Source organism: Oryctolagus cuniculus, chromosome X (assembly GCF_964237555.1).
Source record: "Oryctolagus cuniculus chromosome X, mOryCun1.1, whole genome shotgun sequence".
NCBI lineage: Eukaryota > Metazoa > Chordata > Mammalia > Lagomorpha > Leporidae > Oryctolagus > Oryctolagus cuniculus.
The window spans coordinates 108,952,912-109,025,000 of NC_091453.1; the positions used below are offsets into that span (position 1 = coordinate 108,952,912).

At 41.5% G+C, this 72,089-nt stretch overlaps 2 protein-coding genes across 4 annotated transcripts; both read right to left on the reverse strand.

Moving 5' to 3' along the window:
* Positions 1-4,727: 4,727 nt before the first annotated feature.
* On the reverse strand, positions 4,728-20,250 carry IGSF1 (immunoglobulin superfamily member 1). 3 transcript variants are annotated; one of them, XM_051827543.2, is made up of 20 exons: positions 20,176-20,250; positions 17,678-17,814; positions 17,501-17,527; positions 16,822-16,896; positions 16,255-16,542; positions 14,125-14,409; positions 13,589-13,882; positions 12,831-13,109; positions 12,380-12,500; positions 10,478-10,548; positions 10,349-10,381; positions 9,663-9,953; positions 9,056-9,334; positions 8,167-8,454; positions 7,093-7,380; positions 6,646-6,933; positions 6,167-6,454; positions 5,765-6,043; positions 5,305-5,428; positions 4,728-5,148 (listed from the first exon to the last, which is right to left on the reverse strand). In XM_051827543.2, exons 2-20 carry the CDS (start codon positions 17,712-17,714, stop codon positions 5,013-5,015), a joined length of 3,771 nt encoding a protein of 1,256 aa, XP_051683503.1. In that variant the 5' UTR covers positions 17,715-17,814; positions 20,176-20,250; the 3' UTR covers positions 4,728-5,012. The 3 variants fall into 3 exon arrangements, with proteins under 3 accessions (XP_051683503.1, XP_051683501.1, XP_051683504.1); XM_051827541.2 differs by having other exon boundaries at positions 16,822-17,103; XM_051827544.2 differs by lacking the exon at positions 5,305-5,428 and having other exon boundaries at positions 16,822-17,103.
* A 49,692-nt stretch (positions 20,251-69,942) lies between these two features.
* Positions 69,943-70,848, reverse strand: LOC100349954 (olfactory receptor 10A4-like). The gene has a single exon (XM_002720296.3). It carries the CDS (start codon positions 70,846-70,848, stop codon positions 69,943-69,945), a length of 906 nt encoding a protein of 301 aa, XP_002720342.2.
* Between the last annotated feature and the right edge of the window lie 1,241 nt (positions 70,849-72,089).

Below are 72,089 nucleotides of genomic sequence, written 5' to 3' on the forward strand. Positions count from 1 at the left end.
TGAGGCAACTGTGTGATCTGGCTGCCTGAGGACTAATGTAATTTTCAATGGCATTAATGGCAATGTTAAATTGAGATCCCAGAATGTAATCCTCTCACTGTGTTCTGTACTCTGTGCTAGTGAGATCACTGCAGGCACCCAGCGTTTCTAGATGGACCATGACAAAGTCATTGACAAACTGTCCATAAATGGTGACCTAGACTGGGAGGAATTGAAAACTCTTTCTTGTGGATGAGATGAAAATAATCCAGGGAGGGAAACATGAAAGCAGTATTTGAAACAGTTCTTTCTTCTAATGAAAATGTTTACAGAACACACCCCACATTCAATCTGTCTGCAAATCCTGTCGACTCTTTCCTTAAATTATATCACAACAACTGACTATTTCTCATTGCCTCTTTTGCTACCATCCCAGCCTAACCCAGCCACCTTTGCCAGGATTATTGCAATAGTCTAACAAATCTTTCTGCTTTCACCTAGGCCACTCTCCATCTGTTCTGCATGAAGAAGGCTGGAGGGTCCTATTTAAATGAAATTCCACTCCTCTGGCTTCTTATTTCATTTAGGGTGTAAGTCAAAGTCCTTTTGAATACCTACAGGGTCTTTCTTCGTCATGGTCACATTACCTCCCTGACTTCAGCTCTTTCTTACCTTCCTCTTTGCTTGCTCTGTTCCCTCCACACTGACCTACTCACAGTTCCTCCGACTAGCCAGGCATTCTCCTGCATCCAGGCTTTGGCACCCGCTGTCCTCTCTGACTAGAACATACTTTGCCAGACAGCTGCACGACTTGATGTCTTTTAGAAGACTTCATGTCTTTGAAATCACAACTCAAATGTCACCCTCTTAGTAAGGTCTTCTAGACTACCCTTTACAATCACAGTTCCCCACAAAGTACACCTCTGTATCTTCTTCCTTTACTTTATTTTCATCACAGCACTTATCTCCATGTAATATTTCATACAATGTGTTACTGGTTCTAATAATTATGTTTTCTGCCCTGGAATGGTAGGAATTGTTGCCTCTCCCATTCACTACTGTATCCAGTGCCCACAACAGTGTCTGCCATATAGAAGGCAACCAATAAATATTTGAAGAATAGACAGAAATATAAGGCATACAATGCTTGATTGAATCTGGCAAGAGTGGCTTAGGCATGAACTTTGGTATCTCTGGAACCTGGCTAATTGAGAGTTAATTACATAGGTCCATCTACAAATGAATGTTGGCCAAACTCTGGAAGCACCACTGAATGACAACTACTAGACTGTGTGGCTAATTCTGGTTTTACAAATTTTCTGTGATTGTTATGTGCAAGAAGTAGATGTTTGTATTGCACAGTATAATGACCGCAGAAAATGTTAATGCACTGTATATTTCTGTATTAAAAAAATAGCGGGGGGCGGCACTGTGGCTTAGAAGGTAAAGCTGCCGCCTGCAGTGCCAGCATCACATATGGGCGCTGGTTCGAGTCCTGGCTGCTCCACTTCTGATCCAGCTCTCTGCTATGGCCTGGGAAAGCAGTGGAAGACATTCCAAGTCCTTGGGCCCCTGTGCTCACGTGGGAGACCCAGAAGAAGCTCCTGGCTCCTGGCTTTGGATAGGCATAGCTCTGGCCGTTGCGGCCAACTGGGGAGTGAACCAGTGGATGAAAGACCTCTCTCTCTCTCTCCCTCTCCCTCTCCCTCTCTGTGTAACTCTGACTTTCAAGTAAATAAATAAATCTTAAAAAAAATAGAGATTGCCACATGGCATAGCCGTTAAGTCACCTCTTGGGACACCCACGTCTCATACCAGCATGCCTCAGTTCAAGTCTCAGCTCCATTCTGATTCAGCTTCCTATTAATGTGTGCCCTACGAAGCAGTAGGTGATGATAAAAGCACTTGGGTGCCTGCCACTTGCGCGGGAGACTCAGATTGACTTCTGGGCTCCTGGTTTTGGTCTTCCCCAGCTCTGGTCATTGCAGACATTTGGGGAGTGAGCCAGCAGATGGAAAACCTCTCTTCATCTGTTTCTCTGCCTTTCAAATAAATTAAATAGTTTAAAAATCCAGAAGATTGGATTTTGAATGTTTTCACTATAAGGAAATATTCAGTGTTTGAGGAGATAGATGCATTTACCCTGGCTGGTATACGTTATATATTACATTGTATACATGTAATGAAACATCACAAGGTACATCATAAATATGTGCAATTGTTATTTTTCTGTGTTGTAAAAATTTTAAAATGAAAGGATAAATTAAATTAAAAGCATCCAAAAGGAAAATTCTATTAAAAAAAAAGCAAAACAGAAGAAGAGGTAAATTTCATCTGGGTTGCACTAGAACCAGTGATTATGAAGGTAATATAAACAGTTAGATATGGGATTAACTGAGCAATGTGGAATTCTCAGATTATCTCATAAAGTAGTGAGCTCCCTATCCCTGGATGTATACAAGAAGAGGCTGTGTATCTACCTGTCAGCTTTGATATATAGGGAATTCCATTCAGAGTGCCAAATTGGGTCACATTTACTTGACAATTTTTATAGCTCTCAGATACTGGAGCCAAAAATGTGTGATCCCAAGATCAGGGGTAATTTACATTTATTTTTTAGGACTTGGTAGAGGTCTTTGGCCTTTCTGCCTGGAGTCCCAGAGACAAATTCTCCTCTCAAAAGTCCATTCCATCTTAATTGAGATTCCATTTCCCAGAAATTACTTGATGCTGGGCTGATGATTAGAGGCCAGCCAGGGGTAAAGGGACTGATTCCCATGGCAACCAGGTTGAAAAAACATACCATGTGGAGAATTGTCAGCAACAAGCTACGTTTGCATTATAAATAGATATTTAATTCATTGAGATAGTTTGTTAGGACTTCTGCATTATAAATAGATACTTAATTCATTGAGAGGGCTCTGACAGACTAGTAAAGTTAAATCCCAAAGCCATTCTTTGTCATTAAGTATTTCACAACTAATTGACAACTACCCCCCCCCAAATGTGTAGAACGTGGTTCTCTAATAAAATATATGAATGTTTTCAAAAGCCAACCAATAGTCCAGTGTCAATATATATCTCACTTTTGGTTTCTCACTGCAAGGTTTATCAGAACTTTCTCTGATTGCGGGAGGATCTCTGTTTGAACCTTTTTGACACAACAGACCCCAGGTTCAATGGCTGGATTTCACAAGAGTCTTTTTTTTGTCGTGTTTGCTTTATCTTCATCCTGCGTTGCTAACTTGAAGGCTTTCTAAATTTCAGTCCTCTGCTCTCTGCTCTTTTTTTCCCATTTCTCTTTATCTTCGTGAACAGCTAAAGCAATCAAGCAATTGCTTGGTAACTTGCACAGCTCTACTACTAACCTTGACAATATATACTTTGGAACACCCAAAGATTGGAGAAAAAAATCAGACCTGATCAAAAGACTTTTATCCTAAAATAAAGGATCAAGGATGGGCCTCCTTCCAGTGTTCAAAACATACAGCATGATTGAGGCTTGGAGACAGAGAGTTTGAGGGCAGAGAGTGGTGTTCGGCAAAAAGCAACAATTAGTTTTGGCTACATTCAAATGTAAAAGCACTTTTGAAATGCGATTTTTAGAAACACTATAAGAAATTAGTATAAGCGACTAATAGAATCTCATCAAATGGAAATCAGAGTGGGACTTTGTACTTCTACATTCCAGAGAGCTTACTACAAATTAGTCTATAATACTCAGAGTGTTTCATTCTGTAAAGATTAAGGGAAATGGGATGCACTTTTTTCATTAACTTGCTGGGTAAATACATTTCCTAATACAAGAATATAGCAGTTGCTTTCTAAACTTTATTGTAACCAGGGATAAATGACTCACTGTGTGCTAAACCCTTGTACATTGCTCCATTGAACAGTATTAGCTTAGAAATTAAACAATGCTGGGAACAGAGAACTTTAGGGTGTTGTTTGAAGGGGTCAGGACCTCCTCTGGGACTCACAGATCTATTTTTCTGAGGTCTTGAACAAGGTTCAGGAACTAGGTAAGCTTCCTTCTGTAATCTCACACCCCTAATGTGTACTGAATTCCCAAACTAATGGACCAAGGGGCATGTTGATCCAAGATGAAAGGTGGCCAAAGGCTGGGAATGAGGGTCAGCCCCCATCTGGGATCCCCTGCTGTAAACCATCCACTTCACCTGAGTATTCCCTGAGATTCCCGCCACTAGAAGAGCACTTCTTTGGGAATACAGGCCTTCATATAGGGAGGGGCAAACATTCAGCTTTTTTCAGTTATCTATCCCTACAAGTGAACTAATTTGCAGTCCGCAATTGTTAGATAAGGATCAGAAAGCACACTGGGCCAGTTTCAGTGTTCCAAAAGGGTTAATTCTGCTGTTTGAAAGCAGGTATACCAGGGAGGGACCTGAAAGTAACATGGTATAAAGGATGCAACTTTGGTGTTAGTTATCCTTGGGCTCAGCTTGGAGGGAAACACTGCTATTCATTCATTCATTCATTCACCTTTTCATTCATTCATTCATTCAATCATGCGATAGAAGGACAAAAGGACCCTCTGGTCAGTGTCCTGTCTTAACCAAAATTGGGAAATACCTGTTTTGCAGCCCTCCCTCCTCCCCGCTCTTTGAACTTCTTTCTCTGTCCTAGTAGTTCCATGCTTTGATATTATGCCTTGGTGATCAGGCCCAATACATTGCTCCTGCTAAACTGTGAGTGGACAACAGACCAATAGAAGACCACTGCCACCATTTTTTGCAGTTAAATAGTGAATACTCTCTTTATTCAGAAGAATATGTTTTTAATAGAATTTCATGCACCAGTAAATCAGTACAGTGAGGAGTTATAGGGTGGGGAACCTCTCTTCAGGAAACATCTCACCCTGGTAGAAGCCTCAACTCCCAGAATCCCCTTGACAGAGCTCAGGTGATTAAAGGTCAAGGATCAGTAGATGGGGCTGACTCCCAGGGTAAGCAGTAGATTTGCAGGCATCTGAGGGTAAAAGAGAGGACAGGAAAGCTCTTGCAAAGGAAGTACTACAACGGCACTGGCAGTTCCACTGAGATTTCCTGAGAGGGTGAAGAGGGAGAGTTGGTGATGGTGCCTGGTTCTCCTTCTTGATTACACTCTTCAAGGACTATGGTCTGGTCTCTTCCGTCTGTCTCTGAACCCCTGTGTAAAGAAAAAGACAGGACTAAGGGAGAATCCAGGACTGTTAACCTAAAAGCAGGCTACGTGGCAGGGCTCGGATGCTAGAGGAGCATGGGGATCCCTGTTTTTCTAGCAGCACTCAGGTGTCCCAGAAGGAGGCCGAGATGAGGCATTTACCTGGTTCGGAGTCGAGGCCACTTCTTCCACTCTATGGCTAGCACCACCCCCAAGGCTACGACAACCACCACGATCAGGCTACTCCGGACAATGTTACCCACAGTGCACTCCTGAGCAGCTGGCCCTGTGGTGATCAAAGAGCAGAGACCAAGGCCACGGAGGTTAGCACGTGTGCGTCTCCCTTGATCTCGTGTGGCCTCCTTACTCTGGCCTCCTCCAGGGTTCACGTGGGAGCCATGTGCTGAGCCTGCAGAGGGATGGTCAGTGACCCAGGAAAGGTGGAGGGAAAAGGCCTGAAAGAATTCCTCTCACTGTCTTTGAGTGAACCTGAGGCCCCACCTCCTCAACATCTTGACTCCAATGCCCCTCCCTTCTCCTGTTCGGGGTGTCTCCACGGGGACTGTCCCTGGGATCCCACATGCGTCATGCCAGGACCACCAGAGGGGGATTGTCTCCTCACCTGCTGCTCCCACCAGCTCCAGGGGGTCACTGGGTTCTGACCAGATATCTGGATAGGCCTGGAGACGGTAGCTGCAGCTGTAGTTTCCAATGCCTTTTCCTTCTACATTGTTGATAACGAAGTCTCCGTCCTCGGAGAACTGCTGGGGTGCTTCCTCTCCATCATGTTCTAGGACAAATTCAACACCTGGCAGGGGTCCCCGGCATTGAAGGGTGATGTCCTTCCCTAGCTTGAACACCATGCTGGGCCAGGCTGACAGAGAGGGTTTGGGGGGCTTATCTGCAACCAACAAGGACATGGAGTTAGAAGAAGTGGCTCTGAGCCCAACCCTCTACTCTCTTATTTGCTAACTGCTAAAAACTACAAACTTCTAACTCTTAACTGAAGTCTCCAGGACCTTACCAGTCACCCAGATCTGCAGGGAGTCACTGTGATTTGAAGCTGCAAAGGGAGCAGAATCCAAATAATAAACACAGCTATAGATCCCAGAATCTTCACCTCTCACCACTGGCATCCAGAAGTCAGCCCTGTACCCGCTTGGCCTCTGTTGCTCTAAAGGCTCTTGAGTCCCCTCCTTCAACAGGACAAATGTTGAGTCTGGCAGTTCTCCTTGACATTGAAGGGTCATATTTTCTCCAGGGGCCACCATGGGGCCGGGCTGGGCTAGTAGGTTTGGTTTAGGGAGTAAGCCTGGAAGAAATGTACTCCTGGTCAGAGAGAGGAGGCCACTTTCCAGGGCATCACCCCTGAAGTCTGTGTTCGAGAAAGACGAAAGGCTGCTGCTTGCCTCTCCTTGAGCTCTTTGAAAACCACCTCCCCGAAACTGGTCTATTCCCTGTTTGGAACACTCTCCTGCCCGCTCCAGAGCACCTTTCCCTTACCTGTGACTATGAGCTCCAGGGTGTTGCTGGGCTGTAACTTGATAGGGCTGGTCCAGTCCGGGTGGTAGCAGCAGCTATAACGCCCTATGCTAGCACCAGACATATTGGTGATGGGAAATGCCCCGTCATTACTGGTGGATCCCCAGAGTGGCACTGAAGTGGCTTCTCCTTCTTTGTGCAGAATGTACCCTACTCCATGCACCGGCCCTTGGCACCATAGAGTAACATTCTGTCCCATGGGGACCACAGAACTGGGCTCCGCGAACAGCGATGGCTTGGGGAATGTATCTAGGAGGAGAAAGAGATCAAAGATGTCAAGTGGGAAGTATGGAAAGTTATCACTCACAGAATCAAGTCTCGATCTCTCCCTTCCTGGATGCTATAGTTCTCTCTCTAACCCTTGCTCCAGTTATCTCCATCCCATTCCCATGTTTTGTGTGCCCTTACCAGTCACCCAGATCATAAGAGGCATACTGAGATACGATCCCCTGTTTGACATGGTGGTCTCATAGTAGATACAGCTATAGTTCCCAGAGTCCTCTGCGTCAACTGTATGGAGAAGAAAGTCTGCCGTGTTTCCTGAGACACTCTGGAACTGCAAGGGAGCCTGGGCCCCCTCCTGCAAGAGGGCAAACCTCATGCCCTGGAAAGCTCCTTGGCAGCGCAGGGTCACATTCTTCCCAGGGAGCACCACGGGACCTGGCTGTGCCAGGAGAGTGGGTTTGGGGTAGAATTCTGAAATTAAAGAGATCACAACATGAGAGAAGCTCTCCCCCAGCATTCTGCACATCACTTTCTCTGTGCTATTCCAAGAAATAACATATGTTTATAGTAGAAAATTAGCATATACGGGGGGGGAAGCTAACGAAGCAAACACAATTCTATCAGTCAAACATAACCATTGTTTATATTTCTTTTCCATGTATTTTTGGCTGTGCATGCTCATGTCCATGTAGCTATAACTATTCACATAACTGAGGCCTTACCACATGCACAGTGTGTAGTTGGATATTTTTCACTTTATGTTGTTAACTTTTTCCTGTGACGTTAAACAACCTTTGAAAAGTGTCATTTGTAATGACTGCATAATGTGCAGCTGACATTTCAAGGCCTTCTCCCTTTCTCTGAGGGCTGTCCAGCCCACCAATCTCTGACAGCCCAGCTAAAGAAAAAGTGGACACTGAACCTAAAGCTCAAGGCCAAGCTACAAAAAGATTTCAGAACTAGGGCAACTGGAGCTTGGCTCTTGGATCGTACCCCCCCACCCCCCACCCCATCTGCCTCACTTCTTTCTGCAGAAGTGAATGACTTGCCTCTCCCCCTCTCCTTTGTCTCTTCTTCCTGTAATAAGAAGAAGAACAGCTGTTCTACATGGGACTGTTTGCCACGTGCCAGGCACTGTCCTAAGCGCTTTCTCAGTGTCTTTTAGGAGGAGCCTGTCTTCCTCTCCCACTGACAGCCCTTCCACCTACTGTCCCAGGGATGGGGGCACCTCATCCACGGGGATTCTCCCCCTCTAACCTGTCACCACAAGCTCCACTGGGTCACTGGGCTCAGACCAGATAGCAAAGTCGTAATAGCGGCAGCTGTAGTTCCCTCCATCACCAATGCCCACTGATAGGATCAGAAAGTGAGCAATGCTGGCCCCCGGACTTGCCCAAGACCGGTCACTGGATGCTACTTCACTTCCGTCCTTGTACAGAATAAAGCTCATGTGCTGTTGAGGGGTGGAGCAATTGAAAGTCACTCGGGCACCAGGGGTGACCACAGGGCTGCGCCATGTCTTGAAGAAAGGTTTAGGGTACATTTCTAGAAGGCAAAATAACAAAATACACCACCAACAACAACTTAAGACAAACTAAAAAAAAAAAAAAAAAAACAAGCAAACGCTGGGGCTAAGAAGCGGCTCTGCTTTCTCTGTAGTATTTCATTCAGAAGTCAGTGCATTTAAAAATCTCCCACACAGAGCCCTGTCTCCTCCCCCCCCGCCCCCTCCTCCAGGGAATCCTGGCTGTCATCAGGGCAGGCAGCGGAGGCTGGGGAAGAAGGGAGTGAGCGCTCACTAGGGCTCCGCTGCTTCTCTGAGCCTCAGTTTGACCATTTGGACAAGAGGGGGTAATGGGGCCTTGCTGCACCTCCCTTGAAGATTCGCCGTATGGCTCAATGAGATAATTGATGGGAAAATAATTAGAAAAATTCAATCAGCCTCCACAAACCCAAGCTATTAATAACGATTATGGCTATTAATATCGTGCAGCCAGAGGCCCTGGCACTCCCAGCGCCACGCCTGCCTGGCTCTAAGATTGGACACAGGCTCCTAGGACCAGCAGCAAACTTTGCTGCGGGGAGAGGAGTGTCTGGTCCAGAGCCGTGCCTCCCCTCCTCCCTCGCACCCGCTTTCCAGCTCTACCTTTTATGACAAGCTGCAGGGGCTCACTGGGCTCCGACCACTTGAAGGGGCGCCTTTCAGTGTGTGTGCGGCAGCTGTAATTGCCCTGGTCTTTATCCTCCATTCTTTGGATCGTAAAGAAGGCTTCTCTCCCCGCAGCACCAAGTCGCTGCACAGGTTCCTGCTCTCCCTCTTTGTACAGAGCGAACCCCAGGCCTGCCAGCCATCCTTTGCACTGGATTTGCAGCTCCTGGCCCCGGACTGGGGGAGAAGCCGAAAGCACAGGTTTGGGGAGGATGTCTGGGCAACAACATGGGATGGAAAAAGAGTCAGAAGTTTGGAGGTGCTCAGATGCCCCCCAACCCCCACCCCTGCACCGCGTCACTTTGTCAGAACAAACAGAAATCTATCCTAGGCTGGCTCTCTGCTCTTGCTGTCAGTCTCTTCTCATTCTCCTCCCCTTCCCTCCCCTCCCCCAGCCTCATGCCCCTCCTCTCCTCCCGGCAGCACCAGTCCCTTGGGCTCCGGTCTCCGGTCTCCGTGTGCGTTCCCCCACTCCCAGGAACAATGCTGGAGTCCCCAAGGGTGCCGGGGACCCGTCCCCGGAGGGCCTGCTGCCTTCTCTTACCTGTCCCCACCAGCTCAAGCGCCTCACTGGGCTCCGACACAGCCATCTCTTCCCATGAATGGCAGTGGTAACTCCCGGTGTGGCTCTGGGTCAGGGCACCAAGGGGGAAGGCAGCCCGGACCTGCTCTGAGGCCGGGCGAGTTGCGATCCACCCGGTACCATCCTTCAGCAACACAAACTCCTTAGTTGAGCCAGAAGGGCTTCTGCACCACAGGGTTAAGTTCTTCCACGGGGCCAGGGGGAAGTTGGTCTCTGCCCACAGCTCAGGCTTAGGGGTTGGCATGATTATTTCTAGAAACAGCAGAGTTAATGAAGACATCCTCTTCCTTCGCACCCCCTCCTCTTTTCCTCGCCCTTGGACCCCTGCCCCAGATCACAACTGCCCACCTCCCCTCTCAACCCCAGGCTGGACCCTTTCCTTCCTTCCCTCCTTCCTTCCTCAGGTGCTGGGGAAAAGGGGCGGCGGATGTCTCAGCTGAGGCTCAGCAAAGTGCAGAAGTTGGGGGAAATTTTGCAGGCAGGAAGGCAGAGTTGGAGAGTGAATGTTGCCAGCAGCTTTAGCAAGTGCCCCTTCCTGGCTGTCCTTCCCTCCCAACCAGTCACTCCCTGGCCACTGCCACTGACACTCTGTAGTTATTTCGGATCTCCAGAGAGGAATGTCCCAGTCTGCAGCAGGGAAAACTCACCAGTCTCTTCTGTCAATACCCCACTGCACAGTCCTGCAAAAGAAATTGCTGCCAGGGCTCTGCCCCCGCCCCCGCGGCACTTCACCCCGGCCTTCTGCCCAGGCCCCTTCCCCACCCCCTTGTACTCACCACAGCAGAGAAGGGCCGTGACTATGAAGAGCATGGTGACCCCTTGAGCTGTTCCCAGCAACCAGGCTTCTCTAGTGAGACCAGAAAAGAGAGGAGAGGAGTTGCTGGGATTAGGGGGAGGGCGGAGAGAAGGGGGCGGCAATTTATGTCATTGGTTTACTCACTACCCAATAGGAATTGGATATGCCCAGGATAATGGGATATAATCTCTGTTGACATTGATTACTTTTTCTTTTTGAGGGCCTAACCACCTGCAAACCTCTTTCTCGTTCATGACCTACGTGCCCCCCCTCCCCTTTTCCCCTCTCCAGCCCATATCATATGTCAGCTCCCCGTGGCCCCTGAATAGGCTGTTGCTGGACGTCAGATGTGAAAATGCTTTTATATCTCCTGCTCTCTGAACTCCTGGAGCTCAATGTGATCCGCATCTCTGGATGGCGCGTGTCGGGGCGGCAGGAGAAAACTTGCCTGTTTCTCCGTCATCAAGTTTAAGTTTGGAAGCATTTGTTATTATGGCAGCATTGGTCCTCAGACCAATTTGCCTCACCTGCCTTTGTTATGGAAGGGTTGCCTAGGCAGCCGAGATGAATTACCAGAAAAGAGTCGGTGCTGAGCTAAACTTGCCAGGGACAGGGATCCCCCTCCCTCCCTCCCCCCAGATTATCACTAGAAATGTGCAGCAGCAGCTTTGTGTCATGGGTCCTGTAGAATTAGATGATATTAAGCCAGAATCCACTGGACAATTTGTACTTAGAAAACGCTGACCCTACTTCCTGATCAGGAAAACATACTTTTCAAAGCTGCTTTCTCTGAAATCTAGTTTCTGAGCTCATTATTTGATTCACTGGTCCTGGGCCCAGGTAGGGCATGTGAAGACACATTTTTTTCACCTAACCTCTAGCTCAAAGATTATCCTGTTGTGCATGGGCCTCAGGAAAGATCCTGAGAAAAACTACAACTTGACCGCCACTGAAACTTTTTGAAAACTCAAAGGGTGTTTTTTTTTTTCAGAAGCCGTAGGTGCCCCCCTCCTCATTGCCCAAACAATCTATCCCTCGTATCCCACTGGAAAACACAGACACACATAACCATAGTCATCATCCGTTGTGTATTGAACACTCTTAAACACACACAGGTCTATGATCCCGGTGGAGGAGGGTAATGCAGCCAGAAGCGGGTGAGAGGGAGTGGACAAGGCATTCAGGAGCTGAGGTCTCATTCCCAAGAACATTAGCCTGAGCACAAGCCATAGCGAGCAGGGAGAAAGGTAGCTGGACCAGAGAACACCGAAGCATCAAAGGAAATGGCAGAGGAATCAATCTGGCTTCCCATTTCGTGGGTTAGGGAAAGAAGCTGAGTCCCTGGCTCCATCCACTGAGGCTCATCAGATGCCCATCCAGGTGAAGACTATGTCCCAAGAGTGCTCTGCACAGGTGGTTGGAGGCCAGAGTGACAGGCTAGCTTTGTGAAGTAACTAGGATGGAGCACAAGACCCTCTAGGTTGCAATGAGGGTGGCAAGTGAGCATGGGAGTTGGATAACAACCTGTGAGGCAGGGCAGCACAACTTCTTAGAAGAGGAAAGGTTCAGGCCAAGTAAGGGGGAGGAAGTCAATCACATCAGAGGGGCAAAGTGGTTTGGGAGGAGATCTTGGGGTGAGGGTAGGGGTGGGGGTCACTGGATGGGATTCTGATTACTTCTCCAGCTCTGGAGAATTACAGTTTTCCACCCTCGGGCTTGGGTGCTGCCGCTCTGTGAGGTGAGCCCAGAAGGCAGGAAACCTATAGGATATGCCCCCGTGATTTATCTCAAGCATAGCATGATGCGTTCCTGAAACTCGGAGGGAGCCTAGGCCTAGACTCATCTGGGTTCAGGAAAGAGAGGACTGAGTCAAGACAGTTACCTGATTCTGAGTCTCCGACACTTCCACCTTATCCACAGCACTACCACCAGCAAGGCAACAAGCTGCATGATTAGGGACAACCTGATAGCTTCATTCAGAACGTAATTCCAGGTGAGAAAGCCTGTGGCCAGAGAAGACCAGAAGCAGGGGCCTTGGTGGGGAGAGGGGCAGGTGAATACGTACCATGGGGAAAGGGGAGCTGGTTACCGAACCTACTTATGTTGAGAGGGTGAGGCAGAAGTGGCCATCCTTTCCATAGAGGATGCGAACCTTGAAGGCATCCTACTCACTGCCTTCAATTGGTTGTTACAACAGCCCGGGTGGAAGGGGAGACCCCAACCCACGGGCCTAGACTTCCAAGCCCCTGACTCCATTTCTTACATCTTTCTGGGCACTGCTCTAGAATTCCAGGGGCATGCAGGGGAGCTCCTATGAACAGTTAGCCTCTCACCTGCTGGTCCCATCAGCTTCAGAGGCTCACTGCGCTGTGACCATATGTCAGGGTGTGCCTCTATGCGATAGCTGCAGCTGTAGGTCCCTGTGCCTTTCCCTTCAACATTACTGATGACGAAGTCTCCATTCACTGAGAACTTTTGGAATGTTACTCTTTCTTCCCATTCCAGAGAAAACTCAAGGACTGGATGAGCTACTCGGCACTGAAGAGTGATGGCCTTTCCTAGCTTGAACACGGTGCTGGGCCAAGCTGACAGGGAGGGTTTAGGGGGCTTATCTGAAACCAATCCAGAGACTAGAGTTAGAAGTGACCTTGAACCCAGGCCCCTCTCCCTGACTTAATGCTTCTAAGCTCTGCATTTGGTCTTTGCTTCCTTTCCACTTCCACTTGACCAGTGACTTCAAAATTTGACTGTAGTCAAAATTCCTTGGCCTACTCCATGGTGCTCCAAGACTCATGGTTCCCCACTTTCAATTAGGAAGAACTCACACATGTGAACTTTCCCAGGCCTTAAAGAAAATATTTTTTCCCAGGGTCACAATGGAGCTTGGCCATTCTGAGAGTAATAATCCTGGGAGAGAAGGTCCCTAAAGTTTTTGGAAAAAGTTCCACACCACCCTCCAGTGTTTTTTTTTTCCCTTGGCTCATAGCTCTGAGAGAGTGCAGGACAACTAGTTCTTTCTTAGAACACTGTAATAATGGTAAAAAAAAAAAAAAAAACAGGCTTATGATAAAAAGCAGTTGTTAGCACTTGCCTACAACCACAAGCTCCACGGTGTTGTGTGATGTCATCTTAATGGAGGTCTTCCAGGTGAGAAGATAGTGGCAGCTGTAGATGCCAGCATCACTGAGGGTCACATTGTTGAGGATGAATGATTTGTTGTCATTGATGCTGGCGGCATCCAAGAATTGAAGTGGTTTGTCTTCTCCTTTCTTGTAGAGGGCAAGTCCCACTCCAACTACTGGTCCTCGACACTGCAGGCTCACATTCTGACCCGTTTGGACCACAGGACTAGGCTGAGCAAGTAGCCAGGTCTTAGGGAAGGTGTCTAGGATGAGACCCAAAACAGAAATGGCTAATGGGCTTTCTCTTCCTGCTGCTTAAGAGCTCTTTTCCTCCACTTCCTGCAACACACTCTTGGCAAATCCATGCCTAACCCCACTTGTACAACTTCTGTACCCTTCTCCACTGTCAGCCCTGGTTGCACAATTAGGTTTTCCAGGGAGTCCCAAAGGGAGTTTCTGTATCCTTATTCCCTAACCTGGGTTCCATGGCACACCCCTCTCTTACCAATTACCCAGATTTCCAGGATATCACTAAGAAGTGAACCCCTGTAGGACCCATCATAGTAAAAACAGAGGTAATGTCCAGCGTCGTGGCTCTTCAAAGACCGGAAGAAGAAATATGCCTCATTCCTTATGGATTTCTTGTGGTAAAAGGACTTCTCCAAGTCTTCAAGCCTCATTAAAGCAAAAGCCATTCCATAGATTGGCCCTTGGCACCTGAGACTCAGGCTTTCTCCAGGTGCCATAATGTGCCCAGGATAGGCTGTCAGAGTTGGTTTGGGGTAGAGTCCTAGAAAGGCAAGAGACCCTGAAGTTAGAGGTAGGATGATTCTTCTCTCATAGCTTTGGTTTTTATTTTCCTGGTTTCTTTGGACAAGAAATGATAGCTGAAGTTTATTGTATCCTCTCTCTGCCCCTTTTTTGGAAACTTGAGGTAATCAAGGGTAGGTCTGCTTATGCCTCTGCACTTTTACTGAACTTTATAAGCTCTACTGAGCTCTAGCCATGTGGAGGAGTGTGTGTACTGTCCTCAGTCTCTGAAATGCCAAATGGAGTTCTTCCAACCACCTGAGGAATCAAATCTCTGAAAATGACTCTGCTTTAATCTCTATTTACCCTGAGTGTCAACTGCTGTATTGAAAGCTTTGGAACACTTTAACCTCACATAAGACCCTACTTCCAACATAAGTTTGGAAGAAGCCAATCAATAGAATTTGGCCAATAAGACTGTTAAATCAAAGTAAGCTCTGAGAATGAGCCCACACCCTCATTTTCATGGCTTTTACTGCAAGGAGATTGTACTACAAAAGTGAAGGCAAACCTCACCATCATACCACTGTTTCTTTCCTTCACCCCAACCCCAGGCACACCCAACAATCCATTATGGAAGACTCATCTCTGTATTATGCTTATCGAGCAATTAGGATGGTTTAGGTGTACATTGTTAAAGAAGGCATGGTCCCTGCCAGCCAAGAGTTCAGGGACTAGTTGGGAATAATGGTGCTCAGGTAACTAGGAAAGTGTGTGCTAGTCGGATCTATGCTGGAAGGGCATGCGTACAACAAACATTCGTACATTCAGTTCAAACAGACAGCCCTTTGTTCTTTGATCCTCAATAAAAAGCTATACTAATGAAATTAATAGCTACCATTTATTGAGAACATATATGCCAGGCACTGTACAGATGTTATAATTAGGTAAATCCTCACAACAACCCTGTGAGGTAGGCATTATTTTTATACCAACTTTGTAGATCAGGAAACTGAGGAACAGAGAGGCATTACAGAATAGATTGGATAGACACTGTTTTCCTGTTTTAGAGTGCAGGAAACCAAAGCACAGAGAGGTGAAATGATTTGCTCAAGATCATGCAGGGAGGCAGTGTCAGGGGTGGAACTAGAAACCAGATTACTGCTGCGTCTAAGTCCAGGGTACTTTCTGTAGCACCACAGCTTTCCCTAAGCCTATTTAGCTTGATAGAAAGACTAAAACAAATACAGCCAATTCCATCAACACCCAGGCCATGGGGCAGGGGTGGGGAGGGCTAGGACTGGGGTATGCGTCTGGTATTTGGACATTTTAGGGAGCCTTCTGTGTTTAGAGCTTGGTGCTGTCTTACTGGTTCTATTCATGTGGGACCAAAGTAATTTATAAAGCCATTTCTACAACATGAGCTACCACTTTCTTTGCCATTTGTTTTGTTTTGTTTTTAATCAGCAGCACTAGCAATTTGTTCTATTTTCCACACTTAAAAATAATAATCATAAATAGACTATATCTAAAGTTTCAAAAATTGGTTTATAAGGTTGCATTGGCTGTGCCTGGCACATATTAGGTGCTCAATAAATACTGATTAAATGAATGAAGGCATGATATTGAACAGAATTTCACTGAATGAAAGCTGCTGGACAGTTTGTTGGGTTCACTCCCTAGTGAAATGATGGGCTCCCATTCATCTGACTTGCAGTGTGTGTGATTCTAATTCTTTCTCAGGAAAATGTGAGATGACTCTAGCTCACAGGCCTTGCAGGGCCCAAGAAATGGATGAGGAAAGTAAAACCAGAAGCCCTGGCTCAACCAGCCATGATCCCTGGGACAACAATTGTCAGATGCCAGCAGCCATGGCCACACCCACCTGCTACAACCAGCTTCAGGGGGTTGCTGGGCTCTGACCACAGGGTGGGGAGCATCTGGATGTGAGTGCGGCAGATGTAAACCCCTTCATTCTCAGGTGTCATGTTGTCAATGGAGAATATGGCCATTGTCCCAGTTGGGACTTGGTAATCCACGGGTTCGGCGTATCCCTCTTTAAACAGCATGAATACCAGATCCTGCAGCCAGCCATGGCAGAGGATGTTGACATTGCATCCGGGAAGAGGAGGAGTCTCAGCTTGGATCCAGAAGATGGGCTTAGGCAGCTGTCCTGGAAGGAAAGAATGAACTGGAATTAGGAAGAGCAGGGACAGTGCTGCCCAAAGAGCAGCAAAGTAGAGTTGTGCTTCAAATGAGGCTCCACTGCGTGATCTCTGTTCCAGAGTCACAGCCTAATACAGAGGTTCTCGTTTACTAACTGTGGAAGGCATGCATGCATGCATGCATTTGAGGTGAATGAATGAATGAATGAATGAAACAAATCCTGCCATGGGAAAGCAAGTTTGAATCCCAGGAGCTGGAGTTTATGCTCAAGTACCTATCTTCTTACCTGGTGCCTCCAACTCCAGAACTTTGCTGGGCTTCGACCAGCCTGTCTCCTTCCAGTAACAGCACCTATAAAGACCTGTATTGGATTCAGTAAGGGCACCTATATGGAATGACACTTGAAAGGTCTTGAAGGAAGGGCGGATCCAGGTCATCTCTGTCTTATCTTTCAGCAGCAGGAACTTGCTGGATATCCGAGAGGGGCTCCTGCACCACAGTGTGATGTTCTCCCAAGGGGCCTGCGGGTAGTTGGACTCTATCCACAGCTCCGGTTGAGATTCCATCACTATTATTCCCAAAGATCAAAAAGATGTGAGTAGCCCAGCCTTCTCCCTCCCATAACATGCCCCCACAATGTCTGCTAAAGTTAGCTCTGACAGACATCCCTCTTTTGGCTTCCCTTAGGGACAGCAGTGTCTATTTGTGTGGGGTATGGGATACAGACCCCAGGATACTTGCTCAAGGAATGCAAGTGTGTTGGTGAATAAAGTACAAATCTGCCTTCCTTTCCCTCCGAGATAAAGCTCCACACTATTCCACAGGAAGCCAGCCACGCAGTGAGGTGCCGTGATCCCCAACCTGCCTAATCTGTCTTTGGGATCTCAAACCAGCTATGTCCAGGGCAGGCCAAAGTCTTGGATACTTCAGGAAGGAAAGCACCTGAGAGGGCAGGACTCACTTACCTAGGGATGGCACACCCAGGCTCAGCCCTGAAAAGACAGATTATCGTAAAGGAGAGCCCCCTGCATTCTTCCACTCTACCCTCAAACCTCAACATTTTCCTCCACCTCCCCAAAGTGCCCATTCATGGGATACCTCCGACACGGTCGCTTTCCCCCTCACCCCTTCCTCGTACTCACGAATGCAAAAGAGCAAGATAGAGAATGTCCGCAGCATGGTGGCCTCCTTCCCTGGTCTGTGCAGGGCTGTGGGGCCTCTGGCGCCGGCTGTGCGCTCTGGGTCTTGAAGGCTTTTGCTTATCAGCAGGTGGTGGGATCTAAAGGCAGAACTGTTTTTACTCACAGGACTTGTCCTGCTCCTTAAAGTTTAGTTGAGATCACTGAACTGCCCTTGACAACACTACATTCCACTCCCTCACAGGCATGCGGGCCATTACAAGGCCACTTGCCACTTGCTCTGCTTGTCTCTTTTCCTCACTTCCCAGCTTCCCCTCCAAGGTCCTTGCTGGCATGCACAATGACAGATTTGTACAATGACAGATTTGGTTGAATGTCTATTTGTCCCTGGGATCTCAGAGGTCCCAAAAGGCAAACTCAAACAAGCCTTCAGAAGCCCCATGGGACAGAAGAGATGGGAGCTGGCAGTCTCCTTTTCAGATCCTTTGCTTACACACACACACACACACACACACACATGCACTGAGTTCTCCAACACACTTAGCATCCCCATTTTGCTGGTGAGGAAACTGAGGTTTAGACAGAATATATAATTTGCTCAAAGTCAAAAGATATAAAAAGTTAGGGCCAAAATTCAAATATATATTTAACACCAAGACCCATCCTCTAAAACCACTATTCCAAAGGCAGCCCTTGTCCCCCTCCTGAACTTCCCTCCCCCCCCATCAATCCTATCAAAACCTTCCCTTCTGTGAAATGCTTCAGATCATCCAAATACAACTCTCATTCCTATCTCTTACCCTCAAAGCTCAATATTCTCATCTCAAGTAGGTACTGGGGACTCAAGCTGCTTACACCTAAGTTAACATAAGGTGTAAAGGATTTCTTGGCTGCCCATAGCTTTTAACCAGTTTTGTTCATTACCCCCAGGGAAAATGAAATTGACTGAATTTCAGGAAATATGGCAAAGCTCTTTGAGTTCGGGGAGGTCTTTGGATTTTCCCAGAAGTCATTGCTAACCATAGGCCCCCACATATACCTACAAGGTACACCCCTAAAATTTTGTGCCTTTTTTCTCTCCTCCCAGAGTAATCTTTTGCCAAGGAAAAGTGTGTCACCACTATACAAACTCAGGATAATTTTCCTCAACTAACTCTGTATTCAGCATCTGAGGGCCTAGCTGACTGCAGCTGTCTAATGCTAGCTAGAAGTAGGGTAGAAGCAGTTTCCAGAACAGAGACAGGGGTGATTTTGCTTTTCCGAACTGATCCTAGGACCTCATCCAGCAAGGTAGGATAGAGCAGCAGGTAGGATGGATGGATAGATAGATAGATAGATAGATAAAGACGAAGTAGGATAGAGCAGCGGGAAGAGGGAAAGTTTCATTTTCACAATATCAGGGCTGTGGAAAAGAGGTGGCCAGGGAATGATGGAAGGAGGCAGAGCTCTGCTTTTCATGTCTCACTTTTCCTGGAGAAATACTCAGTTGACCGTCCCTGAACTTTCTTTATCCATTAAGAGGAGGAATGGTAGCTGCTTAGCATTGTCGTTGTGATGAATTAGAGATTACGTTATGTACAGTGCCAGGCATAGAGTGAGAATTTCATTTTCAAAAGGTGGTTATTTGTTCTTTGCAAAGCAGGCATCCAAACCCGTGTACTGCCCTAAAGGCGCTCTTTCTACCTCAGGGCCAGGCCAAGGTTTGGGTGCCACCCTGTTGCTTTGTTCCCCTGAGGCACTGGGCCAGGATTTATTGGGAGAAGCCAGAGGAAAGGTTCAACCTGAGATTCCACACAGGAAATGCCATCTGAGGTCCCAAACTTGTCACCTGGAACCCCAGATCAGGGTCTTTGCCTCCTGAGAGTTTGAGCGACTCAGGGAAGCTGGGCTTCTCAGCATGGCTGACCCCTTCTCAATCACTAAACCAGCTGCTCCATTGACTAGCCAGTCCAAATAATGAATCTTTGCCCAGGCAACGTGTGAACAGCCGTAGGATGCAGGTTAATTGGCCACGCCCATTTTTGGCCTTTCACCCGCACCCCCACCCCCAACTTGGGCTCTCTGGGCCCTTTTACCCTCCCCTTTCACCTCACCCCAAGCACTTTCCCCACCCTTAGGCAGCGCCGCAGTGCTTTGGAGGGTGACAGACCCGGAAATGCCTAAAGGTTCGCCTCCTGCATAGCTTTGAGGGCTCCAGGAATCAAAGGGGTTGGGCTCGGCGGGGTGCCGGGTACCTGCTCCTCTGAGGGTTTGGAGGGAAGACTGAGAAGGAAAAAGGAAGATTTCACACTGCCCAGAGATTCTCAGTAAGACAGCGCTGGGATCCGACAAGCGAGGAGGAAAGGAAGGGATGAAGGGGTGGCGAGGGCTAGTCTGGAGGGCAGTTAGATTTATGACAATTAATTACAGCAGGGAGATTTTTTCGGGGTTTCATTTTGGGATCTGGTGGCCAGTAATTAATCTTCAGCCACTGGACTATGCGCTCATTTGCAGGTACTTACGGTAGTTGAAGGGCCGCTCCGACGTTGGAGATTCTCCAGTGAGCTCCTCCAGATGCAGCAAACTGCCCGGCATGCGAAGAGCTGTATAAGGACAGCCTCTCAGGCTGCGAGCCCCGCCCACCTCTCTCCCCCTCCCGCCGGCCGGCCCGCCCCGACCTCCTCCCCTCCCTCGCCAGGCTCTGGGAGCCCACCTACACCAACTCTGCCTAGCACCTGCAGTCCTGTGACGCCCGCAGTTTTTACGCCCCTCCCAGCTCCCCGCCCCTCTTCCGACTGCCAGCCGAGGTTGCTGGAGCCAAACTCAGGCCCCTGCCCCCTCGCCTGTCGCTCAGAGTTTCATTGGGCCACTCTATTCTGGAAGGGGAGAGGGCCAGCTCTTAAGACATCCAGAACTGGAGAGTCTCCTCTCCACCTCCCCAGTGTCTTTAAAGGGATCTGAGATTTTATTATGTCCCATTTATGCATAAACATCGCTACTATGGTTTAAATATCTGCTGTGTGCTCCTGGGTCCCGGACATCTGTTCCTTCTGATCTTCACAGTAACTCTATAAGTCAAGTAAATTTTTTCCCTCAATTTTACAGGTGGGGAAACTGAGGCTCAGAGAAGACTAAATAATGTGGACAGCCTTCAAAGTCTAGCTTAATAAAAGCAGAGGTTTTCTCGAGACCCACGTATTGAGATTTCCACAGCCACTAGATGCGTGACCTCAAACAAGTGACTTAAATTCTCTGAGTCCCAGTTTCCCTGTGAAAGAAAACAGCAGAACCTATTGCACAGGGCTTAAATGAGATAATGCAAGCAAAATCGCACAGTGGGCCTGGCACATCGTAAGTACTCAATAAATGCTACCTGGCACTGCCACCACCACCACCACCAATACCGTTAATCTGTAAAACCTTCCCCTCCTGCCTCAGAATAACATGATTTTGACTATACAGAGCGACCGTTCATAACTTCTGTTGGCCATAAAATATTTTTAATCATAATGCATAGATAAGACCCTAGCTATACTCTTGACATACATGATGGGATTAAAGTGTAGCCTCCAATGGTCTCACGGACCAATTGATAAGCAGTATCAATATTACAGACCAGTTGGATAAGAAATAGACAAGTTTTTCATTCTGTGACTTTTTCCTTCACAAAAGATTACAAATTATCTAAGGAAAGATACTTTGAGAACAAACTAAAAACATATTAACAGGTCTTTTAAAAATAGTTTATTTTCTTTTTATGGGAGAGAGAGAGAGAGAGAGAGAGAGAGAAAATAAATAAATAGATGTCGTCCATCAGCTAGTTCACTCCCCAAATGCTGGGCCAGGCTGAAGCCAGGTACCTGGAATGTGGAACCTGCAACACGGCATGGACTTAAGTATTTGAATCATCATCTGCTGCCTTTCAGGATGCACATTACCAGGAAGCTGGGTCAGAGTAGCAAGGACTTGAACTAGGCACTCTGGTATGGGATGCAGGTGTCTTAAGTGGTGACTTTAGCCACTGTGCCAAACGCCAGCCCCAGTAAAAGTTCCTTTGATGAGCAAATGCAATATCATAATTTCATGCATCAAGTTATATCAATTGTAGCTTCCTGGTATCCTCACCTATTTGCCATCATTATACACTGCAGATTATCGGGTAAGGAAGAGAATGGCCATGAGAACATTTATGTGCTTCTGGAAAATCCATTTAACATTTCCAAGCCTCAGTTTTCTCATTTGTGTTATGAGGATAACAATTGCACTTGCTGCCATGTAGGGATCTGGGTAGGATTGAATGAGACCCCTCGTGTACATCAACACATAGGGCCTGGGACACCGCAAGCCACCACTAACTCAACACATGATTGTTGAGTACTTTCTTTGTGGCGGGCACTGTTGTGGATGCTGATAATTCAAAGATGATGGTTTCTCCTCTTGAAGAGTCTATAATCTAAGGACACATTGTGATAGAGCATGAGCAGGAGGCAGCCAGACAAGTGGGAGCCTGCAGAGTCGAAGAAGATTGCAATAGGGCAGACCAGCAAGTAGAGCCCTGCAGGGCTAGTGGTTTGCTGTGCCTATGTGCCTAAACTAGGGCAGTGGGAATGGAAGAGATGGGGAGAACAAGAGTTCTTGAAACACTGAAGAAGCTACATTGGACAAATCTGGTGGTTGCTTAGAGCACAGTAGTGACAGTTATTATCTCTAGTGTGAAAGCATCCATGCCGATTTTCAAAACATTTATATACAAATCACCATGAGAGAATCAGGCACTAAGTGCTATATAAATCTTAAGTCATTTCATCCCCATAGCAACACTGTAGGCTAGCTATCATTATCAGCCCCATTTTACAGATGAAGATGTTGTAACACAGAGCCATAAGCAACCTGTCCAAAGCCAACACAGCCAGAAAGTGGCAGAGCTAAGGGTCCAGTCTGGAGACTCTGTATATACAGTCCCATGTTCTGAATGATTACCTTGTGCTGCCTCTGCAATAGATGCTTGTGATGACAAAACTAAGCTCAACAAAATGTGGAAGTATTTTTGTAAAATAGAAAAGCACCAATCAAATATACCATTAATACTGTAGAAGCAAACAATGATAGAGTCCCATGTCTCTCTACAAGCTGAAGTTGGGACTGAAGCTTGTGTTTTCAGACCAGCAGTCTGAGCCCAGAACCCTCACTACTTGGCGTGGAGGCTTGAGAAGGTTCAGGAGTGCTGCCTGGGTGAGAATAACACTCCCTCTTGCCTTTTGCTCTGGGATATTTTTGAAGTCTTAAAGGGAGTTCTTACTCAGTCTTCATAGAAGTCCTTCATTCAAGCTACAAGATGGCAGAAACTCTGTTTCCAGGTTAGCTTGGTAGGTTTTGAACCCTGGCACCCTCCCTGGAGAAAACTTGAGTGGTCGAAATTGTAAAACCAGGCATAGAGGTCAAGAGGGTGTGAGGGTTGTGGGGGTGAGATTTATCTGAGATGGAGTTCTTGACGTTGACCCTGTTAGTCTTCCTCCATTGTGAATCTGATACACAGTGTGTATCTCTGACCCTAAGTCAGCCTCTCTCTCTCTCTCTCTCTCTCTCTCTCTCTCTCTCTCTCTGTCACACACACATACACACACACACACACTGCAAGAAGCTTGGGCTTCTCATCTGGTTTATTCTGTTATTGAATAGCTCTTCTTTAGTGGAATATTTCTAGAATGAATGACTCTCTGTGGCCCCCTGAGCTGGTGGAATGGAGAGGAAGGTGTTGGGATAAGAGCTCCAGCCTCTACTATCCTGCACAAATATCCTTGAGCCACACCCCTTCTCACTTTCAGACCTAGAACAGAGGGTTCTTCCAGCAAAGGCTTAAGAGTCACGTTTTATGGATTATGAGACACCTGTTAAACAGCAGATTTCATTAAATATACAGATGGTCCCTGACTTGCGATGGTTCAATTTACGATTTTTTAACTTTATAATGGTGTGAAGGCAATGTGCATCCACTAGAAAATGTTTTTGGATTTTCAGTGGTGATTTTTTCCCAGGAGAGTGGCATGCAGTCTATTCTTTTCCTGTGAGGTTCAGCAGCAGCGAGAGCAGCTCCCCATCAGGCTTGCATTTATAAGTGGAAGCCACCAAGACTCCAGTGCACTGTGTTGCCAAGTTGGGATGCTCCACAGGCTAGGTGTAGTAAATGCATATTTGACTTACAATGGGTGTTATCAGGATATCACCGTAATGTAAGTTAAAGAGCATCTGTACACCAGATTATGTGAGGTCGGGAGTATGATAATATGTAGAGGCAGCACTAAAGTGATTTGTTAGACAAGGTTTCTGGTCCTAGAGAAAAGGGGCAGCTACTAGGGTACTTCAAAAAGTTCATGGAAGAATGGAATTAAGATCATTTTATATGGGCACACACATATCTTTGAAATCAATGCACACAGTTCTTTTTCCCTCAAATAGGCATTTTCCACTAACTTGCTGAGGTTCCTTCACATTTCCAAGGCTGATCAGAGGTCAGAGCAGCACTAGAAGAGCTTCAAGGTGGAGTTCCAGGGAAGGACCTGCAATGAAGGGCCACAGGATGGTCTGTGGAGCCTTTCCCCATAATTTTATTATTATTATCATCATCATCATCATCATCATCATCAATTTAACTCTGTTTTTTAGTATCCCAAGCAAGAGTATCCCAAAGGCAAAGCTGGCCTATTCCCGGTGGTGTGCTGGAACTGGCTAACTCTGGCTCAGGACAGCCGAATGAGTACATCTTATCTCAACCCAGCACTGAGTGACATCACAGTGGCAGCTCAAAATCGGTCATGGTCAGAGAATTCTCCTCACTGAAGCAAATGTTACAAATCAGGATTTTTCCTCTAGAGAGTTGTGTTGAAACTGTTGCTAACGAGCCATTTCCCTACAGTTTTCTGTTTTAGGGCAGTGGTTTTCTTCAGGAAGCAGAAACTTCTCCAAACAACCCAAGAATTCTGATAATTTCTATACACTCTCAAGAGAGTTAGGAGCACTGTGCTGCCCCTCCCCCTGCTCCCACCTCGCTGCTGGGGGAAACCATACCATGCCTGTGTCAGATCTCTGGAGTGTTTGCTTCATTCGAAAGTTGATAATGTATTTTAGCACCTCTCCCCACTGCTCGCTTGGTCCCAGCCACTCTCCTTCTCTGCAGCACAGAGGAGTAGCATGGGGTGCGGAATAGATGAGAGAGGCACTCAGGCAACTGGTGTTCTGGGAAAAATGGAGGCCCAAGCAGGCAAGTGAGTTGCCAAGGGCAAAGCGCAATGTGGGGTTAATTTGGAGGTAGGAAATAGGGCTGGACAGGAAGACTGGGACCAACCCACAGAGGTTGGGTTTCAATGTATCCTTGGTCAAGCACTTCAGTTGTTAAGGCTGTAGTTTGGTGCCTTAAGTCACTCCCAGAAGCTATATGTGACTGCATTTTCAGGGCTGTGCAGGGAGTTCGTAGAATAATTCAAAAGCAAGTGATAGACCAGACCAGAAACTTATTTAATCAGAACACTCATTGTCCTGTGTGATCAGCCTTCTGGGTGCTGTTGCAAAGCAAATGAACAGTGTGATTGCCTAGGTGAATTTAATGTAAGGTTAATGGGTAGACAGAGAAGATGGTATTTAGTTCTGTTCCAATCTAGCAGGGCCACAAAATTCTGTATGACCTGTGTACTATTCACACACAAAAAAAGTACAGGCTGGTCTGCTGTCCCCAAGCAGCAAATCTCCTAGCATCACAGGATGAATGTTGCCTATGTGAGAAACAATATGCATCTGTGCACACGATGAAGTGCGGGACAAGTTCAGAGACAGAGCTGGAAAATGCAGGAGGGCTCTGAAGGTGGGCTGCAAAGTGTTTTCTGTGCTGCAAGAAGTTGATGGCTGGAGAAGGAAAGCAGGTAGGTTCAGTCCCACTGCCTAGGACAGGCAGCAGGGAGGGTTCGAGGATAGCTTAAGTTGGCCCCAGGCAGAATGCTTTGAAAATCCAATTGCCAGGAAAGTAGTTTACTGCTGCTGAGGCTGACATGCCTCCGATGTGTCCACACCGTAGGAATTTTTCGAAGGGGAAGGCAAGGAGCAGCAGGAGAATTCTACTGAAGAATGCACAACTGGGCTCTTTTCTATTTACTTTTAATCACTTGTCCAAAGGAAAGCGCAGAAGTCAACAACTGGGTTTTTATTTCCATTTGTTGTATGATTAATCAGCTATATAATTAAAGTTAAATAGAGATGTCTAAATTGCACAAGCAATATAAGTTAGCAATTTCGAAACACATCACTGCAACATAACCCACTGTTTACAATCTGTTTCTTAAAACAACAGAGATTCATAGGCACTCATTTAAGTGTCCACACATCTCATTGAGTTCTACTTGTTTTGTGCACTAGGACATGGGCAACTTTCCTAAGATCCATGTGCCCTTGACAGAGGGTGGGGAAAGGCTTTCTCTAAACAAGTTTGCCAATTTTATATAGTTCGTTAAGTTTAAGTTGACAATCTTTGTTTCTTATTTGATCTATCATAGCTCAATGTCGTCCTAGCCAATCCATCCTGAATTACTATCTTGATACATTCACATCCTCCTTCCCATTAATCACTCCCTCATCCCTTCCCATTTTCCTTCTTTTTTAAAAACATTTTCCATCCTCCCTTCCCATGAAGTATGTATGTGTGCATGCATGTAGATACACACATACATATATTATAACAACTGGGTACATCATTACATTTTTACTTCCTTTTCCACTAATGATCCTGATCACAATACAATTAATCATTAAAATAAGATCTACATTCTACTAAGAAACTTGGCTTTCTAAGTGAATTTAGTCATTTACCTGAAGAAGTACCTCCTTGCTGGCTGCAGCTCTTTTCAGTAAAGCCTGTAATTTAGGAGAATTTTTTGTTTTGTTTTGTTTTAATTGAACATCGAAATTGTGAATATTTCCGACTATTTAGGAATTTTACTGACCTAAGACCCTACTCCTGGGGCAGGGGGAGACCAGGGTTCTGGAACTGGGGAGCGGCTTTTGAATGAAGGATGGGGTAGGATGCAGCTGGAGTCCCGAAGGGCGGCGCGGGTTGTGGGCCGTGGCAAGCTGCAGGTCGGGGCCTTCACACTGTACATCAAGTCCTTGTGACTGTCAAAGATTCTTCACTTATTACCAAATGGGAAAGCTAGCTTGGCTTGATGGTTCACTGGGGATTCAGACCCAAGAAAGTCAGCTGATAGCAGATTTTTCTCCAGCTTGATCTCTCTTCCACTGTTACTAAGGCATACTTGAGTGTCAGACCTATCTTTATTTTGTTGAAAATTACATCTTGGGGGCCGGCATTGTGGCTTGAGGGTAAAGCCTCCGCCTGCAATGCTGGCATCCCATATGGGTGCTGGTTCATGTCCTGGCTGCTCCACTTCCAGTCCAGTTCCCTGCTAAATGGCCTGGGAGAAGCAGTGGGAGATAACTCAAGAAAATGACTTCTTTCTCTCTGATCAGCTTGACGGATGATTTCTTTTCTTTCAAGTTTAAAAACTTTAATTATGTGCATTGGACTTTTCATGTGCAAGGCGTATTTGAGAAGATACCTGTAAATTCCATCTAAGCTGAAATCTCTGTTTAGTTCTGGACAACTTTTTGTCAGTAATGTCCTCAATAATGGTTGCAAGGCTACTTTCATTTTCTGAACCTTCAGGGATGCCACAAACATGGATATTATACTACCTTGATGTGTTTTAAACATCCATCACTTCTTCTTGCACCATGAAGAGGCATCTGTTTAAATTTTTATCTTTGGAGACTGAAGCTCAATTTGGTTCTCGTTTATACTGATTCTCTCTTCCATGATATGCATACGGCAATTTTCAATTCCTTGACCTCATTCATCAGTGCACTGTATTCTTTCATGAGCTTTTCTTGTTTGCTTTTAAAAATGTCCACATGATCCCACATCATTCTCAGGCTGGAAACCATCAGCTCTCTCATCTTAGCTCTTTCTCTGCACTCTGCCTTCCGGTCTTCTGGGCAAACTAGAGCTCTTGAGCTCTCTCAGATCTCTGGTTCCTCCTTGGTGTCACAGTACTTCTTGCTTGCTCCTAGGTTTGTTTTCTTCATTTTCCTTTACTGTTTTTTGCATTGCATTTACAGGGGTGAAAGGAGGAAGGGGGAGAGGGAGAGAGAGGAAGAGAGAGAGAGAGAGAGAGAGAGAGAGAGATTGAATTTCAATTTGCTGGTTCACTTCCCAAATGCCTGCAATAGCTAGGTTTGAGCAGGCTGATGCCAGGAGTCTGGGACTCAGTCTGGGTCTCCCACATAGGTAGAAGGGACCTAAATACTTGAGCCATCCCCTGCTGCCTCCTAAGGGTGCATATTACCAAGAAGCTGGATCAGAAGCAGACGAGTGAGAGCTTGCACTAGGTACTCTGATATGGGATGCAGGCATCCCAAGCAGTGAATGAATTAACTGGTACACCAAAATCCTGCCCCTTCATAGTTTTTCTTTTTATTCTTTTCTTTCTCTTTTTAGGAAAACAATTACAAAATTTTAAATGACAGATAAAAATTATCTGTTAAGCTTAGGTAGTTTGGATGTTTTTGTTCTCGTCGTATTCTCACAGATGATGCTACCAATGGCTTGGAGGAGTTTCCAAAGGATAGCCATTTGTTTCTGCACACAGGTGCACTCTCTGTCCTCTCACCCTGAAACTCAAGAGCTGGGCTCTTGTAACTGAAATGCAAGATCTGTTGTAAGCTGGAATACTCAGAAAAATGATAGGAAATTAAGATAAAATCAACTGATGTACTCTCATGTAATTGTACTGAGGGAGCTTCACAACCCCACAAGTAAGATAAAGAAAGATATAAGTGCATAAGAGAACAGTAAAAGTATGCAATGTAAATATGTGCATGCACTAAATACATGAATGCATAAATATGCAAACATGCACAGGGTAATATAATTACACAAATACATAAACATGGAAGCAAATGTGCACACAAAATGAGACTTATGTGTTCAAGATATTTAGCTTCTGCCTGTCTAGGCTTATACAAAGTATGTTTCTGATTTAAACAACTAAGTACATTAGAATTATAAAGCACAGGGGCCGGTGCTGTGGCTTGGCAGGTAAAGCCTCCGCCGGCAGTGCTGGCATCCTATATGGGCACTGCTCCGAGTCCCAGCTGCTGTGTTTCCCATCCAGCTGTCTGCTATGGCCTGGGAAAGCAGTAGAAGATGGCCCAAGTCCTTGGACCCCTGCACCCGCATGGGAGACCCAGAAGAAGCTCCTGGATCCTGACTTTGGATAGGCTCAGCTCCGGCTGTTGTGGCCATTTGGGGAGTAAACCAGCGGATGGAAGATTCTCTCTCTCTCTCTCTCTCTCTCTCTCTCTCTCTCTGCCTCTGCCTCTCTGTAATTCTGCCTTTCAAATAAATACGTATTTTTTAAAAGAATTATACAGCATAGAGTGAGAGGAGTTCACTTAAACATCTCAGTGTTTGTGGAAAGAGATTTTGACTCTGTGTCAAGGGGCTTGAATTTCAGTCCTGGCAGAGCCACTTACTAGCTGTGTAATCCTGTGACATTTGGCAAGCTCCTCAAAGTTATTTGAGTCTCTATCTCCTCATCAGTCAAACGATTATTCAATAACTGTGAGCTAAATCTGAATATAAAACTCTCTGTTAGCGCAAGCTAATTATTATTCTTTTATGTTTCTTTACAGTGCTATCTGGGATTCAGATGGGTGGGCATGGGGAAGGTAGAGTGATAAAGAGGGGACAACCTGAATAGGTCTCAAATGAACGTTCTCTATGATCCTACAGCATGATATTTCTTTTCTGTAGATGTAAAAAAAGACACATTTCCAGATTGATTATACCCAATTTTTGTAGAGAGATGAGAAAATACTTTATATTCAATATTACGGTCTCATGGTTGAGATATCCATGTTCATAGCTAAGGATGACATAATATAGAGCATGGTTAAGCTTTGGAAGACAGAGCATACACAAAGCATTATAAGAGCAGAGAGGATATTTCATTTAGTTGTGATTTCATTTAATTGTGTATTTAAGGGTTACTCACTCAAGTCCCTCAGACCCAAAGATCCATATGATTGGGCATGGGGAGGCACCTATGAGGCTTTCTGCTACAAAACATCTGCTTCACCTCAGCGGATGCTTCCCTGACAGTCCAGCATTTGCTTCACTTCTTTGGGCACACAGGGTAAAGGATTGCAAATTATTCTGGAGCATGGTGTGCAGAGAGAGTGGCTAGAAAAGGGGCCTGAGACATGGATGGGAGCCAGATCATTCCAAACTACATGTGCCCTGTAGCACTTTTTAGTACCATTCCATATTCATGCCAAACTGTAAGGCCAGGTGATGATCTGGGTCCAAAGGGCACGTTTCTAACCGAACAGAAAATGACCTTCTCTATCTCCTAATGCTCTCCCTGACGTTAGTTATGCTATCCTGGGCACAGATCCTCAGGGACAGGGCTCAGAAGCCACTATCTGAGCTGACAGTCCACCTGTCCCTCTAATTTGGGCTCCTAGTAGTTCAGGTTTCTGTTTCAAAAGAAAACAAAAACTGGAGATGGAAGAGTTTACAACTAGCATCCAGCATATTAAACACTCATGTATGAAAGCATTGGCCCTATTCGAAGATCTGGTAATTTTGAAATTGCGGCCTCTCTTAGGGTACAAAGTTTCCAAGCGATAACTTAACGGGGTTTGTAAGAGGACAGTTTAGAAGAGTACGTGGTATGTTCAGAAAAGAAAATGAAAATTAGGTTCAATGAATTCAAATGCAAAAGATGATTTCATCTGGTTCTCATCTGAATTCTCAGAAATAACCAGAATTGTTATGGAAAATTAGTATAAGCTCCTGATGGGATTTGCCTAATAAAAATTAGAACAGGTGCTTGGTACCTCTACATTCAAAACAACTAGAAAATAGTCTTTTGTACTTAGAGTGCTTTGGCACTGTGAGATCTGAGGCAAATAGAACTTACTCTTTTGTACATTTATTAAAATATTTATTGCACACCCACTTTGCTCTGGCACTACCTCAGTAAACAAAACAGAAAAAAAACACCCACTTACTGGTCTAATACAGTTATTATAAAGTATCTGGGTAAATATGTTTTCAAATGCTTGCATATAAGGGATATTTCCCTAAATTTACTGGTTAATAAGATGCAGAGTTGACTTTTGCTGCAAATTGTGGCAACTGCATTTTGGGACATCATTTAGTAGTGTCTGCAGTTAGTTAGAGTGTACATGACTCTGAAGAGATTTTTGGATGGCCCTATCAAGTTTCCATTCCATGAACTCTTTCATTCAAAATCAAATGAGCAAGTAGGGCAGGAAGGGTAGGAGTGTAGGAGAAAGTATATAGAATGCCCTGTGTGGGTTTTAAAAAAAATCAGAAAAAGGTTTGGGTATTGGCATTAAAGATCCTTTTGACTAACTGTGTGACCTTTACCAACAGAATTTTAACCTTCCTAGAATTTTTAAAAAGATCCCCCAAAAATCAGCATGGCACAATCCAGTGGTGAATGTCAGTGCCAAGGAAGTCTACACTACAATTGTCGTTAGGCACTATGATGTTAAAAATACCCATTAACTAATGGAAATAGTGCTGGACACTAATTAAAGTATCCAAATGACTTGTCATTATTAATAACCCTGGGTTTCAACAAGGAGCACTTGCTGTGGAAGTTCTGTGACTATCCTGGGCACAGCATGACAATATTTTAAAAATATGTACACCATGAAAGAATTCCACTTGAAATAGCTGTAAGATGGCGCCAAAAAGTTACCAAGTGGAACTTAGCACAGACTCAAAATGAAGTGAGAATTTATTCTTATGATTTATAATGATCTAAACTACAAAGGAGTTTAAATTTTATATATCTTTAAATACATATGCTTTCTTAATTTCAAATGATTAACTCCAAGATTCAATCATTTAAAGAACAGTTAGTGACTGCCCATGGTAAAGCAGGAAGTCAAAAGCATTTAGTGGAATAAGATGAGTAAAGAATGGAAAGAAAGAAAGAAAGAAAGGAAGGAAGGAAGGAAGGAAGAAAAAAGAAGGACAAAAGAGTATAAAACCCTCTGTGTAAATGTTGGCAGCTATAAGATCAATAAAATGTATCCACTGCCTTTTTAGTAACCAAAAATCTAGAAGTGGAGCAAAGACATGTAAGCAAATAAAAACAAAAAGCACAAAGTGCTAAGTTTGATAAGAAAAGTGTGATAAAAGTGCTCAGGGAAGTTAAGGACAGTCTTCTTTGCAGCTGAGGGTATCCGTGAAAGGCTTGTGGTTAAAGTCACGTATGAACTGGACTCTGAAGTATGATTGGATTAACCTGGCAGCTGTAAATACTAGTTCTCCAAGAGTAGAGAGAGTGATTTATTCACCTGTGCATCTCCTGTGCCTGATACAAAAATAAGTCTAATAATAGATAACACTTATTAAATGCTTACTAATTGTCAGGTCTTCAAAAAGTTCACAAAGATGCGTATTATGAAAAAACATTGCAAGGAGTTCAAAATCACTTTTGTGGCAAAATAAATTTATCTTTTAATTTCATTTTCCATGATTTTTGAATACCTTCATTTTATAGGTATAGATGTAGACAGAATCTGATAAAAGGGTATCTGAGAATTTTTAATAATAATCTTGTAACATTTCTCTCATGTCTTAATTTATTTTACACTTAGAAAAGAAATCACACTACTTTGAATAAGTAAGATGAAAGAGCCAAAAATATGTATAATTAAGAGTATATATATGAATAGAAAGTATATATGTGCATGTATAGTTTATATCTATGCATATGAAAATTGTAAAAATAAGAAAAATTAGCCATGAGAATAATAATAAAGTGTCTACTTTTTAATTTATATAAGGAGAACAAATTTCATGTATTTCATATACACAATTTTGTTTTTAAAGATCTATTTATTTGAAAGGCAGAGTTACAGAGACACAGAGGCAGAGAGAGAGAGAGAGGTTTTCCATCTGGGCTGATCTGAAGCCAGGAGCCAGGAGCTTCTTCTGGATCTTCCACACGGGTGCAGGGGCCCAAGGACTTGGGCCATCTTCTGCTGCTTTCCCAGGCCATAGAAGAGAGCTGGAATGGAAGTGCTGCAGCTGGGACTCGAACCAGCACCCACATCGGATGCTGGCACCGCAGGAAGCTGTTTTTACCCCCCTTATAGATATAGTTTTAAGAGCATGATTCTTCCCGCCCTACCCTCCTCTCCTCTCTCCCTGCCTCCCTCTCTCCTCCTTCTTTTCTTATTTGTCTTTTAATTTTTACAGTGACATACTTTCAGTTGCCTTTATAATCACAAGCCTTTTTAGTAACCAATATTTGAATTACCATAATTTTAAATATAGACATATAGATAGAATCTGATAAAGGGGTATTTGGGAATTTTTAATAATAATCTTGCAATATTTCTCCGATGTCTAAATTTATTTTAAATTTAGAAAAGAATCATACTAATTTGAATAAGTAAAGCAAAAAAGCCAAAAGAAAAATGTTTATATATACAAGTATATGTATGAATAGATAGTGTGTATGTGCATGTATAGTTATATCTATACATATTACAGTTTTAAAAATAAGGAGAAATAATCATGAAAATAATAAGTTGTCTCCTTTTTTTAAAAGATTTATTTATCTGAAAGAGTTACACAGAGAGGTAGAGAGAGAGAGAGAGAGAGAGAGTTCTTCATCTGCTGGTTCACTCCCCAATTGGCTGCAATGGCTGGAGTTGGACCCATCTGTAGCCAGAAGCCAAGAGCTTCTTCCGGGTCTCCCACGTGGTTGCAGGGGACCAAAGACTCTCACTATCTTCTATTGCTATCCCAGGCCATAACAGAGAGCTAGACTGGAAGTGGTGCAGCCGGGACTCGAACTGGTGCCCATATGAGATACCGGCACTGCAGATGGTGACTTTACCCGCTATGCTACAGTGCTGGCCCCCCTTATATAGCACGTATTTCTGATGATTTTTCTTGCTTTCTCCCAACCTGTGCTTCCTAACGTTACCAAAAGAAACCTATTCCTAGTTTGCATAATGGGCCATGTTACCTACAATTGCACTTCAAGGACTAGATTCTGTCCAGCTTCTCAAATTCATCTTGAAATAGTCCAAGTCTTAAAGGAATTTGCCTATTTTTACTGAGCTCATTAACTAGCTGTTTAGTAGAGTTGACCTGAATATTTGGCTAAATAGGTAGTGGGAGGTGTTTTTGGAGAGTGATGTGGAGAGAATGCTGGGACAAATGAGGGACAATTAATCCAAAGGCAGAGTCTTTTATGAAAATGTAGATTGCCATGGGGACCAAAAACCACAGAGGAGGAAGAAGCCAGTTATGAGTGGTTGTGAAACTGCTTTTAGTTCTGCTGTCCAATTTCCATCAGGTCAGATCTGACGACTGTTATTATTTTTATTATAATTCCTTATCTATGCATAACGCCTTTGTTTCTTCACCCCCCCCCACACACCCAGAAATATTCTTTGGCTCATTTTGCTCATTTACTTTCACAACAATGCTGTTATTAGAGCCTGGGTACATGGAGGCCAATGCTTATCTTCTTAACTATCTTAGTATATAGCACCTAATTGCAGAAAAGCAGTCTGTTCAGAGGTAATGGTGCTTTTGTTGATGTGTCATATATAATACAGTCATTATAATTTGTAATGGACATAGCAGCTTATGATACTTCTGAAAGATGTTATTGAATAGTATTCTTAGCTGCTATAAAGGACTAGGCAAAAACTAAGGAGGACTGGAACCATACTATTTAGGTATCTTAGATTGAGAAACTTTTCTTTGTGTTGCTTCAGAATTTGGGAAAATAAAGAAAAGCTACCAGCCATATGAATTTTCTCTTAAGACGAGAAGACCATTCTGTGATTTTATAAATCCATCACCTCAACGCTTGATGTCATCTCATTCAAAAGGAAAATATTTAAGGTTTTTCTAAGACTCATATTTATCACAAGGTAATAAGGTTAGATTGGATTTTCTTAATGTAATTTTAATTTCAGCTCAAAATAATTTGCCTCTTCGTCAAGGTTAAAAATACAGAAAGTGCACATAAACACTAAGAACTAAAAATTTCCTGAAGTACATCATCTACCCCATTTATATAACAAATACCTTGTTTGTTTGTAACTGTCTCAACATTAAGCTGGATAAGTAGATGCGAAAAATGAAGGGAGTTTGATTTGTGATGTTGTCCATTGCCCAGCAACAAGGGACTATGGTTGTTTTTTGCAGCATTGCACCATTTGGGGAAGCTAGGGACAGTAGGCATATGCCACTTTTCCCACTTTAAGCTAAAATAGACAGAAAAATGAAACATTCCAGTCTATTGTTTGTCAAAGGTCAAATTTAGGATATTTAAATTTTAAAGACCAAATTTAAAAAATCTAAATACCTTTGAATGCTTAATTATCTGTGCCTTCATTCTGAAAGAATTATTTTTTCAGAAAAAATAAAACAAAATGGGATATTTGCTTGTCTACAAAATTAATGAGAGTTATTGTCAAAAGTCTCTGTAATGAGCTTAATATTGCATCGAAAATAATTCTTAAATGTTCACAAGTATGGGGCACAAATGAAAAATCCAGCATTTGCATTCAAAGCAACCAGATGCACAAGCAGAGGATGAGATGTGTGGCTAAGTAGCAATACATGTAAAAAAAAAGATTTAAGGGTTTGCAGGGGCTATATGCTCCATATTATTCAATTGTGTGTCATGGCTGCACAGAAGACGAAATCTATCTTCATTCACATTAATAGAAAGACGGAGTCAGAAACAAGGGAGTGATAGTGCAGCCGGACTCCGGACTCCGTGCTTGGCAGCCCTGTACTTGAAGTATTCAATGAAAATAGCAGGATGGGGGGTGCATTTGGGTAGCAGCCACAAGCCACAATGCATCTAGAAGGGAGAGAGCATGTTGCTGAAGGCAGGAAACCTTGCGACTGAGGGGCTGGCTGCAGAGAGCCTAGGTTTACTTAGTGTGGAATTGAGAATTCTTGAGGAGAAAAGGGAGGCAGAAATTGGCTTTGAATCCTCCCTCTCCAAAGTCTCCTCCCCCACCCCACCCCCCCATTCCTCTTTCTTGCACCACCTCCCACTCTCCTTCTATTCTTCCTTTCTAAAGCTATTTACCAAGATAGCAATGTTCCAATTTGGCTCTTTGGCATCGGGATTATTTCCATGCACATCCCAAACACCGCACTTCCCTGCAGTCCCTTTTCATTTCTCCCTTGTTCTTGTGTCTCCTCTCACAGCCAGCAGGATTGAACCACAGAAAGTCTCCCCACCCCCTCCACATTTCTTTCTTAGGAAGGGCTTCATGTCCCTGGGAAAGGAAGCAGAATATGAATTAACTAGCACAGACCCTTAAGCCGAGGTCTTGCGAAAAATGGCCTAGGTACAAAAGGAGCAATTCTAATAAAGCTATAAAATGAACTTCTTTAGGCCCCCTAATGCTCATTGGCATTAGACATGGGAATTTGAGCACAGCTCCTCATGGGTGGGCTGAAAGTGCACCTGTAACGCTAATCTGGGATGCTTAAATACCAGATTCCTGGTTAACAAGAAAAAGAAAAGGAAAGTTTGTTAATACAAAAGTTTGAACACAGAACCTGACTGTCTGAATGATTAAACCTATTTCAGAGGGCTGAAATACTAATGACTCCAATTTGTCAAAACATAAGCGTTTTCATGGGGGGCAGAAAGGGTTGGCAGTGGTATGCTGCGTAGGAATCAACAACGGCGTCCTTTAAAGCCAAACATAAAAGCTCTATCCGGCTGAAATTCTCAGAATCACTATAGGAAATTAGATGTAATTGACTGATGTGATCGCGTGTAATAGAAATGGGACTGAGTGCTGAGTATCCTCACAGTTGCAACAAGTAAAATGAGTTGCCAATGCACAAAACGCTTATGGTGTGTAGCAGTTTATGTAAATTGACTACATCCTTGATTTAAACATTTTATAAGCAGTAATCTTTGGGCTAGAGGGTAACAGATGGAAGGGACAGAGAAAGCAAAAGGAAAAGTAGAAGAAGGTAAAAAAGAAAGGAGGGACAGATGGAAAAGACTGGGGAGGCGAGAGAGGAGAGGAAATAAGAGGAGGGGAAAAGAGACATAGAAACAAAGTGGAATTAAATGTAGACTGGAAAAGAGAGAAACCAGGAGAGAGGGAGAGAAGATGCAAATATTTAAGGGACTGCAAGGCATCTATATTCACAAAAGTCTTCAAAGAAGAAATGAGAAATCCAGGTTTGTTTTTTTTTCCAACTTGTAAGCGCCAATCAGGACATCTTTGTAATAGTGCTGATGCCTTAGCCTGGGTGGAGGGGCAGAGGAGTGTGAGTCCCGAGAGTTTCTTGGTCAGTTTGCCTCTTTCAGGACCCATTCATTTCTTGTTGGGCACCTGTGCTCGGAGTGGATGGGCTAAGCCAGCATATCACCACTTCTACTTGAATGTTCACAGAAACTTTATTCATAGCAGCTCCAAACCAGAAATGCTCCCAAACTCCCATCAGCTGGCAAACGGTGAAATTCTGTTGTATTCAAACTACAGAATACTAGTCATCGAAAAAGGAAACAAACCGCTTGTATACTTAACAACTTGGATGAGTCTCAAGGAAACCTGCTAAGTGAAAGAAGCTGGGCCCTAAGGGCTATGTATTATATGATTCGGTTTATATGACATTCTAGAAAAAGCCATGTGATCTGTAGGTGGGATTCTGTCATATCAACTATTGAAGATGGTTAATGATTAAGAATAGTTATAGTACAATTAACAAACATAGCAGGAAATGTTTAAGATGTGTCTCAGTTTATTCAAGGAGAGAATTGATTTAAATGTGAAATTCATCAGAATGATTTAATATTTAAATGAGGAATGTTGATAGGTTATTTATAGAAGAGCTAATTCTCCTCAAGGTAAAAGACTCCTGCAAGATTTTCTAGCCCGACCCCAGAATCAGAATTCCTTCTGCAACATCCCTGCTTGTGATCATATAGGTGATACTGACATATCATTAACAACAGGGGAGTCACTATGTTCCATCTCAACTGACTCCATTTACAGACAGCTCTGAGTATTCTTCCTATAACTAACCTAATGACGTCTCTAAAAGTAAAATGCCTGTTTCATTTATGTATTTTTCACCTACATGTTCAAAAGCAGAGGTAACTACACTTTTCCCTTACTGGTTTCTTCAATCATTCTTTATTTGATGTAGTTTTGCATTTCTTACCCAGCTTGATCACTCATCTAGGTGTATGCTGGTTTATTTATAATCTTCATGTATCTTGGCACATAGAAATGAGCAAAGTATTCCAGGTATCATCTTTCAAGAATAGAGAATAATAAGATTAGCACCTCCTTCACTTTGGATATTCTATTCCTGTAAATATATTATAAGCTGATACTAACTTTTAATCTATGGCTTTGACTTTTGGCATCTGTAGTACTATGGGGTCCTCCCATGGGTCAAATGGAAGCCAGTTTGCAATACAGAAATCATATTCAGAAGATTCACTGACTACATCGCCTTTGAAGCCTAATTTCTTTGGATATAGAATTCTGTGTTGGTGCCTTTTTCTCTCAACACTTAAAGATTTCACTTTACTCACTTTTTGCTTAAATGGTTTCTGATAATAAGTTCACCATAACTCTAACCATTTTGTCTCTAGGTAAGGTGTTTTGTTTTTCCTTGTTTTTTTTTTTTTTCAGTATGAATATTATATGCCTAGGTGTAGGTGTGTGTGTATAGATGTGTGTGCACACTTGATAAATATTTTGCTTGGAGATCCTTGAGCTTCCTTGATCTGTGATTTGTTATCTGTCACGAATTCTGAAATGTTCTTGGTTATTAATTATTTAGAATTTTCTTCTACCTTGTTCTCTCTTTCTTTCTGCTATTTTAATCGTATATGAAGTGGCTTCAAAAGTTCATTGTCAATGAAATTAAAGTGATTTTATTTTAGTTCAATTTATTTGGAAATAAATGCGTAATTTTTTTTTTCTTCAAAATGTGTACTTTCCACTTACTTTTTGAAGCCTCTCGTATATATTGCCGTTTTGATATTGCTGTATATATTTTGTATATTTTGTTTTTTACATGCCTCTTTCAGAGTCACCAGATGAATTTTCTGATGTTTATTATGACAATGCTGTAGAGGCCCTGAACGAAAGCCCATGAAAGTTTGGAATGTCCCCCTCTGACTGCGTCCCTCAGGGACTTCTCATGGTCACAGTAGTCCACGCTTAATCTGTAGTATATTTTTTCATAATTACTAAGGAATTAAGAAACCCTACTGTTATGGCTCCCAGCAGGTCATCTCCAGGTGAGCAGATATAGATGTCTATCTCTTGAGCTTTTGAGTGTTGAGTTGCCCTGCCCCCTCAATTCTCTCAGTCCCAGAAAAGTGATTGATTTTCTACTCATGTCCAGCATTTTCTTGTTATAAGAATGAGAAAGGGAATTTTCAAGATCTTTACATCTTAGAATTGGAAGTAGAGGGACCACTGTGGCTTAGCTGGTAGAGCTGCCGCCTGCAGTGCTGGCATCCCATATGGACATCAGTTCGAGTCCCGGCTGCTCCACTTCCCATCCAGCTCTCTGCTATGGCCTGGGAAAGCAGTAGAAGATGCTCAAGTCCTTGGGACCCTGCACCCACCTGGGAGACCTGGAGGAAGCTCCTGGCTCCTGGCTTTGGATCAGCTCAGCTCTAGCTGTCGTGGCCATTTGGAGAGTGAACCAGTGGATGAAAGACCTCTCTCTCTTTTTCTCTCTGACTTTCAAATAAATGAATAACTCTTAAAAACAAAAAAGAGTTGGAAGTAGAAGTTCCCGGTATTTTCTTAATTAAGGGAAAAGGAATTTTTTTTTCTTTTACGGGCAGAGTGGACAGTGAGAGAGAGAGACAGAGAGAAAGGTCTTCCTTTTGCTGTTGGTTCACCCTCCAGTGGCCGCCGCAGCCAGCGCAGTGCGGCCGGTGCACCACACTGATCCGATGGCAGGAGCCAGGTACTTATTCTGGTCTCCCATGGGGTGCAGGGCCCAAGGACTTGGGCCATCCTCCACTGCACTCCCTGGCCACAGCAGAGAGCTGGCCTGGAAGAGGAGCAACCGGGACAGAATCTGGCGCCCCGACCGGGACTAGAACCTGGTGTGCTGGCGCTGCAAGGCGGAGGATTAGCCTAGTGAGCCGCGGTGCCGGCCGAAAAGGAATGTTTTATGTTTGCTAAGATCTCAACCCTTTTCAATAATCTTCAGCTCTTCTAGAGTAGATGAGTTTCCAACTGGTATTATTTATGTTCTTCCAAAGAAATTCCCTCAGCTGTTCCTATAGTATAGCTCTGCTGATGGTCACTTTCCTTAGTTTTCTCATGTATTTCATTCTTGAGGAATAACTTGGCTCATTGTAAAATTCTTGCTTTATTGTTTGCTTTTGTGTTTTAGTTCTTTAAGACATCTTTCTACTATCTTCTGGTCTCTGCAGCTTCTGATTAGAAGTCTATGGATATTTGAATTGTTGTTCATCTGTATAGAATGTACTGTGTTTCTCTGGTGGCTTTTAATATATTTCTAGGTAGAAAACATTCAATTTGGAAAAGAATCAGTGTAACTATCTCTATTTTTTTCTCAATTCAGGGGATCAGCATTTCATCCTGAATAGACTGCACAAGGGACATTCAGACCAGCTGAATGTTGCCTTCAAAATAGAATGTAACAGGGCCGGCGCTGTGGCAAGTGGGTTAATGACCTGGCCTGAAGTGCTGGCATCCCATCTGGGTGCCAGTTCTAGTCCTGGCTGCTCCACTTCTGATCCAGCTCTCTACTATGTCCTGGGAAAGCAGTAAGAGATGGCCCAAGTGCTTGGGCCCCAGCATCCACGTGGGAGACCTGGAAGAAGCTCCTGGCTCCTGGCTTTGGATCAGTTCAGCCCTAGCTGTTGTGGCCATTTGGAGAGTGAACCAGTGGATGAAAGACCTCTCTCTGTGCGTCTACCTCTCTCTGTAACTCTGTATTTCAAATAAATAAAATAAATCTTTAAAAAAAGAATGTACTTAAGAATAATTGTGTATTGATTACAGTATTCAAACAAAAGTATTAAGTAGAACAAACAAAAAAATACTAAGAGGGATAACATATTAAGTTGTTCATCAACATTCAGGGCAAGGAAACTTAACTGAAAAGTGTTTAAATTTTAACTGAAAAGTGATCCCTGTTAGGAATTTGGAAAACATTACGCTGAGTGAAATAAGTCAATCCCAAAGGGACAAATACCACTTGTTCTCCTTGATAGGTGACAACTAACTGAGCACCAAAAAGGAAACCTGTTAAAGTGAAGTGAACACTATGAGAAACGGTGACTTGGTCAGCCCTCACGCTGACTGTTGATGAGCAACTTAATATGTTATCCCTCTTAGTATTTTTTTTGTTTGTTCTACTTAATACTTTTGGTTGAATACTGTAATCAATACACAGTATTCTTAAGTGCTGAAACTTAACTGTAAAGTGATCACTGTTAAATATAAGAGTGGGAATAAGAGAGGGAAGAGATGTGCAATTTGGGACATGCTCAAGCTGACTTGCCCCAAACGGTAGAGTTAGAAACATACCAGAGGATTCCAATTCAATCCCATCAAGGTGGCATGTACCAATGCCATCTCACTAGTCCAAGTGATCAATTTCTGTTCACAATTGATCATAATGATAGGACTAAGAACCAAAGGGATCACATAAACAAGAATAGTGTCTGCAAATACTAGCTGATAGAATAAAAAAGGGAGAGAACGATCCAACATGGGAAGCGAGATACACAGCAGACTCATAGAATGGCAGATGTCCTAAACAGCACTCTGGCCTCAGAATCAGCCCTTAAGGCATGCGGATCTGGCTGAAAAGCCCATGAGAGTATTCCAGGCATGGAAAGCCAAGACACTCTGGGGAAAAAAAAAACCTAAATGAAAGATCTCTGTGAGTGAGATCCCAGTGGAAAGAACAGGTCATGAAAGAAGGAGGTACCTTTCTCTGAAGGGAGGAGAGAACTTCCGCTTGGACCATAGCCTTGTCTAAATATGATCAGAGTCAGTGAACCCAGGGGGCTTCCATAGCCTTGGCAGCTCATGATAAGAGCCTAGGGTGATTACTGATGCCATAAACAAGAGTGTCAATTTGTTAAGTCAACAACAGGAGTCACTGTGCACTTACTCCTCATGTAGGATCTCTGTCCTTAGTGTGCTGTACATTGAGATTGAATGCTATAACTAGTACTCAAACAGTATTTTTCACTTTATGTTTCTGTGTGGGAGCAAACTGTTGAAATCTTTACTTAATGTATGCTAAACTGATCTTCTGTATATAAAGAGAAACGAAAATGAATCTTGATGTGAATGGAAGGAGAGAGGGAGCCGAAAAGGGGAGGGTTGCGGGTTGGAGGGACATTATGGGGGGAAGCCATTGTAATCCATAAGCTGTACTTTGGAAATTTATATTCATTAAATAAAAGTTAAAAAAATAAAAATAAAAATAAAATCAGACCGTGGAGTCAAAACATTGATTATACTTTCACTAGGACTGAGGAAAACTTAAAAATTGATTTAAGGACAGCTGACCCTTTTATAATGTTGATTCTTTCTCTATAAGAACATGGTGTGTTTTGTATTTTTTCAAGTCTTCTTTTGTATTTTAATTGCTAAAATTTTTTCTTCAGCAGTTGTTATTGTATCTTTACATATTTTATCTTTTCTGTTAAGTTCATGAAAACGTGGGTTATGAAAAAACTTTGTATGGATTTTCAAAAAAATGTTTGCACAAAAATAAACTTATCCTTTAATTCCATTAAAAAGAATGTACCAAAACTGACTAAAGATGAAACTGTTATAAGAAAATTTTGATATTCCTAAATCTATTGTCAAAACTTAATTATCAAAAACATTTCTATTTTGCAACTTCAGGTTTCATTGTGAGCACTATCACAACATTAAAGAATGATATTGAAAATACTGTCACATAATAGAGGAAGAAAGCATACATCCAAATTGATTTTGTGAAGCAAACATAACTCTAATACTAAAACCTGCAAAGACATCACAAACAAGTGAAAATAACAGATAAATATCCCTGAGGAATATACACACAACAATCTTTAACAAAATGAATGAAGCAGTATGTAAAAAGGATAATATATCATGACAAGTCTGGTTTATCTCAAAATGCGAAATTCATTTAACATTTAAAAATCAACCATTTATCCATCACGTAGAGGGAGCAAAGGAGAAAATATGATAACTTCCATGGATGTAGAATGAAATTTGGCAAAATTTAACAAAAGGGAGTTTGTTTAAAAATAATGGAGGAAGCTGGATGTGGTTAATTAATTGTGACAAATTTCTCATACTAATATGAGATGTTAATAAGGGAAGTTGGGTGTGGTTTATTGATTGTGATGAATAGATCGTACTAATATATGATGGTAATAACAGGAAGGTTAGCATTGTGGCTTAATGGGTTAAGCTGCCACCTGCAGCCTTTGCTGGTTCAAGTTCTGGCTGCTCCACTTCTGATCCAGCTCCGTGCTGATGTGCACCCATGTGGGAAACCCATATGAAACTCCTGGCTCCTGGGTTGGGCCTGGCCCAGCCCTGGCTGTTGCGGCTATTTGGGGAGTGAACAAGTGGATAGATATCTCTCTCTCTCTCTAACTCTTTCAAATAAATAGAATAAATCTTCAAAAATTAAAAAATATGTTAATAACAGAGAAAGCTGGATATGCGGTATATGAGCATTTTGTACTATTTCACAATTTTTTGTTTTGTAAATTTATTTGTTTTGACAGGCAGAGTGGACAGTGAGAGAGAGAGACAGAAAGGTCTTCCTTTTTCCATTGGTTCACCCCCCAATGCCTGCTGCGGCTGGTGCACTGCACCGATCCGAAGCCAGGAGCCAGGTGCTTCCTCCTGGTCTCTCACGAGGGTGCAGGGCCCAAGCACTTGGGCCACAACAGAGAGCTGGACTGGAAGAGGAGCAACTGGGACAGAATCTGGCGCCCCGAACGGGACCAGAACCCGGTGTGCTGGCGCCGCAAGCGGAGGATTAGCCTATTGAGCCGTGGCGCCGGCCTTGTTTTGTAAATTTAAAACTGCTCGGAAATTAAAAGTTTTTTAAAAAGTCACCATCAATTCATCATCATGAGGAATAGAGGGGAAATCCTTCAATTTGATAAAGGGTATGTATAAAGAATCTATAGCTAACATTTATTGGTGAATATTGAACACTTTGCCACTGATATTGGGAACAAGGCAGTTGCCCTCGCAATTACTATTCAAAACTATCTTGGAGATCCTAGCCAAAGCCTAAAGATTGGAACATAGATCCAAAACTGTCCATATTAGCAGTTGATACAATTATTTATGTAAAAATTCCTAAGGAATGTACAAAATAGCTAATAGAACTAAAAGTAAGTTTAACAATGACATAGGACATATGACTACTACACAAAAATATATATTTTAATTAGTCTTATAATAGCAAATTTGCATGAAAGAGTCATACATAAAATGAAAAGATCCAATGTACACTTCACTGAATTTTCCAAATGGTAGCATCTTTCAAAATTATAAGTCAGAAGCAGGTGTTTAGCACATGCCTTAAGTCACCAGTTAGGATGCTCACATCCTATATTGGAGTGCTTGGTTTGAGTCCTGTCTCTTCTGATTCAAATCCAGTTTCCTGCTAAAGCACACTTTGGAAGGCAGCAGGTGATAGCTCAAGTTGTTGGGTTCCTGCCACCTACATGGGAGACCCAGGTGGAGTTACTGGCTCCTGCCTTTGGCCTGGCCCAGCCATGGCTCTTGCAGGCATTTGGGGAATGAACCAGCAGATAGAAAATCTCTCTATCTCCACATCTTTCAAATAAAATGAAAATAAATAAATAAATGAAATATGTGTTCTTTATTTCAAAAAATACTGTAGGTCAATAAACAAACCAAGATATTGGTGTTGATTAAAAATAACACTCTATCTCTACAAGGATCCTTCCTGTTGCTTTCTATAACTATACTCACTTTTATCCTCCATTCCCATTACCTTTAGCTCCAGATAACCACTGATTGCTCTCCATTTCTGTAATCCTGTCATTCCACAAGTGTGGTATTAACGGGATCAAATAGTATGTGGTTTTTTTCTAATTGGAATGCTTCACTCACCATATCTCTCTGGATACTTGTCCAAGCCATTGCATGGATCTATAGTTTCCTCCTTCTATAGCTGAGCAGTATTCTATTGTATGAAGGTGTCACAGTTTGTTTATCCATTAAAGAACGTCTGCATAGTTTCCTTTTTTGTCTGTTATAAATAAAGCAAGTATATCCATGTTTAAGGTTTGCTTTATTCTTCAAATGGCAGCAACAGCCAGAGCTGGGCCATGCCAAAGCCAGGAGCCAGGAGCCAGGAGCCAGGAGCTAGGAGATTCTTCTGAGTCTCCTATGTGGGTGGCAGGTGTCCAAGCACTTGGGCCATCTTTCACTGCTTCCCAGGCCATTAGCAGGGAGCTGGATCAGAAGCGGAATAGTGGGCATTCAAACTAGCACTCCATTATAGGATGCCAGTATCACAAGTGGCAGTTTAGTCTGCTGTGCCACAATGCTGGCCTCCCATGCTTAGGTTTTTGTGTGAACAAAACTTTTTGTTTTTCTAAGATAAACACCCAAAAATGCAATTTATGGTTATATGGTAGCTGAATGTTTAGTTTTGTAAGAAACTATTTGTTTGATGGGGCCGGTGTCATGGCACAGTAGGTTAATCCTCAGCCTGTGGCACCAGCATCCCATATGGGCGCCAGTTCTAGTCCCGGCTGCTCCTCTTCCAGTCCAGCTCTCTGCTGTGGCCCAGGAGGGCAGTGGAGGATGGCCCAAGTGCTTGGGCCCTGCACCCGCATGGGAGACCAGGAGAAACACCTGGCTCCTGGCTTTGGATTGGTGCAGCTCTGGTGGATCAGAGCAGCTCTGCCAGTTGCGGCCATTTGGGGAGTGAACCAATGGAAGGAAGACCTTTCTCTCTGTCTCCCCTTCTCACTGTCTGTAACTCTACCTGTCAAGTAAATAAATTAATAAATAAATAAATCTTTTTTTTGAAAGAAACTATTTGTTTGCAAGAGTTGCTAGGCCATTTTACGTTCCCTCTACAAATGTATGAGTGATCAGATTTTTCTGTATTCTCATCTGTAGTTGGTGTTGTCACTTTTTTTTTTTGACTTTTCCATTAGGTGTATAGTGGTGTCTCATTGTGGTTTTTAATTTGCATTTTCCTGATGGTGAATTTTTAACATATTTTCAAGTGTCTATTTGCTGTCTCTAAATCCTTTTGGTGAAATATCTATTCATATCTTTTGTACATGTGATAATTAGATTGACTTTTTTATTGCTGTGTTTCAGGGTTTTTTTTTTTTTTTAATTCCAGGTGCTTCCATTTTTTTGGAAATATATGTGATTTGCAAATAGTTTGTTTCAGTCTGTAGCATGTTTTTCATCCCCTTAGCAGTGAATGTTGCAGGACACATTTTTCCAATTTATCACTTTTTCTTTTATGGATAATGTTTTTAGTGTTGAGTCTAAGAATTATTTGCCTAGCCCTAGATCCTGAAGATTTCCCTTTATTATTTTTCTTTCCCAAAGTTTTCTTGTTTTATACTTAATGTTTATATTTATGCTCCTTTCAAAGTTAATTTTTGGATGAGTCGTGAGGTTTAGGTCAAGGTACATTTTTCTTGGCTATGCGTGCTGAGTTGCACCAACTCATTGAAAGGCTATCCTTCCTCCATTGAATCACAGTTGTATCTGTTCAAAGGTCAGTTGGCATATTTGCATGGGTTTATTTCTGGATTCTCTATTTTGTTCCACAGACCTATGTGCCTATCCTTCTGCAATATATCAATGTCACAGGATATAATATTACTACATAAAAATGAGGTGCATTTTATGCAACACCAAAAATATTTTTAAAATGAAATTGAAAATTATTTATACATCATAAAAATAATAGAATACTTGAAGAATAATTTAATAAAATATGCAAAACTTCTTAAAAAAAGTCAACTAAGTACCAAATAAGTTGGATAAAATCACCATGTTTACCATGACTTAGGAGACTTTGCTAGAAGTCATTTCTTAGGGCAGATATTTGGTGCAGCTGCTAAGATACCCCTTGGGATGCCTATATCCCATACTGGAGTGCCTGAGTTTATCCTCTATCTGTTTCTAATTCCAACTTCCTGCCAATGTGCACCCTGGCTTGCAGCTCAAGTACTCGGGTCTCTGAAACCCAAGTGGGAAACCTGGATGGAGTTCTGGGACCTGGCCAGCTGTTGTGAGCATTTGAGGAGTGAATCAGTAGATGAAGCATCTTTGTTTCTCTGTTTCTCTGCTATTTAAATAAATAAATCATTGAACTTTAAAAATAATGAAATAAAATAAGGTACCTATTGTATATCAAATAAATTATCACAAATCATTTCTTCCCAATTTATCAATAGGCTCAACACAATCACAGTTAAAATATAAGCAGATTTGTTATACAAATTGACAAATCGAGCATAAATTTAATATGAATTTTTTTAAATCTAGAAAAACCTAAGCAATGGTGAAAAAGAGCATATTGAATAACAATTGATGTAAGGAATTCACATTAAGATAAGCAATCAATACTATGTGTTATTCATCTAATAAATCACAGATCTATCATAAGAATAGAACAACCCAGAAATATACCCAAACTCATATAGTCATATGATTTTGGTGAAGGTACCAAAGCAATCTAGTGCAGGAAAGTAGATGTCTTTATTTTGTTTTGCCTTGCTTTGCTTTTTAACAAATGGCTCTGGAATGGCTACATATCTATGTGGACAAAAGTGAATCACAAACTGTTTGTGACAGCATATATAAAAATTTCCTGTGTAAAAATAGTAAATCTCATAGCACATCACTACTTAATTCTAGATTCATCATAGGCCTAAATGTAAAGGCAAAAATCACAAAGCTTTCAGGAGAAAACATTACAGAATGTCTTTTACAAAGCAAGTAGGCAAGTATTTCTTATACAGGTAAAATAATACAATAATAATATAAAGTTAATAAAAGAGTAAAAATTAAAAACTGATTCATCAAAATGTATCTTTACAAATAGAAGTCACTTAATGGGAGCAAATATTTGAAAACTCTGTATCTATCAAAAAGAATACTATTCATGGCATCAAAAGAACTGTATACAACTCAGTGACGAAAGAATAAAAAAACAAATTGTGTAGTCAGTTTGGAAAAACGATTGGGAGTTTCTTATAGTGTTAACCATATAGTTACCATCCAAATCAGCAATCCCAAACCTTGTTATTTACCAAAGTAAATCAAAAACTTATAAGCACACAGAAAACTGTACATTAAACAGTAAAATGGTCTTGTTCATTATTTTCCCAATCTGGAAAAAATCCTAGATATCTTCCAACAGGTGACTGAATGAAAAAAGTGTAGTGTCATGGCATATTACTCAGCAATCAAAAGCAAAAAAAAAAGATGGACTTATGCAACAATATGGTTGTCTCTTAAATACATTTTGTTAGGTAAAAGTGGCAAAACTACAAAGGCTACATATTGCAGGAATCCATTTATAGAATATTCTAGAAAAGAGAAAACTACAGGGAACAGAAAACAAATCTGTGATTTCCAGAAGCTGAGAGTAGGGAGGACTTGATTACAAAGGGACCACCCAAGGTAAGTTGAAAGGTGACAGAAATGTTCCATATGGTGTGATTGTAGATATGTGACTACTTATTTGTCAAATCCGTAAAAGTGTACACCCTGGAGAGCGTCTTAGTGTGTGCACACTTTTAAAAACCAAGGGAATGCAGGATGGAGTAAAGACTATGGTGGAATGTATCTGACTTTACTATAAATGTGATATGATTTCATTGAAAAAGGTGAAGAGAAAAGAAGCTCTTTTATAATTTTAGAAAAAAATTTTCTTTGATAAAATTTGTCTTGATAAAAATCAAAAGAACTGCATACCAACACTGTACAATAGTTGAGAAAGTTTAATTCTGAAACTACAGTGCATATATACTAGAATTGAAAAAACTAGCATGTATATTATAAATAGTAAGAGTCCAATTTCTCTTTCAGAGAAAGAAGTAACAAATAGGCAATGGGCGTATATTAGGTTTCTATCATTACCACAATAAATTATCACAAGCTTTGCAGTTTAAAATAGTGAAAACTCATCATCTTAGAGTTTTGTAGGCTAGAATTCCAGCATGGATCTCAGTGGGCTACAACTAAGGTGCCAGCAGGCCACATTCCTTCCTGACAGCTCGAGCGGCTAATCCGGTCCCTTGTCTTTTCATGTTTCTAGAGGCCACTCATTTTCCTCATGGCACCCTTCCTTCACCTTCAAAGCCAGAAATGTTTTATCTCTGTCTCTCTTGCATAGTTACCTCTCCCTCTACTTCTTCTTTGGCCTCCCTCATACAATTTTAAGTACCCTTGTTACACTTTAGACCCATACAGATAGCTGAGAACAATCTCCGTATTTTGGTGTCTGCTGGATAGAAACCATAATTCCACATACAAGTTTAATTTCCTCTGGTCATGCAGAGTGACACATTCACAGACTTCAGGGATCACAATGTGAATATCTTTTGGGAGGGTGGGAGTAGCATTATTCAGCCCATCACAGGAGGAATAATAAAATAAAACCTATAGTACTGGATTTTAATAAGACATATCCCTGGAAACTCAAGATTATTATTTTTTTTATATTTTATCTTTTTATTTGATTTTTTAAAAAACTTTTATTTAATGAATATAAATTTCCAAAGTACAGCTTATGGATTACAATGGCTTCCCCCCCATAACGTCCCTCCCACCCGCAACCCTCCCCTTTCCCACTCCCTCTCCCCTTCCATTCACATCAAGATTCATTTTCTTTTCTCTTTATATACAGAAGATCAGTCCCTCCAACCCGCAACCCTCCCCTTTTCGGCTCCCTCTCTCCTTCCATTCACATCAAGATTCATTTTCGTTTCTCTTTATATACAGAAGATCAGTTTAGCATACATTAAGTAAAGATTTCAACAGTTTGCACCCACACAGAAACACAAAGTGAAAAATACTGTTTGAGTACTAGTTATAGCGTTAAATCTCAATGTACAGCACACTAAGGACAGAGATCCTCCATGGGAATAAGTGCACAGTGACTCCTGTTGTTGACTTAACAAATTGACACTCTTGTTTATGGCATCAGTAATCACCCTAGGCTCTTGTCATGCGCTGCCAAGGCTATAGAAGCCCCCTGAGTTCACTGACTCTGATAATTTATAGAAAAGGCCATGGTCCAAGTGGAAGTTCTCTCCTCCCTTCAGAGAAAGGCACCTCCTTCTTTCATGACCTGTTCTTTCCACTGGGATCTCACTCGCGGAGATCTTTCATTTAGGTTTTTTTTTTTCCCCCCAGAGTGTCTTGGCTTTCCATGCCTGAAATACTCTCATGGGCTTTTCAGCCGGATCCGCATGCCTTAAGGGCTGATTCTGAGGCCAGAGTGCTGTTTAGGACATCTGCCATTCTATGAGTCTGCTATGTATCTCGCTTCCCATGTTGGATCGTTCTCTCCCTTTTTTATTCTATCAGCTAGTATTTGCAGACACTATTCTTGTTTATGTGATCCCTTTGGTTCTTAGTCCTATCATTATGATCAATTGTGAACAGAAATTAATCACTTGGACTAGTGAGATGGCATTGGTACATGCCACCTTGATGGGATTGAATTGGAATCCCCTGGTATGTTTCTAACTCTACCGTTTGAGGTAAGTCATTTCAACAAGTTTATTTTAAAATATACATAGATAGGTACAAAATAGAAACATATGTCCTCTACTTCAGTCCATCAAGAGAACTTAGAAACAGTAACATCTCAGTACCAAAAAGCACTTCTAGGCCTAGATTTTGGTCTCTAAATACTCTTCCCTAATGAAAGCAGCTACTGTTTGGAGAAATGGATAACTCTAGGTCTGTGGTAGGGAATGTATGGGACAAAACCATATTTTCTTGTAGTGGCAAAAAATGCTTTTGGAGAGCGGGTGTAGCCATCTTGATATCGGACAACATAAACTTCAGCACAAAAACTGTTAGGAGAGACAAAGAGGGGCACTATATAATGATTAAGGGATCAATTCAACAGGAAGATATAATGATTATCAATGTATATGCACCTAATTACAGGGCACCAGTTTATTTAAAAGATTTTTTAAGGGACTTGAAGGGAGACTTAGACCCCAATACAATAGTATTGGGGGACTTTAATACTCCACTCTCAGAAATAGACAGATCAACAGGACAGAAGATCAACAAGGAAACAGCAGATATAATCGACACTATAGGCCAAATGGATCTAACAGATCTCCACAGAACTTTTCATCCTACACAGAAAGCATTTATATTCTTCTCAGCAGTACATGGAACCTTCTCTAGGATTGACCACATACTAGGCCATAAAGCAAGTCTCAGAAAATTCAAAAGAATTAGAATCATACCATGTAGCTTCTCAGACCATAAAGGAATGAAGTTGGAAACTAGCAACTCAGGAATACCTAGAGCATATGCAAATACATGGAGATTGAACAACATGCTCCTGAATGAACAATGGGTCATAGAAGAAATTAAAAGAGAAATCAAAAAATTTTGGGAAGTAAATGAGAATAACAGCACAACATACCAAAACTTATGGGATACAGCAAAAGCAGTGTTAAAAGGAAAGATTATATCAATAGGTGCATACATCAAGAAATTGAAAAGGCACCAAATAGAGGAGTTTTCAATGCATCTAAAGGATCTAGAAAATCTGCAGCAAACCAGACCCAAATCTAGTAGGAGAAGAGAAATAATTAAAATCAGAGAAGAAATCAACAGGATTGAATCAAAAAAAAAAAAAACATTGCAAAAAAATCAGCCAAACGAGGAGCTGGTTTTTTGAAAAAATAAACAAAATTGACACCCCATTGGCCCAACTAACTAAAAAAAAGAAAAGACCCAAATCAATAAAATCGGAGATGAAAAAGGAAACGTAACAACAGACACCACAGAAATAAAAAGAATCATCAGAAATTACTACAAGGACTTGTATGCCAGCAAACAGGGAAATCTATCAGAAACGGATAGATTCCTGGACACATGCAACCTACCTAAATTGAACCAGGAAGACATCGAAAACCTAAACAGACCCATAATTGAGACAGAAATTGAAACAGTAATAAAGGTCCTCCCAACAAAGAAAAGCCCAGGACCAGATGGATTCACTGCTGAATTCTACCAGACATTTAAAGAAGAACTAACTCCAATTCTTCTCAAACGTTTCAGAACAATCGAAAAAGAGGGAATCCTCCCAAATTCTTTCTATGAAGCCAGCATCACCTTAATTCCTAAGCCGGAAAAAGATGCAGCATTGAAAGAGAATTACAGACGAATATCCCTGATGAACATAGATGCAAAAATCCTCAGTAAAATTCTGGCCAATAGAATGCAACAACACATCAGAGAGATCATCCACCCAGACCAAGTGGGATTTATCCCTGGCATGCAGGGATGGTTTAATGTGTGCAAAACAATCAATGTGATACACCACATTAACAGACTGCAGAAGAAAAACCATATGATTATCTCAAAAGATGCAGAGAAGGCATTTGATAAAATACAACACCCTTTCATGATGAAAACTCGAAGCAAACTGGGTTTGGAAGGAACATTCCTCAATACAGTCAAAGTAATTTATGAAAAACCCACGGCCAGCATCCTATTGAATGGGGAAAAGTTGGAGGCATTTCCACTGAGATCTGGTACCAGACAGGGATCCCCACTCTCACCACTGCTATTCAATATAGTTCTGGAAGTTTTAGCCAGAGCTATTAGGCAAGAAAAAGGAATTAAAGGGATACAAATTGGGAAGGAAGAACTCAAACTAACCATCTTTGCAGATGATATGATTCTTTATTTAGGGGACCCAAAGAACTCTACTAAGAGACTATTGGAACTCACAGAAGAGTTTGGCAAAGTAGCAGGATATAAAATCAATGCACAAAAATCAACAGCCTTTGTATACACAGACAATGCCACGGCTTAGAAAGAACTTCTAATATCAATCCCATTCACAATAGCTACAAAAAAAAAATCAAATACCTTGGAATAAACTTAACCAAGGATGTTAAAGATCTCTACGATGAGAATTACAAAATCTTAAAGAAAGAAATAGAAGAGGATACCAAAAAATGGAAAAATCTTCCATGCTCATGGATTGGATGAATCAATATCATCAAAATGTCCATTCTCATAATAGCAATTTATAGATTCAATGTGGTACCAAACAAAATACCAAAGACATTTTTCTCAGATCTGGAAAAAATGATGCTGAAATTCATATGGAGACACAGGAGACCTCGAATAGCTAAAGCAATCTTGCACAACAAAAACAAAGCTGGAGGCATCACAATACCAGATTTCAGGACATACTACAGGGCAGTTGTAATCAAAACAGCATGGTACTGGTACAGAAACAGGTGGATAGACCAATGGAACAGAATAGAAACACCAGAAATCAATCCAAACATCTACAGCCAACTTATATTTGATCAACGATCCAAAACCAATCCCTCGAGTAAGAACAGTCTATTCAATAAATGGTGCTGAGAAAACTGGATTTCCATGTGCAGAAGCATGAAGCAAGACTCCTACCTTACACCTTACACAAAAATCCACTCAACATGGATTACAGACCTAAATCTACAACCCGACACCATCAAATTATTAGAGAACATTGGAGAAACCCTTCAAGATATAGGTACTGGCAAAGACTTCTTGGAAAAGACTCCGGAAGCACAGGCAGTCAAAGCCGAAATTAACATTTGGGATTGCATCAAATTGAGAGGTTTCTGTACTGCAAAAGAAACAGTCAGGAAAGTGAAGAGGCAACCAACAGTATGGGAAAAATGTTTGCAAGCTATGCAACAGATAAAGGGTTGATAACGAGAATCTACAAAGAAATCAAGAAACTCCACAACATCAAAACAAACAACCCACTTAAGAGATGGGCCAAGGACCTCAATAGACATTTTTCAAAAGAGGAAATCCAAATGGCCAACAGACACATGAAAAAAATGTTCAAGATCACTAGCAATCAGGGAAATGCAAATCAAAACCACAATGAGCTTTCACCTCAACCCGGTTAGAATGGCTCACATTCAGAAATCTACCAACAATAGATGCTGGAGAGGATGTGGGGAAAAAGGGACAATAATCCACTGTTGGTGGGAATGCAAATTGGTTAAGTCACTATGGAAGTCAGTCTGGACATTCCTCAGAAACCTGAATATAACCCTACCATTCAACCCAGCCATCCCACTCCTTGGAATTTGCCCAAAGGAAATTAAATTGAAACAAACAAGCTGTCTGCACATTAATGTTTATTACAGCTCAATTCACAATAGCTAAGGCATGGAATCAAACTAAATGCCCATCAACAGTAGACTGGATAAAGAAATTATGGGACATGTACTCTATAGAATACTATACAGCAGTCAAAAAACAATGCAACCCGGTCATTTGCAACAAGATGGAGGAATCTGGAAAACATCATGCTGAGTAAATTGAGCCAGTCCCAAAGGGACAAATATCGTATGTTCTCCCTGATTGGCGACAACTAACTGAGCACCAAAGGGGAAACCTGTTGAAGTGAAATGGACACTATAAGAAACAGTGACTTGATCAGCTCTTGTCCTGACTGTTGATGTACAATGTAATACTTTATCCATTTTAGTATTTTTTTGTTCTAGTACTATTGGTTGAACTCTGTAATTAACACACAATTATTCTTAGGTGTTTAAATTTTAACTGAAAAGTGATCCCTGTTAGGAATTTGGAAAACATTATGCTGAGTGAAATAAGCTAGTCCCAAAGGGACAAATATCATATGTTCTCCCTGACTGGTGACAACTAACCGAGCACCAAAAGGAAACCTGTTGAAGTGAAATGGACACTATGAGAAACGTGGACTTGATCAGCCCTTGCCCTGACTGTTGATGAACAACTTAATAGGTTATCCCTCTTAGTATTTTTTTGTTTGTTCTACTTAATACTTTTAAATATTGTAATCAATACTTAATACTTTTGAATACTGTAATCACTGCACAGTTTTTCTTAAGTGTTGAAACTTAACTGAAAAGTGATCGCTGTTAAATATAAGAGTGGGAATAAGAGAGGGAAGAGATGTGCAATTTGGGACATGCTCAAGCTGACTTGCCCCAAACGGTAGAGTTAGAAACATACCAGGGGATTCCAATTCAATCCCATTAAGGTGGCATGTACCAATGCCATCTCACTAGTCCAAGTGATCAATTTCTGTTCACAATTGATCATAATGATAGGACTAAGAACCAAAGGGATCACATAAACAAGAATAGTGTCTGCAAATATTAGCTGATAGAATAAAAAAGGGAGAGAATGATCCAACATGGGAAGCGAGATACAAACAGACCCATAGAATGGCAGATGTCCTAAACAGCACTCTGGCCTCAGAATCAGCCCTTAAGGCATGCGGATCCGGCTGAAAAGCCCATGAGAGTATTTCAGGCATGGAAAGCCAAGACACTCTGGAAAAAAAATGACCTAAATGAAAGATCTCTGTGAGTGAGATCCCAGTGGAAAGAACGGGTCATGAAAGAAGGAGGTACCTTTCTCTGAAGGGAGGAGAGAACTTCCGCTTGGACCATGGCCTTGTCTAAATATGATCAGAGTCAGTGAACTCAGGGGGCTTCCATAGCCTTGGCAACTCATGACAAGAGCCTAGAGTGATTACTGATGCCATAAACAAGAGTGTCAATTTGTTAAGTCAACAACAGGAGTCACTGTGCACTTACTCCCATGGAGGATCTCTGTCCTTAGTGTGCTGTACATTGTTATTTAATGCTATAACTAGTACTCAAACAGTATTTTTCACTTTGTGTTTCTGTGTGGGTGCAAACTGTTGAAATCTTTACTTAATATATGACAAACTGATCTTCTGTGTATAAAGAGAATCGAAAATGAATCTTAATGTGAATGGAAAGGGAGAGGGAGCTGAAAAGGGGAGAGTTGTGGGTAGGAGAGAAGTTATGGGGGGTGGGGAGCCATTGTAATCCATAAGCTGTACTTTGGAAATTTATATTCATTAAATAAAAGTTTAAAAAATGAAAATAGCCTTGCATAAAAATAAAATTCTTCTGGAAAAAACAACCACAATGATAAAGCTCTGTCAGGATGATACAGGACTCAGCCTGAAAAAACTCCTTTATGGGGCCGGCGCCGCGGCTCACTAGGCTAATCCTCCGCCTAGCGGCGCCGGCACACCGGGTTCTAGTCCCGGTCGGGGCGCCGGATTCTGTCCCGGTTGCCCCTCTTCCAGGCCAGCCCTCTGCTGTGGCCAGGGAGTGCAGTGGAGGATGGCCCAGGTGCTTGGGTCCTGCACCCCATGGGAGACCAGGAAAAGCACCTGGCTCCTGGCTCCTGCCATCGGATCAGCGCGGTGCGCCGGCCGCAGCGCGCCAGCCGCGGCGGCCATTGGAGGGTGAACCAACGGCAAAAGGAAGACCTTTCTCTCTGTCTCTCTCTCTCACTGTCCACTCTGCCTGTCAAAAAAAAAAAAAAAAAAAAAAAAAAAAAAAAAAAAAACTCCTTTATGAATGAGCAAAAGTTGATGAAACAAAACAAAAAACTAAATAATGATAAGATTTAATTTTAAGCCAAAGAATAGTGAGTCCATATTGTGATAAATAAATAACTGAATAAACAGTTGGGAAATAAAGTACTAGTCTTCTTGATAGAATTGCATTTAACGAAGGAAGAAGGAATGAGGGAAACAGAGAATCACCATTAGAATATCAAAGCAATAATTTCTGCAGGCAGATTACTGATGAGTGTTAAAATTAGTGAATGAAGCTTTACGGGGAAATAAGATATTCTCCTGTCTCTCAAGTATTTTAAACTTCTACGTTTTTTTAAAGATATATTCACAAATTCTTTGGTACTATTTCCTCTAGGTAGGAGATACATTTAACTTGTTCTCCACTTAAGTGTGAGCTATTCTTAGTGTCTTGCTTGTAATGGGAAGATTCTAAAATGTTTCTGAGTATGTATTATGCATGTACTGAATAAGTATGCTACTGTGAAATGAAATTTCATGGTAAAAAACAAAACAAAAAAAAACCCACGAAAGTTAAAACAGAAGCTAACACTATGTGGCCAAGATTAATATTGCCAGTGATAAATCCTCTGCCAATCATGTGGTTCCTGATATTATATGCTGAGAAGGGTGCTTTGCCTCTTTGCTATTATTCTTAACACACAACCTTAATTTTATCTTGAGAAAATATCAAAGCCAAATTAATTGATATTCTACAGGAGCACTGACCAAGGAGTACTATTCAAGAGCATAAGAAATATCAAAGACAAGGGAAGACTGAGGAATTTCCACAGATTTGAGACTAAGGACCAATGATAAGTAAACACAATGTAGCATCTAGGATTTGCTTTTAGGGCAGAAGAAAAAGACATTAGTGGAAAAACTGGTGAAGTCTTATTAAATCTGAAGTTTAATTAATGATAGTGTGCCAGTGTTAATTTTGGGGGAATGTACATATATTGGTTATTTAACTTGTCAACATTAAGGAAGCACGATTAAATGATACAGAAACTCTTTGTGGGAATCTTGCAACTCTTCTGTAAATCTAAACTCATTTCAAAATATTTTAAAGGGGGCAAAATATTTGAACAGACACTTCACAAAGGCAAATGTGTGAATGGCAAATATGAATCAAGGGTATTTAATATCATTAGTCATCAGAGAAAAGCAAATTAAAGCCACAAGGAAATATCAATACCCTCCCACCTTGACCAGCTAAAATTAAGAAAACCATCAACAGCAATGTGGGCAAAGATATGGAACAATTGAAATTTTCATGAGTTTGGATAAAAGTATAAAATCCTACAGTAATTTTTGGAAAAATTTACCATCAATTCCTTATAAAACTGAATTGTCCGTGACCAAGCTACTGTATTCCCACATATTTAGTCAATATAAATAAAAAATCAAATGTCCACAGAAAACCTTATTCACAAACATTTATAGAAAACGTAATCATAACAGCAAAAACTGGAAACAGCCCAGAAGTCTATCAATATGAGAAAGGATAAACAAACTTTGGAGTACCCATAAAATTGAATACTGCTCGCAATCATAAGGATCAAAGTTACAGACTATATGGAACAATATGACTGAATCTCAAAAATGTTCTTTTGTGCTAAAGAAACCTCATATATTAAAATACTTATTATCTTATTACATTCATGTGAAGTTTCAGAACAAGTAAGATTGCTCTATTTGAGAAAAATCAGAGTAGTGTTTTCCTGTTGCGGATGGGGCAAGGATTGATTGGGTTAGAGAATGAGAGAACTCTGGGTTGCATTCTATATTCCAAAAGGTATGGAAGATAAACATGTACACATTTATCAAAACTCCACAAGTATGTATTTAAGGATTTTGCATTTTATTGTGTATATGTTTTATATCCAAAGAAATCTGTAAGCAAATATTTTATGCTAGTTAATAATTCAAATTCTGAATTAGGAAGGAGTGTATGAGGGTACTTTAAAAGTTTGTGGAAATAAAATATACATATATTACATCATATATTACATTTATATAAATATAAATGTATTTTGGTGAGACTTTTAAAAATACATGCAGTTTTTTCATAATATGCATTTCCCAAAAACTTTTGAAGTACCCTCATACCGATGTCTTCAATTCACTTTGAAATGCATCAAAAACTAAGATGGAGAGAGGGATGGTTGGAACAATGTATATCTGATAATGAAAGTGCAGTCAAATATTAATGACAGAATTTAGGTTACATATTTACAGGTTTTTATGTAAAATATTTTCATCTCCTCCCTGTAAATTGTGAAGATTTTTCTGAAAAAAAAATCTGGAAATAACAGAGTTACTAAATGAACAATTACGATTGAACAATGTCTCTGAAGCATCAAAGCAATCATAATGCTCTGTATCATCACTTTAAAAAACAGAGCACATTTTTGGACAAATTTAGTATCAAAACACATTAAAATAAAAAATTGGTACTTAAAAACTGATGCAGATGGAATCAAGAAAACACATTAGCCATGAAATATTCCAAAGGGGAGAGGGTTTACAGGTGGCAGAAACTAAATAGTAGCCATAGACCTTATGACCATTAGTCAACATTGAATTGTTCAAAATCTACTGTTATGTGTGGGCCAATTGACTGATCTTAAGAAATAAATGACTTCCTGGACCAAAAACTGAATGGGCTGTATCAATAAGACTGTCCAGAGTGGGTAACACAGGGAGCAAAGCCTGTAGCTGGTTGCTATCACTATCATGATCTCAACACTTTGTCTCTGAGTCACAGGATTACCAGAAATACTGCAAAGTCAGGGAACTCCAACTGATGGGAATTCTCATATGCTGGGAAACCAAGTTCATGATGCTCGTTAGACTTATCCTTAATGGGCATGCTGTAGAACACTAGTTCCTAAAGATGAGTGTTTCATCCCATAGGAGTTGTTTGGGAAGTTGTGGACAGATTTTGGTTGTCACAATGCTTGGGAGGTGCTACTGACATTTAGTGGGTGGGTACCAGTGGTACTAGCTGACCTGAAATGTATAGGATAATTCTATGTAATGATGAATTGTCCTATATCCCATACAACTTTAAAATATTCCAGTGAGTTCTCATAGCATAGAGGAGAAAAGCTGTTTATAGTTTTCTAAATCTTGTCCAAAAATAACCTTTGTCCTACCATTTCCCTGTGTATCTGCATTTCGTGTTTTCCTTTCTTATATGTAATCACTACCAATCCTCTTACTTCTCTTCAATATAAACTTATTTAAGTTGCTACAATCATGCATTTCATTATGTTGTCTTATCAGACAACATAAGTCTTATCAGTCTTGCCCTTGCATTTATATCTTGAAATGCATATCATTTTACTGTAAATTACTTTCCTTTCATCCCTCATCTGTATTTCAGCTAGGTCAGTCTATTGATTTCTTTTGAAACTGTGTATTTAGGTAGGTTATATTATCTAGGAAACTTCATTTCAAGATAGTGAAGGGGGAGTCACAAAATATTTATGAAAAGGGTGTGTTAGGTCTCAGAGGACCGAGAACTACTGATCTAGAAGTAGGAATGAAAGATGACTGTAGATAATCAGCAAAGCTTGAGGTTGAAATCATGGCTCATTATGCCCACAGTAGGAGAAAAAAATTTTTAGTGTGATTGAGACACTGGGCTGGGAAGTTTGTGCCTGACAGGAATCATTACTAGTGTGTGTTGGGCACTCTTCACCACCATGTCATTTTATCCTCACAGCGATCCTGTAATAGAGATCCTGTAATTAGCCCTATTTTTCAGATGAGGTAATTGGACCTCAGATGAAGTCAGTTGTCCAAGTTCTCTTAGTTACTTAGTGGCAGAGCCTAGACTGGAACTCAAGTTTATCTGATACTAAAGCCACATGCTTTCTATTATTTCTTTCTATTATTCTACTCAGGCTCTCCAAAAGCAAGTTTGGGAAGCAAGTGCCAGACATTCTCATCCTTCCACAGAGGAATCAGCAAGTGAGGATCCAGGAATGCAAGGCTCACTCAGAGGAAGAGGAGAAATGGTGGTAGCTCTATGAATAGAAAGGATAGTAGTGTATGTGTGTGGACCCATTGGGTCCCATGTATGCTTGAAGGAATCCTTGACAAAGATTTCCTGAGGGTCCACAGTGTGAATGGCAAAAGTTGGGGTCAGAAATTAAAGACCAGGTGAAATGTTGGGAAAGGGATTCAGTCGTTTGGGAAGTGGGAGGGTAGGGGCCAGAGCACTGATGAAGAGATAAACCTACTTATCAGAGGCCAGAGGCCCACAGGAGAAGTAGACTGGAACATCAAAGAAACGTGGGAGGCAAACTAGGGAGGCATCGGCCAGACCTGTTGGGCAAAGGCCAAAGTGAAGTCATCCTTGACCATTGAGCAAGAGTTTGGTGGCAGGGGTAAGTTGAGAGGCCAAGGGGACCAGAAAATGTTTGGGACATGCTGTGGGTATGAATATAACAAAAAGAATCAACAATAAATGAATAAAAGATTGTGGAGCTGCCCGCATGGCTCCATGAAAGTTAAGCTGCTGGGATCTATGCCTTTGTTGATTATCTACTTTGTGCTCTACCCATAGTAAATATTCAACCCCAGGTAGCTGCCCCTGTACCTTCCCCACTCTTGGTCCCCCAGCCAATGTTCTGTCTCATTTATTGCTATGTTCTGAGAAATCTAAGCAACAAATTATGAAGACAGAGCATACACACATAGGGTTTGCTGTTATAATCAAAATTTACAACAAAATTAATCTGACACATATTTAATGATATGCATAATTGTTATTGTGCTGGGTGGCAATTAGGCATAAATTGTAAACAGTTCACATAAATGCCTGTAATTAAAATTACTTCCAAACAGTTAAACCAAATTCTTAGTTTCTTTTCTGAGTTTGTCAGCCCTTGTATATCCCTCATCTGCATCCACGTCAGCAGTGCAGATACTGAGTTGGCGTTAATCATCACCTTCATCAAGCACTTGTTATTGTTAGAGGAGAAAATCTGGGGTCTTTTTGCCCAACAGCTACCTCTGGCTGCCACCCACAGGTTCCTTTCATCCAAAGTGCCCATCAAGAGCCAATTTTCTCTCTTGCTGTCCTTTGCCAACCTCTGAGGGAGCTTGCTGTCCTCTCCAGAGGAATTTCAGGTGGAGGCAGAGGGAGAAGCTCCTGTCTAGCTGTGGCAAGACAAGCTTCTCAGACTCATAGAATGGCAGATGTCCTAAACAGCACTCTGGCCTCAGAATCATCCTTTAAGGCATTCGGATCCGGCTGAAAAGCCCATGAGAGTATTTCAGGCATGGAAAGCCAAGACACTCTGGCAAAAAAAAAAAAAAAAAAAAAAAAGAAAAAGAAAAAGAAAAGAAATTACCTAAATGAAAGATCTCTGTGAGTGAGATCCCAGTGGAAAGAACAGGTCATCAAAGAAGGAGGTACCTTTCTCTGAAGGAAGGAGAGAACTTCCACTTTGACTACAACCTTGTCTAAATATGATCAGAGTCGGTGAACTCAGGGGGCTTCCATAGCCTTGGCAACTCATGACAAGAGCCTAGGGTGATCACTGATGCCATAAACAAGAGTGTCAATTTGTTAAGTCAACAACAGGCGTCACTGTGCACTTACTCCTCATGTAGGATCTCTGTCCTAAATGTTCTGTACATTGTGATTTAATGCTATAACTAGTACTCAAACAGTATTTTTCACTTTGTGTTTCTGTGTGGGTGCAAACTGTTGAAAGATTTACTTAATGTATGCTAAACTGATCTTCTGTATATAAAGAGAATTGAAAATGAATCTTGATGTGAATGGAAGGGGAGAGGGAGCCGAAAACGGGAGGGTTGCGGGTAGGAGGGAAGTTATGGGGGGTGGGGAGCCATTGTAATCCATAAGCTGTACTTTGGAAATTTATATTCATTAAATAAAAGTTAAAAAAAAAGACAAGCTTCTATCTAGTGGTGGCAACACTGGGGGGCGGAAATGGCCTCTGAATCTCAGTATCTGGAACTCCAGAGGCAGATGGCTCTCAGGGTACTGAAAAATGGCTGGATTAAGTGCATGCACACTCTACTCCTGCCTCTGGTCCCATGATGTGACTAATATGGTCATTTTCACAGATGTCCTGAAGGAGACCCCTTCAATCCCTCCCTCCTTTCAATAAATCAATTGCCTGAAATGCCTTTAAATTCCAGACATGTGTTGCTTTTATTTTGCCATTAAAAACAGATGGTTTTTAAAAATCCCAAGGAAGCCAGCATATGGATAGGAGTGCATGTCAGTAGACTACATTTTGGAGTCAAAAGGATCTGGATTCCACAGTTTGTATTAGCAGGGAAATTATGGTATTTACCCTCTGTGAACCTCGATTTGTTCATCTGTAAAATGGTGGCAATAATACTGTCTATCTCAAATGGCTGTGTTGAAGATTTCATTGGACACAGAAAACATCAGTATGCTACTTGAAACGTGGAATTGCATTAACTGTTAGATATGTTTGTTATTATGTTGGCTACTGATGCTTTGAGCTGTAGCCTTGGCTTCCTGTTCCTGTGGCCCTTTCTCCCTGTGTTTCCTTCTGTAGGAAGCAGAACTGCAGGAAATGAATGTATGACATGCTAGTGGTGAAATCTGGGTGGCAAAGCCACAGATGGCCTTCAATCAAACAGAACAGCACAGATGGTGCAGTCCCTCATCTATATTCCATATTCGTTAGAGGGAAGTTAGTGTTGACCTGGAACATGGCAAAACCTGGCATTTGGAGGGGACCAAAAGCAGACCAGATGAAAATGATCAATATAAACATTCATTTAATCACCAAAGGTGTATTAACCTGACCTCCCACTGCAAGACCCTGCAGGGTCAAGAGGATTATGCAAGATATTTTAGTAGGAGAGTAGAAGTGTGAGTTAGCATGTGCAATGAATATGACAGGGTCATTAATGGAGGGATGTCCTAGAACCAATGGTAACACTGAGGGTGCAGGCAGGAGGTGCTCTTTTCTTCTTGGGAGGCTTGGGAAAGTTTCTCTTCAGAGAAACAAGTTTTGAGGTGAGTGTAAAAATACAGGAAATAGTACAATATATTTTGAAAATCAAGTATCCGTCAAGAAAATTTTTCTGGACTCACTTTGTGCCTCTGAAAATGGCATGAATTCCATGGCCATAATTCTAGATACTATTACTCTATAACAAACAATTCCTAAAATCAGTCAAATAAGACTGTAATTGAATTATGCTCATCAATTCTATGGGTCAGGAGTTTGGACAGATCACGGTGGGGATGGCTTGTCTCTATCTCACAAGGTCTGTAAGCTCAGCTTGGCAAACTTTATGACTGGAGAAGACTTGACATCTAGCAAAAGAGCCCATATAGGGTCATTTGCACTCACAAATGGGTATAAACCAGTTGATGCTGGCTGTCAGAATCACACTCTGTCAGTGCTTTGGTCATGCTCTATTGGCCAAAGGCATCACAGCTCTTCCATTTTCAAGGTGTGTGGGGGGGACACAGACCTTACTTATCAGCGGGAAGAATATCAAGTATTTTGCAGATACAATACAGATCTTGTACCACTCTTGTCTCCCTAGGGACTGTCAACACCTCCACAGGATTCTCCATGTGGTTGGTCTTCACAGGATGTTAATGTTAGGGTAATTAGACTTCTTACATGGTGCATCAATAAATATGTCAAAAGGAAGTTTACAGAGAACAAGGCAATTTTGGGGGGATTTTTTTAACTACTCGATCTTGGAAGGCAATTGTTGATTATTTTATTACTCAATATTGGAAGTCACTCTGTCAATTCTTTTTTAAAAGACATTTATTTATTTGAAAGGCAGAGTTACAGAAAGAGTGGGAGAGACACACACAAAGAGAGGGAGGGAGGCACAGAGAGACAGAGACAGAAACTGAGAGAGAGAGAGAGAGATTCACCATCTGTTGTCCCATTCCCCAGATGGTCACAACAGCCAGGGTTGCCCCAACAAAAGCCAGGATCCAGGAACTTCATCTGGGTCTCCCATGTGGGTGGCAGTGGCCAAAATATTTGGGCCATCTTCCGCTGTTTTTCCAATGCCATTAATAGGGAACTGGTTTGGAAGTGGAGCAGCCAAGACACAAATTGGTGTCCATATGGGATGCTGGCATCAGAGGTGGTGGCTTTACCAGCTACACCACAATGCCAACCCCACCCATTCAATTTGGAATACTACTTTTGTGTCCAGGATCCCCTCTTTTGGTGCCCTTGTCATACTCTGTTTTTCCAAGAGCTCATTAACCTTTTGAAGAGGGTTAATGGGAAGAGGCACTGGTCTCATCTATTGATGGGTGAAATCTAAAAGAATTTGTGAATATGTTTTAAATTCTCAGCCACCCATTTATCAAACCATAACTACTGACTAACCAGAGAGTGAAAATTCCAGACATTTGTTTCTTCATTTGTTCATAAAATATGTATTGACTACTTACTATGAATCAGGAAGTTCTGGGAGAAGACATGAGAAACATAAATACACAAATGATTTCATAATTACCCTTTTGCTAAATGCTAAGAATGGTAAGATATTGAAATGGAGCCTAACTAGATGAGGGTGATGGTACTGAAAAAGAAGCTTGAATGAGGGGGCCAGGAAATGCCTAATGTCAATGTAGAAAGATAAGAAGAAAACAATTACATCGAGTTTTGGGGAAAAGCATTCTAAACAAAGAGAATAGTATATGCAAACAGTCTAAGGTACAACAAAATTTACAGATTAAAGAAACTGAAAGAGAATCACAATGTGGCCATAGAGAGAATAATGGTATATAATAAAAATGGAGATGGGGGCCAAACTCTTAGCAGTTTAGTAGATCCACTCCCCCTTACTCTCTAGTCCTGTTAAGCAGCCCCTTTCACTTATCTTGACATTACTTCTTGTTGTTAGAAGGATTTTTAATAAGAAAGTCATGGCAATTAATCAAAGAGAAAATGACATATGCTTATTGCATAAGAAGTGAAGTGGATCCAGTCTTGTCCACCTCTGGTAGTTCAGGCTGCAATTAAATGCCAAATGTTAGACAACAGGGTTAAAGTCTCCACAAAGTTGCTCAATCAGCTGAGGCATGACATATCTCAGTGCTCCGCTTGGAATTTTGCTTGCCAGAGATGATAATGAACTCAGATTCTGGAAACACTGAGAAGCCTGAGAAGCTTGACCTGTACTTTTCTAGCCTCTGTTTTCAACTGTCAGACCACTTGACAGTTACATTTCCCTGGTCCATTTGTCTTTGCTATCTCAACACTGTGGGAAAGGACTCAATGACGTCTAATGATTATGATGGCAACAAGGAAGTTGATGATGATAATAACTATTCAAATAACAATTAACATGTATTGAATACCTCTTGTGAACCAACAGGCTTATATGCACTGTCTCTTTTAATCCTCATAGAAGACGTTGGATAATATAGCACAGTCATGAGGCCCTTAATGAAGCAATCTGAGAAGTGCATGGTTAGGTGATTTCACCATTGTGCAAACATCATAGAGTGCACTCACACAAACCTAGAGGCAATGGGTCTGTCACTCGATGTGACCCTGATGCAATGAAGAGATGCAGAAAACAGGAGATGCATGAGACTGTTGCCAGCATACCATGGTGTATTGTTTTATAGTTAACATTTTAAAAAATTAAGTAGAAAGGGTACACTTTAAAAATAACGATTAAGAGTGTAGTAAGTAGTGACATTTATTATCATAGTGAAGTTTTACATATTTCATATGACTCTGTGTGTGCTATGCTTTTACATAATTGGCAGCACACGATATTATTTACACCAACATCTTGACGGACATGTGGCTAATATTTTGGATTATGATATATTGGCAGCTATGATGTTACTAGGCGATAAGAATTTTTTAGTTCCATCATAGTTTTATGGGACAACCTTCATATATTGAATTGCTATGTGGTGCATCACTGTACTAATAGTTACATTTTACTCATGAGGCATTTGAAAATCAGGGAGGCTAAGTTGCTGGTTTAAGGTCAAATAGCCAAAACTCACAAAACTGGTCTGAGTGGTGAGATCATTCTCACACTTGATCTTAGCCAAAAGGCTGAGAGGTGGTATGAACTCACTCTTTTAAGCACTATTAAATACTATGATTCTTAAACTTTGGGAAAAAATACAATTAGATATTTGGAAAACTTTTTATATGCAGTTCCCCTAAAGGTGAATATGTGCTGGAATATTTGGCTTTTATCCATATGTCTAGCTTCATGTAGGCTAAATTGAACTGTGGCCTCTGCAAAAGCATCTACTCTTTCTTAAGGCATCAGCTTCATATTCTAACTTAGATCCCCCTTAAACAATTGCATCTTTGCATTTGGGTGCAAGAACCAAGCCCCTAAATTTACTGAAACCACCATTTTGAGTTTCAATTATCCTTGGAAAGCACGGCATGTAGTCAGCCTCTTGAAGTATTTTGAATTAAGTGATACACAAAGACCAGATTTCCTTTAATAGATATCCTTACCTGATGTCGACAGGGCCCTGTCTCAGGTATTAAAAAGGAGAACCTCAATTAGGGCTAATTGCCACTCTCCATGGACGTGTTGCCTTCTCATTGGCAGATGGCAGCTGGTGTTGTGGAGGAAGCAATGACTCTTAATTTTCCAGGTGGCAATATCCTTCCCCCTTGCCTTTGCTATACTTATTTTCCCCTCAGTGCATTATATAACTAATATATCTCCAAGACCTATAACTACAGAGTTAAAAATAGATGTATTAGAAAATCAATGATCGCCTCAGTGACCTCCCAGGAGGTCAGGCCACTTGACTTTCCCCAGGCTTGTTTTAGTTGAACAAACATTTGCTGGGTGTGAGCTGTATGTCTAATAGTAGGTCATGGCCCAGTAGTTAGACTGCAGAATTTTTAAGATAAATTTAAAAGAGTTTTATGCTTTTTGGGTTTAGAAGAATTCTAAACATGCATGGTAGGTGATTATACTTCAGTTCATATTTAACAAATACATTTAATTAAATTTATATTTAAAAATATATCTAACACATGGATGAATGAATGAATGATGATTTAGGCCTCCCTTCCAAGCTTTCAAGGCAATATTGGTCTCTGATTCTAAGATGAACTGCTCAAGATTTTCCACCTCTCACCATAAATTCTTCTGTCCAATTAGCCCCAAGATAAATCTCCGACTTCTAGAACTGGATCTATCCTTAAGATATTATGTAGTTCAACATTTCCTTTACCCTTTAGTATATATAGCATGAATCTGTTATTAGGTGGAGAGGCAGACACATATATAAACAATTTCTGTATGATGTAATCAATGCTAAAATTGAAATATATGAGCAGTACTTTAATACCATAGGAATAAAACAGCCTAATTTTAGAAGGGTGGTAAAGGATGAAGGAATGCTGCACAGCTTTGTGACACTTGACATGTGATATTTGAAGGATGCAAAGGAGTTAACTCAGGGGAAACAAGACAGAAGCAAATGCAGGAACAGCATGTTGAAAATCTTGGAGTCACGGAGAGCATAAGATTTTTTGCTCAGTTCCTAACTTGGGATCCTTGTGGTAGAGGTTGATTAAATACTGAAAGGGTGTGGACATCTTTCCATTATAGGAAGGTCACTCTGGTAAGGAAGAGCCTACGAAACCTCACCTAGTGCCAGCTCCTTGCATTGCCATAGCACACTGAAAAAAACATCAGCCACAGCTTGTACTTTGTCCCCTGGGGATTTCCATTCTGGAAATGAGAACACACCAAGTTGTTGAGAAGTTATATGCTTGGTGGATGTAGAGCTTGTCCTATCTTGGATGTTAGTAATAAGTGTTAAATCAAACATCTATGCTGCATATTTTTTTTTGCCATTTAAGGTGCTGTTGGGGAAGTAGAGAAATAGTAAGTGACAAAGTCTTCATCCTCAGAAGGCTTATAACTTGCTTGTGAGAGAAAAAGAGCCTCCTAAGTGTCTAGAAGCCCTTTGATGATGCTATAGAAAAGTGGGATGTTTAACAATTCAGCATTGTGTATCATTTACAATGATTTGTTAAATTTTGATGACTTTTCATTGACTAGTTTAGTTTTTTCACAAAATTCTCACTTCAAAAAGTACACCTCTCCCCCATTTAGTTTCCTGAGAGGCAACTGATGTCATCAAATTCCTATGTATCTTTCTAGAACAGTCTATTCATCTATAATTAAGTATACCTGAATTTTTTCTCACAAATGTTGTCAAATCATACACACTACACTATATCTTGTTTTTTAAAACCTAAGCTATAGTATGTAGATCTTTCCATATCAGCACATGCAAGGATAACATGTTCATTTTTGTTGTTGATGCTTCTTTTTCTTTGTTTATGGACATATTGTATTTCATTAAAGTGTGAATTTCTTGAACGAGTTATGTTGTTTTAAATCTTCCATTCATAGAACTAATCCTGAAATTAAAAATTAAAATTGGCCGGCTACGTGGCTCACTTGGCTAATCCTCCGCCTGTGGCGCCAGCACCCCGGGTTCTAGTCCTGGTTGGGGTGCAGAGCACTAGTCCTGGTTGCTCCTCTTCCAGTCCAGCTCTCTGCTGTGGCCTGGGAGGGCAGCGGAGGATGGCCGAAGTGCTTGGGTCCCTGCACCTGCAGGGGAGACCAGGAGGAAGCACCTGGTTCCTGGCTTCGGATCGGCGCAGCACCAGCTGTAGCAACCATTAGGGGAGTGAACCAACGGAAGGAAGACCTTTCTCTCTGTCTCTCTCTCACTGTCTATAACTCTCTCTCTGTCTCTCTCTCTCACTGTCTAACTCTGTTTGATAAAAAAAAGTAAAATTAATTTTATTATCAGGACATTTTTATCTTTTGCATTTTTTATCAATATTTTGGTTAGGGAAAGGAGAGAGAACGGGGTTTAACTTGCACTATACTACTTTCTCCTTTCTTCTTGTCTCACATCTAACACACATTTCTCTAAGAAAAGTCCTCTGCACTAATGGTCCAAGAAAACAATTTTTTGCATTCTGAGATTCTAGATTTCCCATAGTTAGTGTAAGGATCATGAGTTTGGTGTTAGGAAACCTTGGGCTCAAATTCACATTCTGGCCTTACTACTGTCTTGATGAATGGTCTTGTGCAAGTGAATTAATCTTTGGGTCTCAATAGTGATATTTATAAAATGAGGATAATAGCAGTGGCTGCCTCACAGGATTGTAGTGAGGATTTAGCACAACAAACCTTGCCAAGAATTTAGCATAGTGTCTGTAACTTACAAAACATTCAACACATAGAAGCTTGACACACTTATAATTAACTGCATTAATGTTGAGAAAGTTGGTAGAAGAAGGGAAAGTTCATAAATTTCACAGTTGCTATTCTTGGCGCTGTAGAAGGTTTCCACCTTGTTTGGGCTTCCAGGAAGTGTCAAGAGCCACTAAAATATTCAACTTTATTTTGTCCAAGTCTACATCTCTCATTGCACCCATTTTCTCAGGGCTTCTTTCACATCCTTGTTCCGTAGGGTGTAAATGATAGGGTTGAGGGCAGGGGTAAGCACCGTGTACAGAAGGGAAAGTAACTTAAGTATGTCTTCGTACTGAGGCCCCAGTGGGAAGCCATAGACAATCCCAAGCGTCCCATAGTAGAGACTGACCACTGTCAGATGAGAAGAACAGGTAGAGAAGGCCCGCTGCTTCCCCGTGGCAGAAGGAATCCTTAGGATAGTGGAGATGATGTGTATATAAGAAGCCAGGGTCAGCAAGAAGGGTCCAAGGGCAAATAAAGTGGTGCATAAAAAAGAGGTCATTTCAGCTACTCGAGTATCAGTACAGGCCAGTTTCATAATAGGTTTCAAATCACAGAAGAAGTGGTCAATCTCATTGGCCAAACAGAATGTTAAGCGAAAAACAAGAATCACAAGAAGGATGGGGGCCAGAAATCCAGCCAACCAAGAGGCACCAGCTAGTCGTAAACAGCTCCAGTAGTCCATGAGGCTGGTGTAATGAAGTGGGTTACAGATGGCTATGTAGCGATCATAAGACATTACAGCCAGGAAGAAGCATTCTGTAGCCACCAGGGCAGCAAAAAAATAAAACTGGCAGGCACAGGCTTGGAAGGAAATAGATACATGGGTTGATAGCAGTGTCCTCAGCATTATGGGCTCAATGGTAGTGGTGTAGCCAATCTCTAGGAAGGAAAAGTGACCAAGAAAAAAATACATGGGCATGTGAAGGGAGTGATCGGCTGATACTACAGTTAGGATCACAACGTTGCCCATGAGAGTCATCACATAGATGGCCAGAAATAGCCCAAAAAGAAAAAACTGAAGGCCATGAAGATCACCAAAACCCAAAAGGATAATTTCTGAAATTTGAGTCATATTTTCTTCATCAGTGCTAGTCATGATTTGCGTCTAAAAATAAGTAAATAAAAATTTGAAAAACAACCATTGATCAAATACTATTTTTAGAAAAAACAAACAACTGCTTAGAGGTGTCATACATATCAAGCATAATTGACTCCTTTGGAAGTTCATGATTCTTGAATTTAATTAATAAATTTGCCCACAGTCTACCAGAGGTCATTTGGAAAGCTTATCTGTAATAGCAACATTCCCATAATATTTAGAATATATGGGATCTGGAAACTGTGACTATAGCATATATATATATATATATATATATATACACATGTTTTTCAATATTTATTTTGAAAAGTTGGGGTAAATGTTCAAACTTTGGTGATCTTACTTTGGTTGATACTACTGCTACTGGTGGTATTTTCATCAGCAATGAATATTCCCAGTCATAGGTGTACATTGCATAATATCTATGATTATATCTATTTTCTGTTTTAAGCTTTCCATATCAATTAAATTATATGTATTGTACTTCATATTGATAAAAATATCTAATATTTAAGACTTCTCAGATAGCTGGCTCTCTAAACATTCGCAGATGAGATATGGTGAAGCAATTGTGAACTAGCAAACTGCATCCCTTCACTGACAGTCACTTTTCTCATATTTAGAATAGCATATTAACTTTATGTAACATGCTTTGCACAATTGTTGGTGTATATTTGACATTTAGTTGGTTTGTTCATCCATTCAATAAATAGTTATTTGTCCTAGGTGGTTAGAATAAAATCACGGAGAAATAAGATTTTTTTAACAAATTGGGAATACTCTCTAAATCTCACAGAATTAACATTCTAGAGTGAGAGGAAAATCAAAATCAAGTAAAGACCCAAAGAGGAATTTTGAGTTGTTCACTATGAAATTAACAAATAAAAACCAGAAATTGGAAATATGCAAATATGCTGTGTGTGTTGATAAAAAAAGGAAAGCTTAAAAAATAAAATGGGAACGAGATAGCAAAGCAAGAATTGAAAGTAAAAGTGAGAGTATATCAGGTAGAGGAAACAGGGAGATCATGTCAGGTAGAGGAAAATCTTGAGCAAGGAAAGACAATATAAATCTTAAAAAGACTAGTATAAAGGAGCAAGGAAGGAAAAGATCTAATACAAGGGCTAGATCATTAGTCCTATAGGCCACGCTATGAATTTACACACTTAAACATTGTAAGAATCCACAGGAGGATGTTAAGCAGCAATGTGATC

Coding starts and splice junctions, on each gene's coding strand:
- IGSF1 (XM_051827541.2), bottom strand. CDS start 17,714: ATGCTGCGGACATTCTCTATCTTGCTCTTTTGCATTC. Junction 6,044..6,166: donor CCTGCAGATCTGGGTGACTG/GTAAGGTCCTGG, acceptor TGTTGGTTGCAG/ATAAGCCCCCCAAACCCTCT. Junction 5,429..5,764: donor GGAGCTGGTGGGAGCAGCAG/GTGAGGAGACAA, acceptor TGATCACCACAG/GGCCAGCTGCTCAGGAGTGC.
- LOC100349954 (XM_002720296.3), bottom strand. CDS start 70,848: ATGACTCAAATTTCAGAAATTATCCTTTTGGGTTTTGGTGATCTTCAT.